At 38.3% G+C, this 69,258-nt stretch overlaps 1 protein-coding gene across 1 annotated transcript; it reads right to left on the bottom strand.

Annotated features, from left to right (window-relative positions):
* Window positions 1–11,027: 11,027 nt before the first annotated feature.
* LOC120079819 (putative cyclic nucleotide-gated ion channel 5) lies at window positions 11,028–30,619 on the bottom strand. Its single transcript, XM_039034232.2, has 8 exons — window positions 30,362–30,619; window positions 29,377–29,448; window positions 20,908–21,490; window positions 17,806–18,018; window positions 15,140–15,441; window positions 14,613–14,724; window positions 12,622–12,858; window positions 11,028–11,896 (listed from the first exon to the last, which is right to left on the bottom strand). Exons 2-8 carry the CDS (start codon window positions 29,433–29,435, stop codon window positions 11,198–11,200), a joined length of 2,205 nt encoding a protein of 734 aa, XP_038890160.1. The 5' UTR covers window positions 29,436–29,448; window positions 30,362–30,619; the 3' UTR covers window positions 11,028–11,197.
* Window positions 30,620–69,258: the final 38,639 nt, after the last annotated feature.

The following is a 69,258-nucleotide window of genomic DNA, read 5'->3' as shown; positions in this document are numbered from 1 at the left end:
GGTTCCCTCATCTCTTGAGGTGGAACTGACCTCCTAGATGAACTTCCATCAACAACTCTTTCTAATGGAGCAGGTCCTTCAACAAATCTTGTTGAAGTTTCAGTAATTTCGTTGGAAAGTTCACGCAACATGATCTTACTACTTGGACTGTGCTCCCTCATATGATCATCCAACAGGAAGGTAACGTTCATCAACAAACACTCTATTTTCCTAAGGATCATAAAAGTAACCCACTCGTGTACCTTTGTGCTATCTAGCAATGAGTGCATAATTATGCTAACCTGGCTGTTCTCATCGATGCGCGACCCATTCATCTCCACCATATTGAAGTGGACCATCATGTTTAGACCATGTTCACGCACAAATATGCCTTCCTCCATTTTGGAGTTGAAAATGCATTTCAGAGCTTCATGCTTGAGCTGTCCAGACAGTTGTCCGAACATTCCCCGCAGAGACTCCATGATCTCATGCACTAAGACCATGGGCCCATGCTTATTGGCCAAAACATCATTCAAACTAGCCAAGATGTAAGCTCGGACCTTCTCATTCGCTCGTGTCCATCTCTCATAGGCCTCTCGAACATTTCGAGTGGCGTTCTGAGGTGGAATAGAAAAACACTCCTTCGTAAGGGCAAACCTCAGGTCATCGATGATTAAAACTGTAGTGATCGTGTGTTTCCAACTAGCTTAGTTCTCACCAGTCAGTTTTTCGGAGCTTAATAGAGCTAATGTGGCTGTAGCCATTATGTTGCTGCAAAACGAAAAAACTTAAATGAGTCTATGCAATACAATACCTTTTAATACTAATTGGAGTTTTAGCAAAATAGTTTCCATGTACCCTAAATGAAAAGACATCTATTTCGCAATGATGCCTTAGTGAGGCAGGACAAACGTCACTGGTGGGGCGATCAGATGCCCCTTTACTGGGATGAGACACTCTTAACCATTAGGCAGAAACAACTCTTATAATTGACCCTAACAGTCACCATTTTTCGATCCAGAACTGCTAACCTTTAACAATTTCGCATAAGTGTAACCCCTCATTTTTTCCCCTAGAGTCCCGCCCTAATGCTCCCACTGTAGGGAAAAAGCATATTAGGACAAGAGACTAAAGCGACCTTATCCTATACCGGAGATCAGACAAAGATTCATGCAAAACTACCATCCTATAGGGGGGCACTCCTAGGGTGCCTCGAGGCGATGCACATAAATGTTATCCAACCTAATGAGAGAGACCGTGGGATATGTTGTCACACGTCCTGCTCCCACTTACTATGAACATTCTCTCCATTCACCTTAGTATTGACCTACCCAAACACCATCTTTTAGGGAGACACTCCCAACGTGCCATGAGGTCGAGGATAGATCTCATGGTGTGAACATAAAGGGAGAAACATGAAGAGGTTTAAGTGAAATATCATATACCCCAAGTACCTTCCATTGAATGTTCTACCTAGAGGTTCATTAACTTAGACCATCCGACTACTTATTTTATCTAAGTCGATTTAATTTACTAAAAAACAACTCTTGTCTTTCAAATTAACAAGTTCAAGTTAAGTCCCATAAACTCTTTAATGGACTATCCTCAAATTTGCATGCATTCATCAAATCTATCGAATTCACCTTTTCAGGTAAGTTTCCAAATAGGGGTGTTATGTTTCTGTCAGTTTAAGTACCCCAGCCTAGACAAAACCCGCCTTAGACAAAAGGTCCCTTATAGATAGATTTGCTACATATTTAATCTTTTATTAGTTAATTTAATCCTATTAAACTGATTAAAAGATTAAACCTTAGGTTGCTAATCGCATTAGAACCATGATCTTAGGTCTATCTCCACCAAGTTTTAAAACTCTTTTAAAACCATGATTCAAGCCTAAGTTTGCATGCATGTCTTTCTTATCGATTTTAGTTCTAATTTCTCTTACACTTATAGAAGAAACAACCAAACCATTCCACATTGCTATGCACAACTAGGTATTTATAACTCTTATAAACTTAACCTATGTGTCATGCTTCATATAATGTCCATTCATTACTATATATAACTCTTATATACTTGGTAATGAACTAAGCATACATGCTTCCATACACCCTTATACTATAACACTTATAATATAAAGATGATGTATGTCTATGCTTAATACATGCATAAATATAACTCTTATATTATATGATGCATTAGCATGCTCTTAAAGTAATTTAAATCATGCAAACTACTATATCATAACACTTGTAATATAGAGATGATGCATGACCAATGCATAACCTAAGGTGGGATTTCAACTATATGGCATACCATATGACATAAATCAAACATACATCTTATGTACATTCGCAAAACTAATGGGCCGGGATGATTAGCCTAAAAAATCGAAAATTAAATTCTATCTATTACATAAATCCATCGAGCAAACCGGTTCATAAGCGAACTGGGTCTTGAACCGCCCGGGCAAAGTCTCCCTAATCGTTTAGTAAAACGGGCGAGTAACCACGATCGCTTAGCTACGATCGAGTACCATTTACAATGCGATGAAGCATGAGGCCACTCAATCGTTTAGCCCATTAATTAAAAACAACGCAAGTCTAAACGATTGTACAAACAACTACGTTGTTGTGAAGCACGATCATCTAGACGATCATAGAATAAGCGTTAAGTAACTTTTACTACGCGATCGTGTAGTCAGTGACTAAGTGATGAAGCTTGCTGAGCTACACGATTGTTTAGTGCACATGCGTCCACCTTGCAGCCGAGAATCACATACTCTACGATTGCTTACCCCCATCGTTTACATGATCTGACCAACGCCCTTCTTCTTTCTCGAAGTAATACGCAACTCCTTGCCTTGAAGCTTTATCACGAGCGACTCACACTAACTCAAACACTTTGAATTACAGACTCGATAGCAAGTTAACATGCCCAAAAACACAGGGGCCCTTATAATTAACTTTGAATGTAAAAGAACCCAACATTCAAAGGCAATCATCTCAGAAACTCCATCAATCCACATCCACAAACATATTTAACACTTAAACAGAATGTAGACATGCTTTACCCACTGAGAGTGTAAATGCTATTCTATACATCAATGGATTTGGAATATTAGAACCTCGCTCTGATACCAAGTGAAGGAACTCTTATCAAAGAGAACCCATGAGCGGAAGCAAGATCGTTCCAAATTCATTGTGACAAAATTACAAGCATTAACAAACATACTAAAAAATTATGCATTTTAGAACAAATTACGACATTCTTTTATAAATAAATACAAAGGGAAGGAGAGCCATACCTTTGAAGAACTTTTCTTCTATTAACCTTTCACTCCCGTGAAGACCTTGGACAACAATATCTCGCTCTCACCCAGATCGTCTACTGAGTCGTTTAGTAGTCACGAACAATCTTCTCTACGAACAAGTAGCCTCTCGGACACTGCCACTTAGTAACCTTGGTATTCTTGGAATGAGAATCTAGGAGGTGTAGGCTCTGTTAGATTTGGTAGAGGGAAGGAGAAAACTACGATCGAACTCAACGATCAAGCAAGTGGGAGAAGGATACTGTCTATCATATAGACGTTGTGCTTGATCGTTTAGTAAAATAGGTTTGATCGTTTACATGATCATTTAGAAAAACTCGCTAGCCACGCGATCGTTTAGTAAAATGCGACACGATCATTTAGACAAACACTTGAAGCTGTCGTGTAGTCTCTTATGAGCTAAACGATTGGTAGTGTAGTCAAATGATGCGATTCAGCGATTCTCCTCCAAAATGAAAACATTTTTCATTTTATTCTTCAGTTATGAAAACTAAATACAACCTCCCACTTTCACGCACGGTTATAGAAGAAACCACCCATAATTATCTCATAATTGTTTTAATTATAAATAAATATAATAACTAACTTATCATATTATATTTATAACCTATAGTTTTAATATCACATCATATGTAATATTTAAACCATAGTTCTTTTCTCCTTTACTTGATATAAATCATATTTATATCATTTTCCTCTAAATAATGTATCTCTTATATCATATCAATTATATCACATATAACTGAACCAATTTAATCATATCATATATAATCAAACTCCCTCTTGTCAATTTGAACACTTCAAAATAACCCAAAAACTGATTCTCAACTTGAATCCATTGAGCTACCAAGGGAACCTTATGAACCTATAGCTTGAAGCTCCAACGGTACGTGAATAGCTGACTAAACTCTTTAGTCACAAGATCCATCATCCGTTAACTGTGGGGCACTTCATTAAAGATCGACAGCTGCATTCTTCTCACTACAGATATATTTTTTTGTCCATCAGATATAACCAATCAATAATACGTAAGTACACCTGGGCCAATTTGTCGTTTTGCCCCTGTAGTTACATCTAACTTCTTAAGTACCACTGATCCCTCTAATGAACAACACATCATAGTCCTACTAAGAGTGGACACCTCTCAGGCCATGAGAAGATGTGTGGCGCCACATCGTTCAAGCCCTAGAATCAGTCCTTAAGGGAGCAATCTATCTACTTACCCCTACTTCGAGGAAGGAGCGAATTCCACCTTGTGTAGCTGAGTTCACAGCTCCCCAATAAGACGAATTTCCAAAGTGGTAGGTTTGAGTCGGCGACCTGGTCACACGCACCCATGCAAATCAAAAGACCGCCCTCAAAGGTAGGAGTTCCCAACTCACTCAGGATTAAGGTCATGTTACTTATAGTCATTCTAGTGAAGTGAAGTCACTGTCATGAACGTCGTTATATAACGAGACTATACACTTCGTGATCCGGTCTTATACAAACTCCTTTGTATAGGACACCCCCACTCGCATGTCTTCACATGAATGATCAGGATCAAATCATCTATAGCACATCAACACTTGTAACTATCTAAAAAGTGGGTCGCATCCGTAGTGTCAGCAAGATAAGGTTTCCCTCCTATATCCATATACTACATATAACCACCACGACTCTCACCCTCACTAAGTCAAACCACTGATGCCACACTCACCACCACCACTCCCATCGAGCTACCAATACTAGATCCATCCTCTACCAATGATGATATCCAATTATGTCCAATCTCGCCTCTAAAAGATAAGTTGAAAATTAAGTTGGAGAAAAAATTCGAGGAGGTCACTGAGGTTCCAAGACGTACGGGTAGGAAGAGAAAAGAGATTAAACCCTATGCCCCTCTGTTTGAATTGAAAAAATCGAAGTTGAAGAGAAAGTACTACGATTCAGGTGCTTGTCCTCCTGGTAAAGTTGATAGGGTTAGCTATGATCCAGCCCATCTAGTGCTAGAGGAATGGTTCATCACCTTCTTACAATAGCTGACGAGCAATGTTGTGGAGCCTTACGTACCCGGCATGGGGGCTTTTTTTAGGATGAGCACAACCACAAAAGAAATATTTCGTAAGTTAATGAAGGATAGTGAATGGGTTGAATGTGATGTACGGACTAATTTGGTTATACAAGTTTTATATCGTCACATGTACTATGTTTTGGTTAGTAATATGTTCCACTTTCATTTGTAGGTGCTTAAGAGCATATTCATGTTCTTGCGGAGAAAGTTGCTTGCTCAGCCCGCGATATGCGTCCATGAGTTCACGAGGTTCCCACCAAGAATATTGGTATGTATATGCTTTTTCAATTCATTCATTCATTCATTAATTCATTTTGTATACTTAGTTCATTAATAATTCATCCATTCATTACCAATAGTGTCATTTGAACTTTTTTACACCTGAAAGCTTGTTCAAAGTAATACACGAGAGGACCGAGGAAGAAGTCGCGGCTGTATGGGTGAAAGAAGATAGTGTAACTAACCTTGTGCTTGGTTTGGAGCCGAATCACCAACCAGGATGGGTTGACGTAGACTACGTGTATAGTGCAATCAATGTACGTGAACATTGGATCCTAGTTGTGCTTGACGTGAACAGAGGACAGATATTGTTATACGACTTCATGCCATCGTACATCTCGATGAATGATATTGCACTAATTCTGATGTATTTGACACATATATTATCGGCATTGGCTTACTTCTGCAAGCTTTATCAGAAGAAACCAGACTTACATCATGACCCATGGCAAGTTTATCGTGCAGAAAAATGAGATATACAAGGTCGCAATACATTAGATTGTGGTTTCTTCTATCTAAATTTTTTTGAACATATGGTTTCTAGATCTAGTTCAAGAGAAGATGTCAGACTTTAGACTATATATGTTTATGAGCTACGGTCTAATACATTCATTTACTATATTGTATTTTTCAAGTTGTGAGCTTATTTGTACAAATTGTAAATGTCACAATTTAGATTACAGTACATGATTTTTTTCCCCTACCAGCCTAGCCAATAAAAAGCACACCATTAATACATGTAAATAAAACAATCGAGATGACAAAACAAGAGCGTGGCAAGTGGCAAGAAGAAGAAACGAGAAAATTGTATGAGAAAAAAGAAGGAGATAAAGAAACGAGAGGAAGAATTGAGAGGAAGGACCAAGAGAAGAGGAAGAACCAAGAGAAAAACAGAGGCCAATGTGTTACAATAAGTAAAATACAATGAAATATTTTACTACAAGTCTGTCTGCCTATTATGGCCAACTAAGTAGCTCATTAAAAGTCTGTCTGCTTATTATGGCCAACTAAGTAGCTCATTAAAAGTCTATCTATTGTGGCTAACACCACCAAAACGTATGCATTTTTTTAGAGGCCAATGTTCTCCAACGGATGGGATCATCTGTACCCGCCTTCAACCTACTCAAACGACCTTTTTCAGTGGAAGAATCTTAACATCAACATAATTTGGCGGTTTCTTCCATTCAGTCACATGGCCAAGTGGATATATTGATTTTGCATATGCAAGGACAAGCGACTCAATATAATAAAACCTGCTACATAGAGTGAATGGGTTGATGTTCTGCTCTCTAGCTACAACAATAGTGTGCGAACACGGATTCTCCAAGCACTAAAACTGTCCACAACTACGCTCAAGTGTAAGGCTAACAATACCATCTAACCCACCACTTTGACATGAAACCTGTAACAATCGATGGGGTTGACTCAGTATCGCCTGGCTTTCTCACACTCTTATGATATAATTTCCTCTTCATATTTTGAATGTGTCGGTGTGCTAACAGGCCAAATATTTCGTCGCTCATAAAATCATTGTTATATCAAACACCTTATGTATTCCAATAGTGTTGTTATTGGCAGTTTCATTGCTTCTTTCGTCACCGAATTGAAACACTCGACATTATTGTTGGTCATGCTATCATATCGATTCACATACTGATAACATCGTGCCCATTACTCGACACCCACATCCTCCAAATATCTTCTAAGGCTACCATTCTTGAAGTCAAATATTTGGTCCCAATATCTTTTGAACACGAACTCTCGATACGCTCTTGCTGCACTAACAAACAATTTTCTCACCGCCTCATCCTTGAAGTTTTTATTGATATTCCTCTTTAAGTGGAATGTACAAAGTCTTTGAAATGTTATTGGGAATACAGGATCAACTGCATTGGTGACAGTTTAATGTTGGTCTGAAACAAATACAAGATTAGGGCATTCCCCAATTGTAGCTTTTAAATTCATCATAAACCACTTCCATGATTGGCCATTCTCATTGTCGATGGTAGCATATGCAAGAGGGTACATCTGGATATTACCATCCATTGCAATACCAATCAAAATTGTGCCTTTGTACTTACCCTTCAAATGAGTGTCATCAATAATGATCACTAGATGACAATTCTTATTTTAAGCAAGGACCTAGTGTCATGAACATGTATTTGAAGTATTAAGATTCTTCAAGTTCAATCTCAAAAACGGTCCCTGGATTTTCAACCTTTAAACTTCACCATAAGCATGCAACAAGAGAAAGGAGTCCAAAATAAGAGGAGTGAGGAAGAATCTGGGATGCATGCATTTTGGAGACTAAACGGACATTTCACACGCGACTGATGTTATCAGAAGGCAAAATTTTGAGTGTTTTTTAAAGATGAGCCAAATTTCGAGTGGGCCTCAAAATTTGACTCATTGATATAAATTTCCCATGAAAGTAAATGTGTAATTTAAAACTGGAATTCCATTTGACTGAAGATCTAGTCTAAGGATTTTGAAATCCACCCATTCACTTGGTTGATCATAAAACTTCTACAATTATGCAATGCTCGCTTGTTTTAACCCTAACACATGTGCCTAAGACAACCAAAGCTACATGCCCTAATGTGTTAATTATTTTCTTAATCAACCAAGATGCTCAACTAATTGGATTTACCAATGTCCATATCAATTAAACACCCACATTAAGAAAGGTAATCTACCTAAGTTGATTTAATAACCCGATTAGACTAAATTACTAATCAAAGCAAAAAGTCTCTCCTATAGCTGGACACTTGTCTACTTAAAATCTGTTCTATTATAGATAACAGTTCTGGTTATCGGCTTTTGTGATCTAGAAAGGCACGCTTAAACGTATTTACAGGATCTTTAACCCTTTCCTGTGCTATGGGCTGAGCCAGAACTCAAAAGATCCAAATCATTCCTTTAGCATGAAAGGATGTGTTTGTCGGCCGAAAGCGGAAGGAAGGCTAAGGGGTCTGGAGGCTTTGGGATTGCAATCTTGCTGTGCTACTTTAACATGGATGGAAAAAAGTTTCCAACAAACCTTGCTTATGGGTCAATTGAATCCGAGAACACTACACTACATTCGCGGGAATACCTTCTGGGATGTATGTCCATCCTACCACACCTCCAACACTTGGAGATTGATACTCTCGATCAGAGAAGTTCTGAAAAGGTATATCTGATCCATCATCGGGGATGGCTCGAATACTAACGTTTGGAGCGATATTAGAAGAGGGAAGCTTGAGCGATCTATTCGGAGAGAGAGTGATCTACCTACGATTCTGGCTCATCCAAATCCCGAGACCAATAGACGGAAAATGTGGTTTCCAAAGTATCATCCTAGAAAAAAATCGAATTTGAACAAGGTCGGGTCAAACTACCTTTCTTTTCCCTTTTTGGGAAAGAATATGATAGTAGTCCTCCAGGAAAGTATATAATAAAGAAAGCAGTAATATTCAAAAGCATCTGCCATAGAAAATCTTACCCTCAGGCTATCTCGTATCTAGAACCCTCCCAAGAAAAGAATTAGCCTCAAGAAGAAGAATTCTCTATAGCCCTAAAAAAAAGGGATGACTAATGATCCAGAAAGCATAGAGGTATAGGAGAACAAAGTGCAAGCACCTTCTTTATTTTATTGCCAGATAGATTAAGTCAGATAACCTTATTTATACTAGGGGATGAAACTATAACTTATTTTATATATGTGGTAAACCATTCCCCTAGTGGCCTACGGAAGACTACTAGATGGCCTACCAATACATCTTAAAAAAAAGCACTTTTTTTTTTTTTATCAAAAGGATATTCTTAAAGAAAGCCTTCCCCCTTACTAAATCAAATAGGGTTGAAATAGACAACAAGACAAAGCATTTTTATTAAACTGGCTGATACAGGTTAAGAGCATAAAGATATTAACAGCGGATATGCTACTAATAAGTAAGAACCCATCTGCGACAACATAAGTAATATATATGGTAAGACCTCCTCTTCCTCTTCCAATAAAAATCTTTCAATATATCGAAGTGTTTGTCTTAAAGAAGGAGAATGAGAATCTCTATTACTAGAACTCGAGCCAGCGTCACCTGCAATTAAGGAAGAAATGAGGGGATCAGGCCCAGACCCCGAAGCTGGTGGAAGTTGCAGAGAAAAATCACTTCCTCCCCCTCTCCCTATCGGTCGAGCTACTTCGTTCCTTGCTATTTCGAGCCTTGGTCAATCCCTTCATTCTTGAAATTGGTTAATCATGCAATATGTTTGTGAAAAAATCGTTCTAAACAATCTAAAATCACACCCAAAAATGTTTTCACCCTTTGCCTTTTGAGATTAAAAATACATTAGATGTGTTCCTACTCTCTGACAATCAAGGAATTAATGAGAAATGCCCAGAAACTCATAAATTCAATGCATAGAAATTAATATTTTATTCAAGAACAGAGAAATATCAAACATATATCATAGAAGTGAAAATTCAAGTCTCCCAACCAAGATTTAATAGGTTTTAATCTTACCATAAACTAGAAATTACTTATCTTAACACTCATAGTGTGCCAAAATGAAGTTCAATCAAAAGAAAACCAAAATTGCAGGTGAAATGACCTAAATTGGGCAATATTTCATTTATATAAAGTGTTGGTATCGCGGCATTGGCCATATCTATCGAAGTGCAAAGGGGTGGGCAGCAGAGGCGCAACAGCGCACATACACGGGCATGTCTGTTCGTCAAAGTCCGGAACGCTGCGACGCAGTGCTACCTTGAAAGTGTAGCTTCTGGAAATTGCGCCAAGCGCAACGCTAAGCAAGGCACCACTGTGCCAAGCACTAAGGGCAATTTCGTCATGTCCTCTCTCTTCATGATTGATGTTCCAAAGCTTCATTTGGGTTCATTTGGGTTCATTTTCGTCCCGTATCAACTCCAATAGTCAATTCTACCTCTTAGTTGTTCAATATCTACAAAATCATAGAATAAACGTATAAAATCCTAAAATAAGTCTGAATTAAACTAAGGAAATTAGCACATTTTCGGTCTGTGCTAACAGAGTTTATTATAATTTAGCCAAAAAGTTTTAATGTCATTCATTTTAGAGAGAATAATTGCTCACGTCTTTTGGCAATGTGGCAAAAGCTACGTTAGTGAGAGCAACATAACCATCTGATGTTACAGGAGTTCTTCGAGAAATTTAATCACACAAATACACCAAAATATGGGGACACAAGATTTTGGAATCCTTTATTTAAGGATTTCAAAATACTAAAAGGATTAATGTAATGTAATAAGGGGCCAAATTTTTTGACACTCCTATTTTGACACTTTTAAAAGAATGGAGGATTAGAGAATCCCTCTGTCCATTAGCTTCCAACCTGGTATGCAGAAGCCTTCGAAATAAAATATAAAGCACAAATAAAATACATATTCCAGATTGATTTCAGGAACTTTTTTACAAGTTACAAACTACAAGCACATCTATAATACATTAGTTTCACCCCACCTAATCAATTTCAAAATAAAAACCATGAGTCAGATAATAATACATTCAATTTTTGTCACAATACATAATGGATCAATCTGCATCATCAGCGCTAAAATCTGGCTCTGGAGGCTTCTGCAATTTTATCAATTCCTGAGCGCTCTTTGCGTTCCGATATCGTTGAACGCCCCTGAGAGCATTGGCAGCAAATTTGGAAGCTAAGAAAGTTGCACGAATACTATAAGAGCCTCCGCTTGTAGCAGTTTGAGATCCCTCAGATTCTTCTGCGGCAACTTCTTCCTTTTGACGAAGTTCCATAGATTTTCTCTTGGAATACCGACGCCATGCCGCTTGAATGAAGCAAGCAGCCCAGGTCCTCCACTGTTGTGAGTAGAATCGGAACGTATGTTGCACCTGTCTACTGTGAAGGCGCCTGAACTGACTGGCCACAAATTTCAACTCTTCAGCAACGAGGGCAAAAGCCTCAACCTCTGTAATAGCCTTTACCGTCCTTGTAGAAGATGGAAGATTCGAACCAGATTTCGGGTCCAAAGCCCAGGTCAAAAGCTCTTCACCACAAAAATCACCTTCTTTCAGAAAGGTACGGTTGAAAAATCCACTCCGCCCACCATCTGTGGTCACACTCTCGAGCCGACCACGTATAATGAAGAGCATCTCATCAACTGGATCACCTTCACGAACTATGTAAGTGTACTCCGTAAACAAACATGGTTTCAGCCGCTCACAGATAGCATCAAGCAGCCTCTCATCCATGCTTTCAAACAGAGGAACCTAGAAATCATCAGGGATTATGAAAAATGTTAACGAATTATAGAGCGCAAAACAAATCCTAGGATGAAAGTAACTTATAAGCTAAAGCCTATAATTTTTCAACAAGTTATCAGTTTATATCCATGTGAAAGAGTTTTCGAAAAAACTTAGGGTGTGTTTGGAATGCATTTTTAAGTGTTTAATTTAAAAAATAAGTCATTTCGGAAAAAATTGAAATGTTTGGCAACCACTCAAAATAGTTTTTGAAGTGTATTTTCAACCATTTTTGTCAAAAGTGTTTAAATAAAAATAAGTCTTTTGAAAAACACTTTTTTCTCAAGTCAATCCAAACAGGCCCTTAGTTCCACGATATAAATATGTGTAACTGTTGTAGCAGATATAGTTAGAATATTCATACTTGAGGTAAAAAAAAAATGTACTGCTTGATAAAAAGAATGAAATAAGGAAAAAGAGCCAAAGCAACAGCCTTACCCTAGGTAAAGCCAAAGACTTAACGATTATTCGATAAGTTATCATGAACTGACATATTATTTACATGGATTTTTTTTAAAAGAAATTTAGTTCCACCCTTTGAGTTTGTACTAAATATTTGTGGCAGATATTGTGAGAAATGAGAATATTCAAAACAATCCCCACGTTTGCAAAATGAAAGAATATGAAACCAAACAACCAAATTTTTTTTTTTTTTTTAAAAAAAAAGGCAAGCAAGCAAGCAATAGCCTTACCCTTCTTACTAAAGCCAGACAAAGATGCCGCTTAATATCTCTCCTGAGATCCTTAGGTAGAGTTTGAACCAAACTCTGTTCATCCACCCCGCGAGTCTCTAACCACTTGTACTGATCGTAACGCCTGACTCTCTCCCGAAGATCTTGCGGCAGCAAGCGGTGATGCATCCACTGCTCTGAATCGCGCCTTTTCACCCTCATTTCCTCAAGCCTTATAGTTAGAGATTGAAGATAAGTCTGCCATAATAACATTACATCAGTTTCTGAATGTCTACGTACATGGTTTACTCTTTTCCACTCTAGAACATAATATTGAACTTCACAAGACTAGAATCTCAGTTAAGCACTTACTCCAATCTGTCAACCTCTTTACTGCTGAGATGGGTAAAGAGGCCAAAATATCTACTTACATCTCAAATGCTAAAGCAAGAAATATCTTAAATCTTCCTATTATTGTAGATGCCATTAATTATAGTTTGTTAAAAAATAACAAACGCTAAATCGACATGTCCCAAGGAAGTTGATAAGATACTTACCACATAACTTTCCAATGGAAGTTAATAACAAGATCTGCAATTGTCTTAAATTAAAATGACATAAGTAAAAAGGAAGACAGACAAGGAACTCCATCTAACTACTAGAAAAGTTGCAAATTGCACATACCAGGCCATATTGTAAAAAATTCTATAGCCATTTCAGCCAAACCATCCAAAAAGTTGGCAAGAGTTGCATCAGCTCACAAAATATTAACAGATGCCATAATAGCATTAGCTCATAAAATATAAACAGTAGCCACAATTGCATTAAGCGCACAAAATAAAGTTTGCTACTAAGACTAATTAAATGAACATGTGGAAATTTGTTTCGTTGTTTGCCAAATCCCACTCCCTTTAATAAGACTGTTCTCTGCCCTCTGGAAGTTTAAGATTCTTAAAAAAGTGAGGTCCTTTATTTGGCAAGTTCTATATGAACGTGCAAACATTTTGGATCGACTCTCGAGGAGGATTACATAGTTAGTGGGTTCATTTTGTTATATTCTTTATCCGAAAACAAAGTCAGGCCTGGATTACATTCTTTGGAGATGTGAGTTTGCACATGCAATTTGAAATTTGTTTTTCCAGATGTTTGGTTTGATGCTTGCCCGTCCTAGGGGCACGGGAGATATAAATGGAGAATTCCTTCTCCATCCGTCTTTTCACAATAAGGGTTGTTTCTTGTAATTGGCGGGAGTGTGTATCATGTGGAATCTTTGGGGTGAAATTAGAAGAACATATTTAAAGGGATGGACAAGGAGCCTAGCAATGTCCGGGCCACTTTGCACATATGCAAACTACAAAACAAGGTCCTTAAATTTTAATTGCTCGAAAACTCCTAATATTTTAATTCCCCACGATCCTGGCATCACAATTCCATATAGAAACAATTTGAAAGAAGCAAGTCAATTGCTAGTACCAGATCGCTAATGCTCCCATGGCCCCTATATGTGTTGCACAGAGGGGCAACTAACTAAACTCAAGCGACCTTTCTTCTTGCAGGACCTTTGTAGCTTCATTAATTAATTAACCTAGATACTCAATTTGATCAACTTTGTGAATCTCACCTATATTCTATAATTTATTCAAATGCACTGAACACATTTCCCAGCCGATAAACTAAGTAATTAAACCCTAAATAGTCATTTTTTTTTTTTGGAAGCCTACAAGCACATCAACTCTCGAAACAAGATTCAGAAGAAAAACCTACACCAATCACGTCTGTTGTTGTTTTTTTTGTTTTTTTTCTTTTAACTCTTCTATTGACGAATGTCAATGCTAAACATTCAGATGAGCATCACAAGCCTATAATTTTAATCAGATCTTTAATTATCATACAAAGAAAACAGGAGGCCTACCAGACCTCCAATGCTCTCAACACCAACATTAACTAGAAAAAGGAAAGAAGAAATTTGAACCACAAACCCAGTCATTATTTAATTCGAACTATGGTGTTACCTGCATGTTGCCGATAAGAAGGGCAAAGAGAATGAGACCAAGTACAGCTAATGCTATAGAAAAGATCACTTCACCCGGGTACGTGCTTGTTTGAAGCCCCTGCCCAAGCGTACTGCCAAGAATTGAAATAAAAATAAAATAACTAATAGCACTTCAGTCAAAAACATGGGCCCGTATGCTTATGCATTTTCAAGTCTAATTATCATTTTCATATAATTTATTGGGTAAAAGATCATGTACGAAAATTTTCAACCTTGATTCAATCAATAAGGCGAAAAGAGATAATCAAAGGTCAATTGTATCAACTTTGATGTACATTTTCTTGCAGACACTTAGTATATGATGCACAATTTTTTTCTACGTGAACATGGGTGCATAATGCATAGATATGACTATTGAGAGTGAAGCAGGAGGTACATGCATTATATAGTACAAATTCCCTGGGAAAGATTTCTCTGCGAACAACAGCCTTTTAACATCCACGGCAGACACAATCCACTGGCTTCTTTAAATAAGGTAATACATACCTCAAGTTTTGTAGTCCCCACCACAGACAGTAACAATATTTAGCGATAAAATTCTTGGAGGCGGCAATACCAGAGGACAACGCCTGTTGAAAGATTCCAAAATCAAACTGATCATTTTCATCAGCAGGTTTGCAACTTGACTTAAGGTCAGCCACACCTGTCTGGTTCCAAGTTGCATAACCTTTCATGTCTTGGTTACCACAATACAAGAAATCTTTCCTGCAAATAGGGGCATTACAATACTTCTGCCAACATGTATCATTGCGTTCCACAGCTAACAAGTACCATAATGCTCCTACTATCTGCAACGTTAAATCAAGTAAAAATAAACTCAATTTGGTGGATAACGGATCTGTTTATACTTTTGAAAGTTCTTATTGTTTGAAATCTCAGCCATTTTCTAAATAAACACATAAGATTTAAAATTTTATTTCTTTATTTTAAATTTTCATTAGGATTTCAAGAACAATAATAATTTAATGTGATCCATTTAAATTTTATAACATAAATATTGTTTTAATTTAATAAAAATAATGGAAATATCCGAGCATAAACTATTATTATTAACTGTGGGTTTCAATTTTTTAAAACTAAAAAATCGAGCTTTCATATAAAAAAAAATGAAAGAATTTACGAGGACAAAAGAAAAGAGTTCCAACCCTGACTATGAAATAAACTTCAATCCAACACAATAAGCCCTAATTGACAGTTACAAAAAGCAGAAAGATGTAACGTACCTAGATAAAAATATATTAGTATGGCATTAGTCAAGAGTATAGGGGTAATTAGATAGGAAGTTAGTTACTGAATCTTGTTATAAATAGAGGGAGGGAGAGTAAGTAAAGGTAGGAAATAGTTGAGAGGTTTAGGGCTTGAGTTAGCATACTCTAGAGGGAGGTTCCAAATGCCTCGAACTTGGTTTATTTTGTATTTCTTCAGTTAAATGAAATAACATGATAATAAATATTTCATTATGAAACAAAATTTATAATTTTAACAAATTTTTACTCTATAAAATAACATAAGTAGTATTTTGGCAAATTATTGTCAAAAAAACATTTTGGCATATTAAAATAACATAAGTTTATATTATAAAAAATTAAAAAGATTGGTTCGACCACATTATCCTTGCATAGGTTTATGTTTGCAAATTTATATTACATCTAAAGAAATATTCAAAAGATCAAATAATTTAAAACAACTAATACTCAAAATAAAATAACTAAATTTAAAAACTTATACAAATTTAAATTCTAACCATCAACTTAATACAATTGAATAAGAACTTCAATTTACTCTTAACTCGAAAGTAGATTAAAAAATTTGTATCAAAATCAAAGTAAAAAAAAATAATGACACTTAAAGATAATTCTTCCCAATAATTCATTTAAGTTAATTCACTAGTTTAATAAAATAAATACTATTAACTATCATTATTTATTTTAAAGTGAATTACATTAAAAAAAAAATATTTGGAAACATATACATTAATTATTAAATTTTCTAAACCTGCACCCAAAAACACAGTTTGAGCTTCTTCCTAAACCTTGAGGCACCCTGAAGTCTTCCTAAACCCAACCTTTCTGAACTTGCACCTCAAACAGAATTTTTCATTTTCAAGCTAGTAGATACCTAAACCCAACTTGCAAAGCCACCCCCCAACACACACACACAAGAGAGAGAGAGAGAGAGAGAGAGAAGAAAAAACACCCCTCTAGTTCTTCTACCTCTGCAAGTCTGTTAATCTGTTAATTTTTCTACGAAGGAAAAAATATATTGATAAAATGAAAATTACAATAGAAGTTGCACTCTTAGAATTCAAAACAGCCTAACAGAAAACTAACCAATTGCAAAAAGAAAATCTTCAAGCCCATTTCAAATGACTTTAAAAAGAACCATGGGAACGATTAGATCTATCTTGACAAATTGACAATGCCAAATAGCTTGATATAAGATGACAGCTCAACCATAGTGCGATATCGAAATCACCAATTCCCACCTACCCGAGCAAAAAACATGAAAATCACAATAATTCCTCCCAAAAATCTTCCCTTTCTAAGCAATGCTTTGGTGGTTCATAGTGTAAACTAACATATTATTGGTATAGCCCTTCTGAAAATCAAATTAGTATGTATCTAAAATTAACCAATAAACCATCCAAAATCCAGCCACTAAAATATTGAAAAGTCGGATAGAAAATGTCCACCCAACTATAAACTTATACAATCAAAGCAATAATAGCAATAAGCCAAGCACTAAAATCCCCAACTCCATCCATCCAACACACATATTAAAACAAGCACGCGCATTTATAGTATCATCCAGACAAGGATTTTCAAACTTCGCCAGAAATCTTAAGAGGGGAACAACAAAGAGGGGGTTATCAAATTCATGACTAACCAACAAAAAGGGGGTTATCAATTTCATGAATAATCAACTTTAAGACTTAATTTGATGAACTTGAAACTTTAAGGTCAAATTTCTCCTAATGAGCAAAATTACAAACAATAAAATTCTCTTTAATTTATGGATTCTTAACGGGAAAGCCAAAATTTAGCTGCTTATCCTTTTTCTATATAACTTGCAATGATTAATTATAAATAAAACAAAATGCAGAATTCTTAACAAGCTGTGGACCAACTACGAAGGGAAAAGGAGGGACTTACATGACTTGCAAGCATATATAATAGCAAATAATATGCAGCACCTGCCCAAGCAGTTTCTGCAAAAACGCCTGTTGTCCTTTTCAACTCTGAAGTCAATGGTACTGCTCTAAAAAACCTTGGGATATATTGAAGGAATACAATTAAAAGAAGGGCCTGTTTTGTCACATATACATCTGAACCTTTTGACCTTTGAAGAAATCTCCAAACCACAATCTGTGTATAAATAAATGGCAGATTAATTCTCAATATTCACAATCTTACTAGAAAAACTCACGAATTATTGGAACATGTGAAAATCAGACTGTGAATATAAGAGTGTGACTTGAACGGCAATACCATTTTAAATTGGAACTAATAAGAATGTGAATTTTCAATAAAGATTGTGAATTTTCAATAAATCACAGATTAAATCCTATTAGGCTCCTTTCTGGCTACCATTTTTGTAAGGCCCTTTATTTCTTGGCTCTTGTTTGGCCCTATGGTATTCTTCCGTTTTTTTCCTCAATGAAATCCTGATTTCTCAGTTAAAAAAGACAAACATATGAATTTCTCCAAAACAAAATTTACAACAATGCCTATTAAAATGCTAATTAAAAAGGGAGTTAGATAATCAAAACCACAAGGTTGTCATAAACCTAAATACCTTCCTCTTCCATGTGGATGATCAAAGCAAGGAGACCAATTTGCTTCTGATCATTACAGCCTTTAGGGTATTCTCAAGCTCAAGATCAATATCATTAAATCAACTATGGCTAGTGTAGACCTAAATACAAAAGAAGTAGAACACTGCCTCCTTATGGGATTGCCTGATGCAATCCTTTCCCATTACATATTTGGACCTTCCCAAGATCCCATATGCAACAAAGAAAAAGAAATTGATTATAATTTCATTGATAATATGAAATTACAAACGCAAACGTGCCATAAGAGATTACATGATGCTATTCCTTTGTGCCATAAGGGAAGTAAGATTGTAATCACAATAAAAAGGGGTAAATTTACACCAAGACAGAGAAGTGTACAAAAGATGATCAAAGAATTGTGTAAATTTTTGCTTATCTTAAAAAATATGGCGATTCTGTTCATTCCAAATATGCCAAAAGAAGCATTTGATGGTGTAGTCCCACATAATCGCCTTCTCTTTCTTGAAAGAATGATCAATAAAAAGCATATTTAGTATAGTAAGAGGATCATTTGGGAAAACCACTTGGTAGTTGAAAGAATTTAAAATTATCCTCCAAAATGATTTAGCAAATTCACAAAAAAAACCAAAATGTGCATGATGGTTTCTTCTTTAGTACAACAGAGTATGGACCGACTTGGAGCGGATATCATCCATGGAGCCTTTTTTATGAGAGTATTGGCTGTGTTAATGCTACTATGGCTAACCCCCCACAAAAAGAACCAAATCTTCTTACGGATAGGAACCCCCCAAATATTAGCATAAAGGAGAGCGTTTTGATCATTACCATTGGATGCAAGATGTTGTATGGGAGATTTGGTGGTAAATTGACCAGACTTGTCCAAATTCCATCTCCAAGTATCATTAGTCATGGTGTCGGTGCGGGCCACAAGAAGTTTGGATAGATTAGCCCATTCAGCAATCTCATATTCATTAAGATTTTGCTGCAATCCAAGGTCCCAAGAATCGAATTCCATGTTCCAACACTGAGAAATGTTTGCCCCCTTTTGGCTAGAGAGAGCATATAATCTTGGATAGGCGACTTTGAGGGGGGAGGTGCCAACCCATTCCAAAAGGAGGTGGATGAACCATTGCCAATTACATTAGTGATATTATTGTGGATGAGTGCAACTTGTTTAGCAATATGTATACAAGGACCTGTGTAATGTTTAAAGAATCGGCCTCATGGGTGTAAAGGGGTGCCATTACGCAAAAAATAATAATAATGGTAATAATCAGTGGGCTTAGAAAATGGGATAGGTTCTGCTTTGAGTTAGCCAGTCACCCTTGCTCCAGCAATCCTTCTAAACCTCCTAACCTATTATCCTTCAGTGTTTGCTGCCCCCAGGAAAATATGTACAAAAATTGAAAGGGCGCTGGTTAACTTTCTTTGAGAGGGCACTAACGAAGAAGGGGGATTACACTTGTCAACAGGAAAATAGTTGCTTCCCCAACTTGGAAAGATGGCTTTTGTCTAGCTAAAACCAAGAACAAAAGCATGGCTCTTCTCTCCAAGTGGATTCAGAGGTTCCATGAAGATTATGATTTGAGTCAAATACTCAACTAGTACAACTAAAAGCTTCCCTCAATATGCAGATTAATTAGCACAAGAAGCCTTCATTTTTGCATCATGAAGCTTAAAGGTATGTTCATAATTATACCTTTCTTATTAATAAGGATGGCATCAGTACCTTCTTTTGGTATAATTACTGGACTGGCAGAGGCATCTCAATTCTCAAAAGTAGCTTCCATAGGATCTATGCTTTCTCTACTTGGCAAAACAATTACACTTGTTAGATGTGGGATACAGAAAGAGGAAGATGGATGGTTATGGAGCCAAGAATTCCTCTTAGAGTCATAGACTTGAAGATTGGAACGACTTTTCAAAACTAACAACAGCAAAATGCTAAGCCCTCTGCTGGATCAGTTAACATGGATCGTTGAAAAAGATGGGTTCTTCTCTATGACATCATTACAAGGCTCCTTTACATTTGAAGATCAGCTTCTCTCTCCTACCTCCTATAACGTCATAAAGAAGATGAAAGCCACTAGAGAAAACGAAAAATATTCTTCTGATCTCTTGCCCTTGAAAGTATTTGCACCATTGACATAATTCACAAGAGATTTTTGGCTCTGGGCTATCTACCCGAACTGGTACAATATGTAAACATGCTTGTAAGGACAAACCTAGAAACAGAATTTACAAGCAGACAAACAAGGGTCCCACAAAAATAATAATTAAACAAAAGGTAACACGGGATTTGACACCGCAACATTTTAGTAAAAATAGCATTGGACAATGCAACATACTAATGCTGATTGACAAGGTGGAAAGCTTAGATTATTTACGTAGAGAAAAAAATCTCAGAAATGGAGAGAAATGCATATAGAATATAACAGCTAATTTAGTGTCTATAAACCTGTGGAAGGGGCAGCACAGACACCAAGTCAATGATGAAATACCGCCGCAAGTATCGCTTTGCTATTTGTGCAGGATCAATCACAAGTTCACCTCTCCCAAACACCCGAGATGATGGAGCAATATAAGCTGTCCGGAATTGGAGAGCCATATGAATAAGATAGAAAACATCAATGATGGTCCGCAATGTTGTCACTGTAATTGCCAGCTTTCTATCAATGCCAAGACAGTTTGAGCTTGGGTTAATGACAGGAACATAAAAGAATAGTGGGTCCACAGATATTGCCAAAATACATGATATGACAAAAAGTTTATTCAAAAATAAGAGCAATTTGTCTTGAGGATCAAAGATTTTCTTCTTTGACTCTTTAAGATCCTCTGGAAATACAGCTCGAGACACCCCAAACTTGAGTGATCGGCCAATTGATTTAAGTCCTTCCGAGCCTTTCCTCATTCCTCTCTTAAAGGATCCAGATGGCTTTTCATTTGCATGGACTGCACGGTTAAATCCATCTATATTAAACCCGCATCTTCTCATTCCACCATCAGAAGGCGATGACAATCGGGAATCCAAGTCATCCAACCTTGAAATAAATAATCAAAACGAAAAAGCATGTCAGATTTGAGTCTTGCATTGTGTAATATCCAGAAAGGAAGACAATTGGAAAAACACATTTTTAACAAGTTTGTCCATTTCCTTCCATGGATGATTCAATGGCTTCTATGGAATCCCTTCATGTTTGATTCATCAATTATAAATTAATTTTTCAAAATGTCACACATATGTGCACATGCAAATATATGTGCAATTTTTTGGCCTTTTTTTTTCTATATTTTGTCATTGCTTCTCAAATGTTAACGAGAACATTGAGAAGATGATTTCTTGTGGTAGAAACACATGCATGCACTGCATAAAATAAAAAAGAGAAACTTAAATAGCATTAAGAAGAAGCCATGACATTTTAATTCTAGCAGTCAAACTTATTAACATGTAAAAAGAGACTCTAAACAACTAAATAAATGACAACCTTGGTGCTTTAAATACTTTTCTAGATAAGACATATGATGCTAATTTGACTCTGGACTGCTAAAGTCCAATTATGAGAAGTTCATGTGAAAATTTTCTAACGAAAAACATTCCTTTCTTATCCAGAAATATAAGAAATAAGAAGGAAAGATGAAAATATCTCCCTCCACTGAGAAAACTTACCAATAATAAAGTCAAATGTTTTATTTCAAACAAAATTTGCTCATAAAGATGCTAAACGAGGAACCTATGTGCTAGGTACATGTCTAATCTTCATGTAAAAGTAAATAACAAGATCAAAAGTTTAAATATGTAGAATGAAAGTTTATTTTAGGAGCTAAGCATTAAAGATATGAGATTGTATAAGGCAATATGCAAATGGCTTAAGCTGAATATTGGAAAACGTAACTTTCATTTCAATCAATAAAGCGTTAAGTGCAAATAAAGGAAGACAAGAATACTCAAAACAATAATACTTTTCATAAAACATTTTTACTAATCATATCTGAGGATTTAAATATTGCTTAAATCTAGAGGAATATTCCCTAATTTCAAATCATATTTTATAACACTTCCAAAAACCAAAGTTGTACTTGGATCGTTCAGCTTGATGCAGAATTGGAATTACTTTGAAAGAAAATGGTTCTTTGCAGAGAATCTTATATTCGAATAAATTTAGAGATTCTTGTTCATTACAAGTTGGATTTCTTGCCTGTGTTTTTCCTTTTTTTTCCTTTTTTTCTTTTTCATTTACAGAAAACAAAAATTTAATTGATGAGGTGAAATAACAAAAGAGGATTCAAGTGCATGGGATGGGATGGTGTGTTTGGGATTCTTTCTTCTAAACGTTTGGAGTGATGATCGCTCGTCACAATAACGTCAGGACTATGATTGAGGAGTTCGAGGAAAGGTTGTTTTCTTTGGTGTGTGGGGGTGGGTGTGATTTTATGGTTTTGTGGAGCAAATGGAATAGGAGAGTGTTTAGGGGTGTGGATAGGGATCCCTCGGATTTTGGTCCCTCACTCATTTTCACGTTTCTCTTTGGGCTTCAATTTCGAAGGACTTTTATAATTATCCTATAGCCATTTTGTTACATAGTTGGAGCTCCTTCTTGTATAGGGTGCTCCCTTTTTTGTGGGCTTGGTTTTTTTTATGTCCCAGTATTCTTTCATTTTTTCTCTCAATGAAAGTTGTTTTCATCCAAAAGAAAAGGGGAGATAGGATAGCGCATTCAACAATTTCTTCATCCTTCAGATTTTGCTTAGGGTAAAAACTCTAGCTTCCAGTACATGGGTCCCACATAAACCGATTCATTAGACTTTTGAGTGATGGCAAATAGAGAAGGAAATCTGTCTTTTAAAGTGTTTTTTTTAATAGGAAAATCAACTTTAATTGAGAAAAAATGAATACAAGGGTGTGAAAAAAATAAGCCCCCAAAAGCAACCCTTTAAAGAAAGGGCTTTCAACTAAGCATGATGTTACCTATAGAATAATTACAAAAAAACTTCGAAACCAAAGCCCAAAACGATACATAAAATCTCATTAAACACCATATCTCACTAGGGTCCTTTTCCGGACCTCTAAACACCTACTCCCAAACATCCCATAACACAGCACACACTCCCCCAAACCACAACAAACGGCCCTTCTTTCTGTCTTTCAAAGTGTTGTCCCCCAACCAGGGATCTGACCAAAAACCAATGGAGCTGCAAATTGGAATTTCTGACTATACATGAAATGTGGAGAATATATGGTTTTTGACACTGAAAATATCTCCAGGGACCCTTGGAGGTGCTTCAAGGAAGTGTGACCCGGTTTGAAATCAAAATGTGTGGAACCAAATTCTACAACAATGACTTTTCTCCATAAAGCAGGTTTCTATCTATGAAATCTCCAAATCCATTTAGCCAATAAGAATTCGTATTTCTGTTTGATGTCAATAATCCCCAACCCTCCTTCCTCAAGGGGAAGTTTAACTTTGTCCCATCTTTTTTTCCTATGTTCCTTTGCTGTTGATTGTTGGGGAAGACTGTTTTCAAAAGCAATGGTGTTGGCCTAAGAAAGCTTCAAATGCCCTTCTACATTTAGTTGAAGGTCCTCAATTAAATACTCAGACAAAAATTCTCTGGTCCAATGGGATCTTCGTCCTCCTTTCGAGGTTGTGGTTTGAAAGAAACTCTAGAATCTTTCGTGATCAAGAAACGACAGATTTTTTTGGAGTTTGGTTACTCTTTTTGTTTCTACTTGGTCCTCTACTTTTAAATTCCTTGGTAATTATAGCCTAACCCAAATTTATACTAGTTCAGCTCCTTTTGTAAGTTGTTCTGTGAGGATACCTCATCTCCCCCTCTTTTTGTATCTTTCTCTTTGATAATGAAAGTTATAGACAGATCATTGGAAAGGCCCACTCATAGAAGGAAAAAATGCTCTCTCCTCTCTCCTCTCTCCCCTCCCCTTCTCACCATAGAACTTTCCTTTTCTAGCCCCGACCACCATGCCCCAGTCTCTAACCACTGTGCCCTAGCCTCCATCGATTACCCCTTCTTCTTCCATCATCCGGTCGATATATATTGACTGGAAACTTTTCTCCTAACACCGACGGTCCCGGTTAACAGAAAACACTTCAAGCTTTCAGAACAAAGTCAATCCAACATCCATTCTGTCTTTATCTCGTGGAAATCACTTGATTGGTTAGCCTCCTCTTTTCAATCTTTGTTCAACGATCCCTGCAACCACAAATACTTTAGAAAATTGATTGATGATGGTGATACTCTGTGGCTTGAAAAACATAGCAACAAATATGGTTTTTTTTGCCGAGTTTACCCTTTTAGAGCAATCTGGCCACCGATCCATAATCCTTGTCACTACTATGGAAGACAAAAGATGATGGTTTTGTTTCTTCTCCTTGGTTTCAGATTATTCTGGGAAACCTAAATCAATGATCAAGGCAACAATCAATACTACCTCTACTTACAAAGCAGCAGTTCAATAAAGAAGCATCCCCCTCTCCATGACCAATAATGATATTCCCCCATCAACTTCTAGTGGTATTCTTCCTTCCTCTGCCCCTTTGTTACCACAGTTTGATTGGCAAGCTATGGTGGTTGTCCGGCGGTTTGCAATTGGTGACTCATGGCTGGCTATCTGTGACTCTCTCCAATCCTATATATCATCTCATTGTACTATTAATCCCATCTCTGATGATAAAGCTCTGCTGCACGTTTATAATTCGGATATTTCTCAAAAACTATGTGCCAATTCGGATTGGACTTCCATTGGTCCTTTGAAAGTTAAGTTTATCTCCCCATCCATACCATCATCTTTCCAACAACAAATAGTTGCATCATATGGAGGCTGGATTGATGTGTTTCATCTCCCAATTACTCACTGGATTGAAGACATTTTTAGATATATTGGTGATATATGTGGCGGATTTGTACAACCTTCAAATCAAACTAAATGGGGCTTGGTTCTTTCATTTGCTCGTCTGAAGATCAAGGAAAACAAGCGAGGTTTCATTCCTTATGAAATTCGTCTACCAAAAGAGTTGGCCGCCGATGAAACTCTAGTGAGAATTCAACCTATCAGTGCCGATTTACAAGGTCAACAGAATTTCCCTCTCTCTCCACAAAGAAACAACATTAAAGGGGCTGCTGAAAAGGTGAATCTAATTGATTCTCGGCTAAATGAAAAAGGCAAGTCAATGGTTATTGAATCCGAGCATTTGGTCACTCTCTCTCCCCATATCTTGATCATTTGACCAAATTTCCTATAATCAGGAAGAATACAAACTTTCCTTCTTTGGCCAAATCTCCTATGAATATGGAGAATATAAATCTTCCTCCCTCTCTCTCTTTATCTGACCATTATGTGAGCCCACCAAACGATCCCTTACCTTCCCTTACTTCAAACGTAAATCCTAGCCATAGGGTTTGAAAAATATTATTCGTGATGGGAATAAGGATCGGTGCAGTGTTGTTAATGATCTTCCGTCTCTTGTCTCGCAATTAACCATTTTAGATGATCTAAAAGATAAAGGTGCCCTTGATGAGGATCAATTAACGTGGCATCGACTTCTTCGTTAACATATTGAAAACCTACCATTCAAGATCATATTCATTGGCAGCAGCGTTGTAAGATTAAATGGCTTCTTGAGGGTGATGAAAATACCCGATTTTTCCACAGAATTGTTGCTACCCGCCGCTGTAAGTCTTCCATTATTGAAATTTTCTCCCGAGATGGTCATGGTCTTTTGACTGCACACAAGATTGAGACCAAATTTTTGTCATTTTATTCATCTCTCTTCACAAAAGATATGGGTCAACGTTTTCTTCCAACTAATCCTGAGTGGAATCCTATTTCGCCCCCTCAAGCCATAGACCCTCAGCGTCCTCTTACTGAAGACGAGGTTTCTGCTACTGTTTCCTCCCTTGGTGTCAATAAATCTCCTAGGTCAGATGGTTTTACAGCTGAATTTTTTAGGTTTTTCTGGACTACACTCAAAACTAATATGATGTTAGTTATTAATGATTTTTATACATCTGGGGTTATTAATGTGAAGCTGAATGAGACTTATATTTTTCTAGTCCCTAAGAAGGTTGACTCGAAATCTGTTTCGGACTATAGACCTATCAGTCTTATTCCATGTGTCTATAAGATTATTGCTCGTGTTTTATCAAATTGTCCAAAGAAGGTTCTTCCCTTCACCATTGCTGCCAATCAGCTTGCTTTTGTGGCTAATAGACAGATTCTTGACGCTTCTTTGATGGCTAATGAACTTATTGATGATTAGACTAAGAGGAATAAATCAGGGATTGTTTTAAAACTAGACCTTGAGAAAGTCTTTGATACGGTTGATTGGGATTTCCTTGATTCTATTCTTCAGATAAAAGGATTTGGTTGTCGTTGGCACACTTGGATCAGAGGTTGCATAACCAGTACAAATCATTCCATCATTGTTAATGTCCGCCCCCGTGGCAAAATTATTCCCTCTCGCAGAATAAGACAAGGTGACCCTCTCTCTCCCTTCTTATTTATACTAGTTGCTCATTGTTTGATTGAGTCGTCTTCTTAACCACAACTCCATGTTGGGCCTTACTGTTGCTCACCCTATTGGTCACTCGGCATTATTCTTATGTTTGGCCCTCATCTATTTCTAGTGGTTCTTTTAGAGCTCCTTGGAGGTACATTTGTACATTTGCTGACCTAATTGCTATCCGGATTAGACGTCGTATTGGTGATGGTTCTTCTACGTCTTTCTAGAATGACTCTTGGCTAAGTTGTGGTGTCCTTGCTAATGTTTATCCAAGGTTCTTTCGTCTTGTGCGGCAACCTGAGGTTACTGTTGCTAATGCTTAGTTCTCTTCTATGTCTGCTTGGAGTTGGAGATTGTTGAATGGGCTTCATTATCTCTTCATCTGGCATCTATCCATTTACATTCCTTCCCTGATGCTTGGTTGTGGCCTCTTGATCCTTCGAGGCTTAGACTGCTTTGGTGGGTGATATGGATTCGGTTTTGACTGACCTTTGTTCGGTGATTTGGAAGGACAGATATCCCAAGAGGATTAAAATCTTTCTTTGGGAGCTCAGTTGGGTTGCCATCAATACTGTTGATCGTTTGCAGTGTTGTATGCCTTATATGTCTCTGTCTCCCTCTTGGTGCCATATGTGTCATAAGCATGCTGAATCGCTAGTTCATTTTTTTTTCCATTGTTCTTTTGTTACTAGCTTTTGGGATCTTCTCTTGCCTGCTTTTGATTGGTCCTTCAATTGTCCTAATAATATTTCTGATGCTTTGGCCTCCACAGTAGTGGGTCATCCTTTTGTTGGTACTAAACAAGTGATTTGGTTGGCCTTCATTCGTGCATTCCTTTGGTGCTTATGGGGTGAAAGGAACGGAAGACTTTTTAATGATACTTGCTCTTCTAGTACTTGATTTTTAGAATTTGTTTTGTCTAATGCTTTTTTCTTCGTAAGCACCCTTTCTCTCACTTTAGTTTGTCTTTTTTAGTTAGTAATTGGCGATCTCTATTGTAATATCTTTGCTCGAGGTTTTCCCCTTATATATATCAATGAATTGTTTCTTTTACAAAAAAAAAATAATAATGAAAGTTATGTTTCTTTAAAATTTAAAAATTAAAAATATTTTTTTAAAAAATAATAATAATAAAATAAAAATAAAAAAAATTGTCCCATCTCAATTTATGCGTGCCTCACTTGTCTTTAGTTCCCTTCCATAGAAAATTCGAAAAGAACCTTTCAATGGATGCAGCACAACTGAGAGGTATAGGAAAAGGGATAGATAGATTTTTGGGCTTCTTTCTTTTCGGGTGTTTTGTCTTTTTTCATTCACAGTGGAAACTACTATCCTTGAAATTTTTCTTCCTTTTCGTATATCTATAGAAAGTTGTTTCTTTTTTTGTTTAAGAAAAGAAGTACCCAAAGTTTCAGAGATAGATATCTCAAAGGAAAAGAGTTGGGACCTTCTCACAACGTGGGTTCTTGGCCTTAGCTTATCTAGCCAAGCTTTTTATTTTATGAATAACCAAAAATTTTATTAAGAAGAAATGAAAGAATACAAGGTTGCCCACGAGAAAACGAAGCAAACTAAAGAAATAGCCTCCAATCAAGTAAAATAAGACTTCTCTTTGTATCCCAATAGTATTTTTTTTCCTCTTAATTTTTTTGCAATTTCTCTATCCTCTAGAAGGTTATTGTATATTTGAGCTACTCTTTTCATTTTATCAATGAAAAGTTATGTTTCTTTTTCAAAAAAATCAAGTAAAATAAGACCTAACAAATAATTACAAAAATGTTTTGCCACCAAAGCCTAAGACGTTAAACCTAATAAGAAGCTTAATTAGCCAATATATCAGTTATCCAAGAAAAATAAAATAAAAACCAATACCAAGAACTGGTTCCACTGTCTCTCCCCCTTCTAACCAACAAAAAATTAATGATAATACCTTTTTAAGAAAAGATTGAGAAGGATTAGAAAGAGGACCATATAAAGTTCCCAAATCTTAGTTCTGCATAGTCTACAATTTATGCATATTGACACAGTGATCGTTGTTATATACTACTCTTCCTCACTCAGGTTCTTTGAAGACTTGGATGTAGATTTATGGTTCATAGGTATACCACACAGTAAGCTAAAAATGCCTTATGCTGGAGCAACTTATAGTGCAATTGCAGGCTTAAATGTTATTAATAGTCCATCGATCAAATTAACAGCCTTATAGAAGAAAAAGTTATCTATTGATCTAAGTTTTGCAAGTTGTATACGTACATAATAAATTATATAGCTACAACAGGGCAAAATTCCAAACTTGTAGATTTATTGAACAGTTCAAAAGTTTCACATGACTGCAGGGAGTACACTGTTAACCATCTTCAACACCTACGGGGAAATAATAAAATGGAACAAAATAAGAGTCACTTTACCTCACAAACTTTTCTCGCTGACCACCCATCAGTTGTGACTTGTAACCACAATCAAACATTTTCTACAAGCATCTGAATTCATACAGAAAAGCATGTTAAGGTGGTTATCCTTCACATTAGGCACTAGTGTAATAAACGGTCACTGGCTACTGGAGAAGTCCAACACCCATACTTCAGACAAAAAAGAATATGAAACTACAATTTCCAGAAACTTATATGATGAAGTACAGGTGATCAAAAATGATCAACACGCTAAAGTAAATATCAAGAAGAAAAAATAATAACATATACCACAGGAGTATAGCACACTAGAACACCAATTGGGATAATAAATTGAACACCGTATCTTTTTTTAAGTTAATCAGCACATTTCCTAAGCGCTCCACATTCTAACCGGTTTGCTTCCAACTTACACTTCGATTTTCTAGAAATGTAAAACCCACAAGTTACAACTAATTAGATCGACACATTTTGCAGGCTAGAAGATGAAACACTCTCATACCCATGACTTCTTTACCATTTTTACCATACATAATAACCAGAGAACTAAGATCTTAACCATGGGACTCTTAACGAACCATGAGAGATAAATCATTTCCAGAAAAAAACCCAATACCAAGACTTCATGGTTTCTCATGTGATAACAAGATTACAATTAATACTTAAAGCAACAAAATCAACCCAATCTCCATAAACTAAAACCTCAAAAACACTATAACATCCTTCATTTCAATCCGTTCAAACCCCATAAGCAATTCCCAGTTCCCAATCCTCCCAGAATCATCCGATACCATTGAAACAGTCAATTACACAAAGCCATGTATGACAAGCAAGAAGAAACAAAATCCCCCTTCCCTCAAAACTCCAGCATCCAATTCATACAACAGATAGATTCTAAAGCAATTAACAAACAATCAATCAATTGGGTAACTGTGATTGGATTGGAAGTGTACGTGTGCTTAAACTAGTCAACAAAGAGACTCACCACAATCAGAAACCGTCAGCTCAGTCCATGGCGCACAGATAGAGAGAGAGGGAGAGAAAGTGGAAATCAAAACAGACCAGTGAAAGACGGAATTGGAAATGGATTCTCAGGTGGATAAAAGGAACACACAGACAACACTAAATCTTCGGGAATGGCTCGAACGCGTAAAGCGGAGGAAAACGGAGAACTGATGAGCAACAGCAGGTGCCTCTTTTGAAGCCGACGATGATCATTGACATCTTCGAGTAAATAATTACTATATTACCCCTCTAGTCTGACTGGGTCGTTAATCTTCTCCTTTGTTGAAATTTACAAATTTACTAACTTTTGAAGTTGTGTCCATTTAGTAACTAAACTTTTAAAAGGGTAACATAGATTTCAAAATTTTCTATTTTTTTCGATAAGGGTAAAAAGTATTATGTATGAATTCTTAAATTTTTATTTTGAAAAAATATTGTTTTGTCTTTAGGTTTAGTTTTCATCTAATCCTTCAAGTTTTAAAACGCTATACATTTTATCTTTAAGTTTTGAGTTTGCTTTCTGTTTAATTTTTACATTTCAAAAGTGTTACAATTTTAGCATTTGTTTCAATTTAGTCTCTAGGTCTCGAGATTTTGGGTCCAGCGGATGAATGACCCTTAGAAAAAAAAAATGTCGAATGACCCTTTGCTGAAGTCAAATTGGGGTGAAATTACCAAAATATACTCGCATGCACGCAAAAAAACAATCTTGCTCACACACAGAAAAGTCCTATTTTTCTTTCCCTTCTCGCTAGTCTCGCTCTTCCTTTCTTCACCGGTTTTGCTCTTCCTTTCCTCACACAGTCTTGCCAGGTGCCCGACATTAACAACACTTTCCTTGGAGCTACTCATGTGAACTCACCGTAACAGAGAAGAAAAAGACGTAGTGGAGAAGAAGTCGGAGAAGAAGAACATGCAACAGAAGAAGTTGGGAGAAAGGAATAGGAAAAAGAAAAAATGAAAAAAAAAAATTGGATAATAAAACAAGATAGCAAGGGCAATGTTGTAAATTCACTTTATCGTGACATCATCAAATGGTCATTTGACATTTTTTTTTTCAAAATTTGGCTCATTTGTCATTTTAGACATTTAAAATGGGTCTTTTGGGCAATTATCTCCAAGATTTTGTATTTTTGGCTTTAAATTTTCATTAAATAATCACTTTTAGTTATTAACATCAAAGTCTGTTAATTAATTTAAAATCATTACGATAAAATTTTGATTTTAATTGTAATAGTGATGAAAAATAATGAAAATTGATTACTTTTATTTAATTAAACTATTTTAAATTAATTAATCTACATCAACACTAATGATGGAAATAAGTTGTTTGATGAAAGACCATGTTAAAAATGTAAATCTTAAAATTTATTGACCAAATTGAAACAAAAATCAAGTTTTAAAGTAAATTTGTAACATTCTTAAACTTAGAGACTAAATTGAAACTAAATTCAAAACTTAAAGACTAAGACCCCGTTTGGTAACAATTTGATTTTTTGTTTTTGTTTTTTAAAATTAAGCTATAAACACTACTTCAACCTTTAAAATTCTTCATTTGTTATCTACTTTTTACCAATGGTTTAAAAATTTAAGTCAAATTTTGAAAACTAAAAAAAAGTAGTTTTTAAAAACTTTTTGTTGTTTTTAGAATTTGGCTGAGCATTCAACCATTGTACTTAAAAAAATGCAAATCGTAGTAAAAAATTGGGGAGAAAATAGGTTTAGTTTTCAAAAACCAAAAATAAAAAATGAAATAGTTATTAAACGGGGTCTAAATTAAATACTAAGAGTATAGCGTTTTTTAAATCTAGGTACCAAATGGAAACTAGACCTAAAATCTATGGACTAAAAAGTTATTTCTCCCTTTTGTTTTTACGTCTGGTAGATCATTCAAGTCTTAATTTTGTCATTTTGCATCTAAAGTCATTAACGTATTTAATATTTTTAAAAACTGTGAGGTCTACTGGACAGAAATTTGAAGGTTAGGGTCTCACTATATATATTACAAGAGTTTTCGTCTTTCGCAACTAAGCTTTTGTCGACGTTATTAAAAGCGTCAGAGAAAATGTCTTCTCCGGACGGTATCTTTAAAAATCCGTGGGAAGAGAGTAGTGCTCTCAACCATGCTGCGACAATGTTGCTGAAAAAAAATAAATACATGCCAACACCATTCATTTTTTTTAATGGATCAATTGATTGGAAAAAGGAAAAAAAAATTTAATTAATATAAATATTATAATAAATAGATGCTCATGTCCTTAAACATATTACCCCATATATCACAAATTTATACATGATTAGTGTCATGATAGTCACATCCTAGTTACCACAAGTTCCCTAAGTAGTGAGCTTTTGTGGTCTTTGGAAAGAGGTGAAAAAGATTAGCGAGAAATCTAAAAGTTTAGGGAAAAAAAAAATTATTTACATATTTTTTTATATTTCTTATATTTTGTTTTATTTTATTTATTTATTATTATATTATATTTTCTCTATATTTGTGTTTATATTGTACTCTTCAATTTTTCAACATACGAATTGCTATCATTTTGCCTACTAAAGATAGGTCCTAAAGGTATATCAACTTTTCCCTCTTCGTTATAATTAATAAATTAAATTTTGTTTTGCATGTTTGATACATATTAAATTTGTACTATAAATATAATATTTTGTAATATTGTTACTATGAAAATATTACAAAATTAGAATTGGTAGCATTTGATATTAATGGTAATAATTATTTGTCATTAGTGCTAGATGTCATAAAAATGTGATCATCAGAAAACAAATTTTCTTCTTAAAACTCGTCGTAAATGGATGCACTTGAGGCTCCAAAAATCAATATGTTAGAGAAAACATTTTTCTATATTTCAAATATGCTTTTGCAGTAGCAATATCGAGATAAATATTTTTAAAGTATTCTGCACTCATCTGATGTCTTCTTGTGGCTGAATGAAATAATGAGTTATTGATTAAAAATAAATTATAAATCTCAGCCAACTAGAGCAACAACATTTCCTCAAGTGAATGTTGTAAATTTAATAATCGTGGATTAAAAACCATGAATCTCGATCCACTAAAATAACACCATTTCTTGAAGCGATGTTGTGAATTTTAATAATTGTGGTCGAGATCGTGACCGTGGTAAGGAAAGAAATAATTATTATTTGCGTGATGGTTGTTTTAATCATTGAAATTTCAAAAGAACCACACAAAATTATTTTCACAAAGAAAAAGCTCTACAAGATAATAGTTCAAAAAGTGTTGAAAATAAATGCTTCCGATGCAGAATGACTGGGCATTGATCGCGTACCCATCGTACGTCAAAACACTTAGTTGATCTCTATTAAGTCTCTCAAAAGGAAAAGAGAAAAAATGTGGAAACAAAATTTACATACCAGGATAATGACATATTTGACCCATCCAACATAACACATTTGGATGTGGCACGCTTTTTCAAATCTTCTAAAGAGAAAATTGGCACAATTGATAGTATAACAAACATGTTTCTTTTGATTTTGAGAATATTTGATATTAATGTTGTGCCTTTTTTCTGTTTTCATGTTCTTTTTTCTTGAATTAATGTTAATTTTTGTATATTCCAAGTATTGTTTTTCTTATTGTAATTATTTTCTTTCAATGAAGAAACATGGATCATTTTTTATATATTGGGTGATTAAAAAATGAGCCAAGAAGATCTATATCTGGCAGATAGTATAATTACACATATAATATTTACAAGTAGAAAATATTTTTCCAAACTAACAATACTGGAAGCAAAAGTCAATATAATATCAGATTCTGCAAACCTAATTAAGGGATTTAGAAAAGCAAATATTATTTTTCCCAGAGGAACAAAATTTACAATTGTTAGAGCATCGCTCTCTAGTCAATCAAAGAGAAATCTACTTAGTTTTAAAGATACGCGTTGTAATGGTTATCATATTAAGATTGATAGAAAGAATAATATAGAGTATCTTTTTATCATATCTACTATCTCATATGAAAAACGTATACTGGAAGAGTTGTCTGCTTTATCTTCTAGATTATATTATACTCATATACGAGTAATTAAAACATATGCAATAATGAACCTGAAGTTCATGAATCTAGATATATTTGCTATTTGGCATGACAAATTAGTTCATTCAGGTAGGGGTGGAATTGGTTCGGTTTGGTTTGGAGGTCAAATCGAATCGAACCGATATTATTTATATATAGAACCAAACTGCACCGTTGTGCGGTTTGAACCGAACTGGTTCCATTCGATTTAGTTCAGTTCGGTTTCGTGAATTGGTTTCTCTTTTTTTTTTTTGGCCTATTTTTAAACTTTTTTTTGTTTCTTATGCCTTTTATTTTCCTTCTTCCTTCTACTCTCTCTTGTCTTTTATTTTCCTTCTTTTTTTTTTTTGAAATTTGTATATTCTCTTTTTTATTATTTTACACAATTTTCACATAATTTAAATTGCCTTTTATTTTCCTTCTTCCTTTTTTTGAAATTTGTATATTCTCTTTTTTTTATACTCTACACATAATTTAAATATCAATCCACAATAAGAACATGTCCAAAGTACACAATACACAAATTTCTTAAATATCAATCAACAATAACTCATAAAAACATATCAATCCAAATGGCTACAATAAAAAGTTAAAAACTAAAAAGTTCTCCAAAGTACACAATACACAAATTTCAAACAACTACCTTCAAAGTTTAAGTCACATTTTCTTGTCTAAGATAGAAGGGCTAGAATAGGGAGCAACTAGGCCTAGTTAGCAACTTTCAAAGCAATTAGGTAAAATAATCTTTTTCCCAGCTAGTAAATAATAAGCTAAACACTAGTGCTGAATTCCAAAAGTCCAATCAATACAAACAAATTTGTTTCGCTTGTATTATTCTCTTTCTCCTTGTTTTTTCCATTTGCCATTCTGTTCAATCCCGTTATGAAGACTAAGAAACAAATTATAAACTTATTAGTAGTTACTATAATAAATATATGAATAAATATGTTTAGAATATATGAACCTTCCTCTTTATTTTCAATTTCCTCCAAGTATTGTCGTAAACCAATGCTAATTTGTTCAGAACGTAACCAGTTTTGTGTACATACAAGTGCCTCAACAGTGGTTGGAGATAATGAGGTACGAAAAGGATCAATTACTCACCCACTAGTGTTGAATGCAGACTCAGAAGCAGCTGTGGATATCGGAACTGCTAAAAGATCTCGTGCAATTTTGCTAAGAATCTTATATCTAGAAGAATTCCCCTTCCATCAATCTAAGATATCTAAGTTATCCTCACGTTTAACACAAGGCTCCAGTAAGTAAATATCAACTTCTGAATCCACACTTTGCGAATCATCTTCATCCAAATCTTCAAAATCAAAACGGAAAATCTCTGAAGTACTTGCACTTGTAGTTCTAAATGGAGAACTTTTAATGGTACATGAAGATTGACCCTTATTAGCAACTGATAGTGACAAATTGTATTCATTGAACAATGCTCTCAAAACACCCTCTACTTTACTTCCTACAGCTTTTGCCACATCAACATCAAATAATTGATTTAGGCAATGCAAAAGAAATTTTATCTTATAACGAGGGTCCAAAACGAAGACAACATACAAGAATAAATTTGTTCTATCTTCTTTTTCCCAATACTTATCAAACTTTTCTTACATTTTCGTTGTCATTTCTTACAAAAGCACATCAGTAGGACCAGTTGCACTTGAATATTTTTTTATGCAATTCTAAACAATACTAATCTCATGAAAGACTGTGTTGGAAGTAACATACAAAGACCCTGAAAGCCTAGTTACTTCATAGAACACTGACAAGAATTTGGTAAATATCCTCACAATTTTTCAATCCCCGGTGGTTGGTTTTTCCTCCTCATTCATGTAGACTGTGTCATAGTCTTCTAACCTCTCAAATGCCTTTTCAAATTTTACAACGGCCTCAAGCATCAAATAAGTATAATTCCATTTAGTTGGAACATCAAGATACAACATACTTTTACTATCTATGCTCTCCTCTTTGACTTCTTAAATATGGCAAGTCTAGCAGGAGAAGATCTAACAAACCTCACGACATCTCGAATTCGAACCAATGAATCATTATCTTTTAGGCCATCGCATACAGTTAAGTTCAATATATGTGCACAACATCGAACATGCAAGAACTCACCATCTAACACTAACCCATGCTTAAAATGCTTCTTCAAATAAGCAATGGCAATATCATTTGACGAAGTATTATCAACTGTCAATGTCATAACTCTTTCAATACCCCACTATTTTAGATATTTCTCAACCTTTTTTCCTATCGTCTCCCCTTTATGATTCTCAATTTGGGTGAAAGTAAGAATTCTCTTATATAATTTCCAATCTTTATCAATAAAGTGTGCAGTCAAAACCAAATAGTTCATATTTTGGATTGCTGACCACGTATCAGTTGTGAGTGACACTCTATATCCTTCTTTCATAAAAATGTCTTTCAACATCTCTTTCGTGCTATAATAAATTTCCAAAACATCCTTATCAATTGTTTTTCGAGAAGGAAGAACAAAATTAGGTTCTACTAACGTCAAAGTTCCATTCACAAGCCTCTTAAACCCTTGGTTCTCCACGAATTTAAATGACAACTCATCTATTATAATCATCTCAGCAAGTATTCTCCGAGCACTCTCAATAGTAAACATCTCATAACTAAGGGATGAATGTGATTGTGAACTATCTCCAATACCCTCATTCTTCTTAAAAACCAACTTACTTTATGCAACATCTAACTTAGACTTCTTAATCTAATAAGGATTTTTTTTACAGTAGTGTTTAATATGCATTCTCATAGTTGAATTTCCATTCCTTCTAGGATGATATGCATACACCATACCATAATAGTTACATTTAGCATGTGGATCATCATCACTATATTTAGAAAATTTAGTAAAGTGATCTGACAACGAGCAGAAATGCACGTTATCATAGTGCTAAGTTATTAAACAATGACGGATGGCGTTGATGAAAAATGATAAATTGCATCCATAAAGCATAAAATCTATAATATTGCGGTCGCGTGCGTCAGCACATTCGAACTATTGATTTTTGTATTTTTTGTGTGTGTGCAGAATATGCGTTAACGCATTGCAGAGAATGCGATCATAGGAATTCATCGGTCGAGTGCAACTTCACCATAAGACTTTGCGTTAATCGCGCTCGCAAATATTCGCCCGAGAAGAATCGCCACAACTTGGTCAGCGCAACATGGTGGAGGGCACATCTGGTGAAAGGACAATTAAGAGTGATGGGACAGAAAGCTGATGGCAGTCGAATCCACATTAAGTTGACAGCCGATAATGGTCACGAAGTACATTTAGACTTTATCGGTGATAATTAGTCGGCGCGTCATTCAGGAATTAAAGTTGTCCCATCTGTACAACCAGGAGAGAGAATCCGCCTTTCACCATGGAAGCTCTATAAATACCAAGTGGATTCTTCAGAGAAGGGGTTAAGAAGTCGATTACTCCACCATTTTTAGTTCATGCCTCTGTCCATAGTTTTCTTTCACCTTTTTAAGGCGAACGCAAGGAAGAAGTTGTGCCAGTAGATCGTTTCGGTAAGCTTGGGAGAACACCGGAAGCTATTAAGGCAGAGAGAGGGACGACTCCTGCGAAAGCAGGAATATCTTTAGTTCAGAATAGAGATTCTAGTGTAAAAAGTCTCGATCAGCAAGGAATTACTACCAGGCTCTCTACCTTAACTTTCATTAGCATTTTATACTTAACTTATATACAAGAATGAAATTTCTTTCTCTATATCTGTTCACGCTCTGTGATTCACACATGAGTAGTTAAGTTAGTTGAATGGGTTGAGAGACATTTAGCTAGCACAACGAAGGAACCTTCATTCTTTACGATTATCTTGTTTATGTATGCTTCATTCATCTATTAGGGATACTCGGGAAGGTAGCCTAAGGATAGGTTCTAGACTTGGGAAGGTCAGGTCAGAATCTAGATTTGGAAGAACCAGATTATAATGCATAAACGAGAGATAGGCACTTAGGGATGAGCATTATTTGTTATCAACGCATCGCATGCATCTTAGCAATAAGATACGATTGTATGCGGTCACCTTGCTTTCATGCATTTTGCATCAACGCATAGGACAAGAGTAAAGACTTGGGAATAAGCTCTATGGACATTTTGCATGCAACACTTGCGTCCTAGAATTAGGAGCATCGCATTTACATTGGAAAATGACTTGTTGTGCATGGTAGTAACATGGTTGCATAGTCTGACGCATTCCCACGCAACGCTAGCTGAAAGATCTTTTCAACCCGTTCATCGCGTACTCTTTGCATTTACCAACACAAATTTGTTTCTCAAATCTGCCGCATTTATTTATTTCTTTTTATCAACGCAATCAAACCAACCAACAACTTATTTATTTACCGGCTACCGCAAAGTTTTCATTTAAAAACTATCAACGCAAACTATTTTCACAAGTCCCTGTGATCGACCCTGGACTTACCAGGAAACTCAGGGGAATTTACACTTGGATTCCGCTGGGAAAACTTGAGTGCACAACGCAATTCCATCAACGCATATCATCCATATTTCTACTTAATAAAATAACGCATCAAGTTTTTAGCACTGTTGCTAGGGACTTCGGCAAAATAGTTTGTTAACGGTAGTTTTTTTTTAATTTCTTTATAGGACTCTCAATCTCTGGCAAATTACGACCCAAAGAATGAGAGGACCTTTAGGAGAAGATTGAGAGACCGCCATCAGCAACCACAATCCGATAAAGAAGAGATGGCAGAGCTGCCTAGGAATGAAACACCAAACAACAACAATGTCATTACAAATCCAATTTTGTTGGCCAACGATGCGAGGCATGCCTTAGACAAAAGTAGATTTGAAATGAAACCGGTGATACTATAGATGATCCAGGCTGCAGGTCAATTCGAAGGAAGGCGTGGCGAGGATCCGCACGCCTACCTCTGAAGTTTTATTGAAATCTGTAATACCTTTTTATTCTCGAATATCTCTACTGAGGAAGTTCGACTAACTTTGTTTCCATTTTCTTTGTGTGATCAGGTAAGGAAATGAGCATATTCTCTTTGTGATGGTACCTATAAAGGGGAAAATAGAGAGAAAACTTATTACCATCAAAGAAAATCATTGACTTAAACTAAAATTCAAATATTTCATTGAATTCATGAATTGTTGAACCTTTCCCTCCCTTGGCAGTCGGCTCCACCACAACCACATATTATATATCAATTTGTACATATGTATATCTGTCTAGAGAGGTCAGGAAACATGTCTCTATAGATTAGAAGTCACTTAATAATTGATAAAAGAAGAAGAATGGACTGTTTAACAAAAATATTAAATATTAGCCTTATTAAGTAAGTACGATTGTGAAACTTTTAGGACAAAATAATGGAGTTTTCTTCTTTTGCGTAATCTACCAAAATAAACAACACTTAAGATTAGGGGTGGACAACAAAACCGTTATCAAATTTCAAATAGTTAAATCAAAATAATGGTGCTTACTTTAACACCCAACAATTTTTTTTAATTAAATTTCTTTTTTTTTTATTTACCCAAATGCCCGATCTAAGACTTGGTATAGCATAGGCTATATAGAAAATTTGTGGTTGCACTCAACAAATTTTTGTTGAGACCGTCAACATCTTCATTTTTTTATACACTCAACAAATTTTTATCAAATCTAAGATATCAAAGTTACTTAAACCAAAGAAGTTCAAATAGTTACTTAACAAATTTTTAAACCAAAGAAGTTACTTAACAAATTTTTTAAACCAAAGAAGTTACTTAACATTTTTTTTATTTACCTGAATCGGCTAAGGACTGAGGGAAGACGAAACCTCGATTTCAAACTCGAAGACGAAGACTATAAATGATTTGAAACTCGAAGATGAAGTCTCGACTCAAACTCAAACTGAAGCTAAAATGAAGAGTGAAGAGTCGAAGATGAAGACTCGATTTTGAACTCGAAGACAAAGACTCGGACTGACAAACTCGAACTCAAACTGAAGAGTGAAGAGCGACTACGGCGGCCACAAACCTTAAAGAGTAAAGAAACGAAAGCGGAAGAATGGAACTGCGAAGCCGAATAGCCAATGCTAAGGAAGAAAGGAAACATTTTGAACTTTTTATTAATATTTTATATATTAATATTATATATATATTTATATTTAAATGGTTCGGTTTGGTTTAAAAACCGATTTTCAAACTTGGAACCGAACTGAACCATTTAAATTCAATTTTAACATTCCAACAAACCACATCAAACCAATTTCTTCGGTTTTTCTTATAAATCTGTTCGGTTCGGTTCGATTTTGCAATTCGGTTCGGTTTAATTGGTTTTGCTGTCCACCCCTATATTCAGGGTCTATAATGATGAGAAAAAGTATTGATAATTCAAATGGACACCCATTGAAGAACCAAAATATTCTTCAATCTAATGAATTATTATACGATACTTGCTCTCAAGGAAAATTAATAATTACACCATCACTAGCTAAAGTAGGGACTGAATCATCTGCATTTTTAGAATGAATTTATAGTGATATATATAAACCTATTAACCCACCAAGTGGACCATTTATATATTTTATGGCATTAATATACGCATCCAATATATGGTCACATGTGTGCTTATTATCAAGTCAAAATCTTGCATTTGCAAGATTACTTGCTCAAAGGTTAAGAGCACAATTTCTTGATTATACAATTAAGATCTTTCGTATTGATAATGATAGTGAATTTACATCTCGAACGTTTAATAATTACTGTATGTCAATAGGATAAGTGTTGAACATCATGTTCATAAACAAAATGGTTTAGCAAAATAATTCATAAAACATTTGCAGTTAATTGCTAGACCATTGCTTATGAGAGTTAAGCTTCCTACATCTATATAGGGACATGCTATTTTGCATGCAACATCACTTGTACACATTAGGCCAATAACTTATCATAAGTACTCACCGTTACAATTAGCCCATGACTATGAGCCAAATATTTCCCTTCTAAGAATTTCTTGATGTGCAGTATTTGTTCCAATTGCTCTACCACAATGTACTAAAATAGGTCCTCAAAAGAGGTTAGAAATATATGTTGGATATGATTTACATCAGTTACTAAATATCTTGAGACCCTGACTTGTGATGTATTTACTGCACGATTTTGTCATTTTAGTGAGACAAAATTTCCAATAGTAAGGGGATGAATTAAGAAGTTAATAAAAGAAATTACATGGAATGCATCGTTATTGTTTCATTTAGATCCCCATACAGTTCAATGTGAATTTGAAGTTCAGAAGATAATTCATTTTCAAAATATAGCAAATCAGGTACCAGATGCATTTATAAATGCAAAGAAAGTAACTAAATCACTGTCGGGGTTAATGCCTTAAACTCTCGTAGGTCTTGTAGTTTGTAAAAACATGTATGAACAAATGCTTGTGATGTAATAATATGAGATATTTTCTTCATTGTTATCTATGAAGTATGAGATATTTTATTTGCATTTACCACAAACCAATAAACTAAGATCCTTGGTTGTCGTTGTAACTTAAGCATGTATGTGGAGACATACAAGTGGACCATGCCTTAAGTAATAACCTAAATGGTCTGTAGTATATGGATATAGGAGGAAAACCTTATCCTGGTGACCCTACGAATACGATCCACTTTGTTGATAGTTACAAGTGTTGTGACGTGCTAAAGATGGTCTATATAAAGGAGCGGAGGTGTCCTATATAAAGGAATTTGTATAAGACTCGACCACGAGTGTTTAGTCTCGTTATATAACGTCATTTATGACAGAGACTTTAAAGGTAAAAATCCTTAACATGACTAGTAAGGAAAATAAATCATCAAAAAGAAAAATAAGTAATAGTTAAAAAGAGTTGGTTGAAGATGTAAATGCCTATGAAGAAATCCTTGACATGACTAGTAAAGAAGGTGAAATACCTAAAGATAATAATGAGATTTCAATAAACAATGTCACGATAGGAAAAAGATGGAAGCGAACTAATGTAGTTATTGTCAAAATTTTTGCGTATAATATTGCTCTTGATATTATATGTGAAAATGAGGATCTTGAACCAAAAACTGTCAAAGAATGTCGACATAGAAAAGATTGGCTTCAGTGGAAAGAAGCAACCGAGACAGAATTAAACTCACTTTCCAAATGTTGGATTTTTTTATCAGTAGTTCGAACACCAGAAGGTGTCAAATCTGTGGGATACAAACGAGTATTTGTGAGGAAAAGAAATGAAAACAATGAAGTCATAAGATATAAAGCAAGACTAGTTGCATAAGTTTTTTCACAAAGACCTGTTATTGATTATGAGGAGACGTATTATCCAGTGGTGGATGCAACTATACTAAGATATTTAATTGGTCTAACTGTGTATGGAAGTCTGGACATGCATCTTATAGATATAGTCACAACATACTTATATGAATATCTTGATAATGATATCTATATAAGAATTCTATAAGGATTTAAGATACCTGAAACATATAAATCAGATTCCCAAAAATTGTATTCAATAAAGTTATAGAGATCATTATATAGATTGAAACAAACAGGACGAATGTGGTACAGTCACTTGAGTGAATATTTGTTGAAAGAAGAATATTAAAATAATCCAATATGTCTGTGTGTTTTTATAAAGAAACCACAGTCAAATTTTACTATTATAACTGAATATGATAATGATTTAAATATAATTGGAACCCTAAAGAGCTTTCAAATGCAATAGAATATCTTAAGAAAAAATTTGAGATAAAATATCTCGGAAAGACAAAATTTTGTCTTGATTTATAAATTGTGCATTTAGCGAATGAGATATTTATTGATCAATCAACTAATACAGGAAAAATTTTGAAAAGATTTTATATGGACAAAGCACATCCATTGAACATTCCAATGGAAGTTTGTTTACTAGATATGAAGAAAGATATATTTTGACCTCGAGATAATAATGAAAAAATCCTTAGTCCTGAAGTATCATTTCTTAATGCAATTGGTGTATTTATGTATCTTGCTAATAATACAAGACCAGATATTGCATTTTCAGTAAATTTATTAGCAAAATATAGTTATTCTCTAACAAAAAGATATTGAAACGAAATTAAGTATATACTTGGTTATCTCCGAAGAACGATTGATATTGGTTTGTTTTATTCAAATAAATCAAATTTTAATCTAGTTGGTTATGCAGATTCTGAATGTTTATCTGATCCACACGAAGTTAGATCTTTAACAGGTTATCTATTCACATGTTGAGGAACTGCTATATCATGGCGATCAGTAAAATAGACCATAGCAGTCACTTCATCAAATCATGCTGAAATTTTTGCAATAACTCAGCACATTTGTGGAACATGTGGTTTCTCTTCTAGAAAAATTTTTCCAATGATATTATATAAAGACAAACACAGCTTGCATAGCCCAAATCAAATGAGGATATATTAGAGGAGATAGAACAAAACATATTTCATCGAGGCTTTTCTACGCTCATGATCTTGAAGAAAATGGTGACATCACTGTACAACAAATTTGTTTGAAAGAAATAACTTGGCAGACTTATTTACAAAGGCATTACCTACCACAACTTTTGAAATATCGGTGCACAACATTGGAATATGACGATTCAGAGATTTAAGTGATGTTTTCATGAGAAGGAGCAAATATTTTCTTTTAGGAGTTGATAACGGGCAGAAATGCACGTTATCATAGTGCTAAATTCTTAAACAATGTTGGATTGCGTTGATGAAATACGTTAATTTGCGTCCATTAAGCATCGATTTCATAATATTGCAGTCGCATGCGTTCAACACATTAAAACAGTTAATTTTTGTAATTTTTTGTGCAGAATATGCGTTGACGCAATGTAAGAATTTCGATCATAGGAAATCATTGGTCGAGTGCAACTTCACCTCAAGGCTTTGCGATGATTGTTTCGCAAACATTCGCCCAAGAAGGATAGCCGCAACTTGGTCAACGCAACATGGTGGGCGCATCTGGGTGAAAGGCTAATTAAGCGCGATGGAACAGAAAGCTGATGAAGTCGAATCCGAATTAAGTTGACAGCCGATAACGGTCACAAAGTACATTCAGCTTTTTGGTGATAATTATTCGGCGCATCAGTAAGAATTAAAGTCGTCCCATCTATACAACTATGAGAGAAAAGCCGCCTTTTACCATGGATGCTCTATAAATACCAAGGGCATTCTTCAGAGAAGGGGTTGGCGAGTTGATCAGTTCACCATGCTTTAGTTCATACGTCATTGTTCTTAGTTTCTTTCATTTTAAGGCAGAAGCGAGGAAGGAGGTTGTGTCGGAAGATCGTTCCGGTAAGCTTGGGAGAGTGCCGGAAGCTTCAAGGGCAGAGAGAGGACCAACGCCTGTGAAAGCAGGAACATCTTTAGAACCGAATAGAGATTTCAGTGTAAAAGCCTCGGTCAGCAAGGAATTGCTACCAGGCTCTCTACCTTTAACTTCCATTGTCATTTTGTACTCAACTCACTTATAAAAAAGGAATTTCCTTCTCTATATTTGTTCGCTCTCTGTTATTTACGCATAAGTAGCTAAATCAGTTGAATGGGTTGAGAAGCATTTAGCTAGCACAACTAGGGAATCTTCATTCTTTGTGATTATCTTGTATTATATATGCTTCATTCATCCATTAGAGATACTCGGGAGGGTAGTCTAAGGACAGGATCTAGACTTGGGAAGGCCAAGTTAGAATCTAGACTCGGGAGAGTCAGATTAGAACACATAATACAAGAGATAGAAGCTTAGGAATGAGTACTATTTGTTATTAACGCATCGCATGCATCCTAGAGACAGGATATAATTGTATGCGGTCACCTTGCTTTCATGCATTTTGCATCATCGCATAGGACAAGAGTAGGGACTTAGAAATAAGCTCTATGGACACTTTTGCATTCAACACATGCGTCTTAGACTTAGGAGCATCGCATTTGCATTAGAAAATGACTTGCTGTGTATGGTTGTAACATGATTGCATAGTCTGACGCATTCCCAAGTAATGCTAGCTAAAGATCTTCTCAACTCGTTCATCGCATAATTATTGTTTCTATCACACAACTGCCTTTTCTTAAATCCGCCGCATTTTTTTATTTTCTCATTAATCAATCAACAACAAACCAACAATTTATTTACTCGGTTACTGCAAGGTTTTCATAAAATTTACCAACGCAATCTATTTTCACAAGTCCCTGTGTTTAACCCTGGACTTACCAGGAAACTCAGAGGAATTTACACTTTGATTCCACTGGGGAAACTTGAGTACACAACGCAATTCCATCAACGCATATCATCCACATTTCCACTTCATAAAATCAAACATCAAGTTTTTGGCGCCGTTGCTGGGGACTTCGGCAAAATAGAATGCTAACGATAATTTTCTGATTTCTTTGCAGACTCTCAATCTCTGGCGAATTACGACCCAGAGATTGAGAGGACTTTTAGACGAAGATTGAGAGACCGCCAACGGTAACCACAGTCAGATAAAGAAGAGATGACGAGCAGCCTGAAAATGGAGTACCAAATGATAACAATGTCATGGCGAATCCAATTCTATTGGCAAACGATCGCAATAGGCCCATTAGGGACTATGCATCGCCAAACCTTTATGATTTCTCCTTAGGAATCATGAGGCCTGCCCTCGATGGAAGCATATTCGAAATGAAACCAGTGATGCTACAGATGATCCAGACTACAGGTCAATTCGGAGGAAGGCATGGCGAGGACCCACATACCCACCTCCAAAGTTTTATTGAAATATGTAATACTTTTGTGTTCCCGAATATCTCTACCGAGGAAGTTCGACTAACTCTGTTTCCATTTTCTTTGTGTGATCAGACAAGGAAATGGACATATTCTCTCAAACCAGGAGAGATAACTTCGTGGGAACAGGTGGTGGAAAATTTTATGAAGAAGTATTTCCCACCAACTGAGAACGCAAGGAGAAGGAAATTAATAACAAATTTGAACAAGAAGATGACGAATTGCTCAGCGATGCTTGGGCGAGGTTTAAATGGCTGGTAAGAGACTGTCCACACAATGGCTTACCAGATTTCCTACAAATGGAGATTTTCTACCAAGGATTGAATCCCTCTTCGCAGACTGCTGCCAATGTGGCAGCCGCTGGTGGTCTGCTCGACAAAACATATGAGGAGGCAAAGAGTATACTTGATCGCATTTCCAAAAATCACGAAGATTAGAGGGAAAGCTATCAGAGATTAAGATAAAAGAAAATGATGCAAACAATGGGGCCATCGCATCCCTGCAAAATCACATGACTGCGATGATGAGTCTGATACAAGGCATCGCAATTAATAATACGGGAGCGAAGAAAGGGCAGGTCAGCGCAATTACTCAAACGACTGCAAGTTGTGTCATTTGCGGAGATGCTCACCCGATGGAGGAATGCCCAACAAACCTGCAACCAGTATGCTTCATGAGAGATAATCCCTATTCTAATACATATAACCCCGGGTGGCAAAACCACCTAAATTTTGCGTGGAAAAATCAACAACAAAGTTTTCAACCTGTGGCACAAAAAGGAGGGCCACTTGAATTTTTCTCACAAAACAACAATCTAGCGCAAAGCCAAGCTAGCAGCTCACAACCACCGCAATCTTCGTCCTTAGAGAGCCTCTTGAAGCAGTACATTGAGAAAAACGAATCAGTGCTTCAAAACCAAGCTACATCCATTAGAAATCTCGAAATCCAAATGGGACAAATTGCAAGCGAGCTGAAAAACAGACTGCAAGAAGTGTTGCTGAGCTCAACTAAGCTCCCTCGCAATGTTGGGGGTAACGGGAAGGAATAATGCTTAGCAGTCTCCTTGTTAAGTGACAACACGACTGCGGAAGTAGGGGAGAAGCACATTGCGACCAACTTGAATGCGGCGACAACCGAAGACCCGTTGACCTATAGTTTGGAGAAGCCCGAGAAAATAGACTCGAAAGTTGCATCCATCCTTAAGCCTCTAGATCTTAGAATAGAAGAAGTCCAACCACCAGTAACTCCACAAAGTTTGAAAGAGGAAAAAAATGAGGAAGGAAAGATCGCAATAATGGTCGCGGCCGCAACGCAAAATACTATGATCCCACTTAAATGGGTGACCCAGGAATCTTCACGATCCCATGCTCTATCGGAGGGACCTATAGTGGCTAAGCACTATGTGATCTTAGGGCAAGTATAAACATAATGCCGCTATCAATCTTCAAACAATTGAATGCCGACACACTTACGCCCACAAAGGAAACTCTCCTGCTCGCGAACAGATCTCAAATACACCCTAAAGGAGAGTTGAAAAATGTCGCAATTTCAATCGATAAATTCATCCTGCCAGCAAACTTCCTCATTTTGGATTATAAAGCGGACGGAGATGCGCCCATCAAATTGGGACGACCATTCCTTTCAATCGGTCGCGCTCTAATTGATGTACGCAAGGGGGAAATTGTAATGAGCATTCATGGGGAGAAACTCTAGATTAAGGCAGTAAAAATCCCAGAGGACAAAGAAAAGAGAGAAAAGCCACCATGGACGTGAACAACCCAACCTGGAATGAGTGGTCCTTGAGTATTATATGATTCAACCTCATCAGGGATGCAATCCTTTTGAATATCCTTTTCCTGCATCAAATACTTCATGAGCTTTTATCTTACTCGTTATTATTTATTATCGCAATTACTTTGTTTTACTGACTATCTATCTACACTGTTCTTATCTAAAAAAAAATGTTGTTTTGTTTTAAATCATTTGACTCTCTCTTTGTTTTTCTTGCAAACAATCGAGGCGCTGGATTGCAGAGATGTTATGCGAAGAAACCTCTTATCTTACTCCATCACCGCAATCTAAAGAAGAGAGTTCACTACAAAGATGGATGCGTCAATACACAATGCGGGCGACAATGCAAATTTGGGGGTGTACTCTTCTTTATCTTTATTTCAAATTTTGCGCTATCACAACGCATGTTAGTTTTAAAAGCTTTATAACCGCATCCTCTTTGATTACCGCAATCATTTGATGTAGATAAATTTAGTAGTTTACCGCAATCATTTGACGTAGATAAATTTAGTAGTTTACCGCATTCTGTTTCTTTTCCAAGTATGATTTCAATGATGAAAAATATGCTTCTATTTCTTTCGTATATACTAGAGTCAACTTAGTCTTAAGATAGTCACCTCATGAAATATTTCTAGAAGTTAGGGGTTTGCTAGCTTTCTTTCAAACTCTCTTTACAACTCATGACTCATTTAAATCTTTTGGCAATGAGGACATTGCCGCATTTTAAATTTGAGGGTGAGGTATTTATTTTCAACCTTGCTATCTTAAAAAAAAAATTGAGAATAACAACTCCACTGTCAATGCAATAGGAAACCTATGTTGATAAGAGTTAAGTTGTGAAAGATACTTACCCGTAGTTGGATGTCCGCATGACACACGTGGGGGCAAGCCAAAAGGAAAGTAAGTCACCAAGATCAACACATAAATAAATGACCGCAACTCCTAGTATGAGAAAGAGTACATTGCTCGTAGTTGGATGTCCGCATGACACCCGTGGGGGCAAGCCAAAACGAAGGCAAGACACTTGGATCAGCGCAAGGTCAGAAAAAAATATATCAATGAAGAAAATTTTTATGCAAGGATAAAATCATTTGACACCCCGGTAGAAAATTTTCTTTTTAAAATAAATCATGCGATGTTCTGAAATTTAGTAAAGTCCTTTTGAAAGGTAAGCTTGCAGTCCCTAATTCTTAGAAATATTTTAAGAAGAGACTTAATTAGACTTAAGGAAACTTTGGCATATAGGATTTGAACGAAGTATCCTTGAGAAATCTAGGAAAAGAACTTTGCGGTTGATTTGCTAAAGGAATCTTTAGCTTATGCTTGAGGACAAGCATTATTTAAATTTGAGGGTGTGATAATGGGCAAAAATGCACGTTATCATAGTGCTAAGTTCTTAAACAATGTTGGATTGCGTTGATGAAATATGTTAATTTGTGTCCATTAAGCATCGATTTTATAATATTGCGATCGCATGCGTTCAACGCATTAGAATAGTTAATTTTTGTATTTTTTGTGCAGAATATGCGTTGACGCAATGTAAGAATTGCGATCATAGGAAATCACTAGTCGAGCGCAACTTCACTGCAAGGCTTTGCGATGATTGTGTTCGCAAACATTCGCCCGAGAAGAATCGTCGCAACTTGATCAGCACAACATGGTGGGCGCATCTGGGTGAAAGACTAATTAAGTGCGATGGGACAAAAAGTTGATGACAGTCGAATCCGAATTAAGTTGACAACCGATAGTAGCCACAAAGTACATTCAACTTTTCGATGACAATTATTCGACGCATCAGTCAAAATTAAAATCGTCCCATCTGTACAATCATGAGAGAGAAGCCGCCTTTCACCATGGATACTCTATAAATACCAAGGGCGTTCTTCAGAGAAGGGGTTGACGAGTTGATCAGTTCACCATTCTTTAGTTCATACGTCTTTGTTCCTAGTTTCTTTCATTTTAAGGCAGAAGCGAGGAAGGAGGTTGTGCCAGCAGGTCATTCCGGTAAGCTTGGGAGAGTGTCAGAAGCTTCAAGAGCAGAGAGATGGCCGATGCCTACGGAAGCAGAAACATCTTTAGAACCAAATAGAGATTTCAATGTAAAAGCCTCGGTCAGCAAGGAATTGCTACCAGGCTCTCTACCTTCAACTTCCATTGTCATTTTGTACTCAACTCACTTATAAAAATAGAATTTCCTTCTCTATATTTGTTCGCTCTCTGTTATTTACGCATGAGTAGCTAAATTAGTTGAATGGGTTGAGAAGCATTTAGCTAGCACAACTAGAGAATCTTCATTCTTTGCGATTATCTTGTATTATGTATGCTTCATTCGTCCATTAGAGATACTCGGGAGGGTAGTCTAAGGACAGGATCTAAACTTGAGAAGGCCAGGTTAGAATCTAGGCTCGGGAAAGTCAGATTAGAACATATAATACAAGAGATAGGAGCTTAGGAATGAGCACTATTTGTTATTAACGCATCGCATGCATCCTAGAGATAGGATATGATTGTATGCGGTCACCTTGCTTTCATGCATTTTGCATCATCACATAGGACAAGAGTAGAGACTTAGAAATAAGCTCTATAGACAATTTTGCATTCAACACATGCGTTCTAGACTTAGGAGCATCGCATTTGCATTGGAAAATGACTTGCTGTGTATGGTTGTAACATGATCGCATAGCCTGACGCATTCCCAAGTAACACTAGCTAAAAATCTTCTCAACCTGTTCATCGCATACTCATTGCATCTATCACACAATTTCCTTTTCTCAGATCCACCGCATTTGTTTATTTTTTCATTAACGCAATCAACAACAAACCAACAATTTATTTACTCGGTTATCGTAAGGTTTTCATAAAAATTACCAACGCAATCTATTTTCACAAGTCCCTGTGTTCAACCCTGGACATACCAGGAAACTCAAAGGAATTTACACTTTGATTCTGCTGGAAAACTTGAGTGCACAACGCAATTCCATCAACACATATCATCCATATTTCCACTTCATAAAATCAAGCATCAGAAGTATAAATTATATGAAATATGTACTTTTTTCCTTTACTAATATTTTTTTCCATTGGATTTTTTCTAGTGAGGTTTTAATGAGACATATTTCTGAGCATCTAAGAGGGAATATTATAATAAATAGATGTCCATCCCAAAAAGGACCATGTGTTCTTAAACATGATATCCCATATGTCACGAATTTATACATGATTAGTGTCCTAATAGTCACATCCTAGTTGCCACAAGTTCTATATTGTATTTGTGTAGTTGAATGTTCATGCCTCTAATACACTATTGTTTGTCTAGTTTTTTTTTTTATTATAACAATTGCAAGGTGGGGAGATTGAATTACCAACCTCTACGGATGGAGCAAATACCAATACCATTGAGTTAAACTCACTCTGGCTATTATTTGTCGAGTTATTTGGTCCCTAAAATTGTAAAAGTATGTTATTGAACTTTCAAATTTGTGTTTAAAGGTTATTGAACTTTTAGGAAAATTTTAACGTCCAATAACTTCTAAACACAAGTGTGAAAGGTCAAGAATATGTTACACACTTCTAAAAGTTTAGGGGACAAATAAACAAATCTCAATATTCACAGACTAAACTTCTAATTTCGTAGTTCTTTTCTTTTTTATTTGAATCATCCCTAAATTTTGATGTTTAGTCCATAAATTATTTAATTTAGTTTTTGTTGTGGGAAATTTTGGACCAAAGGGTACAAACGACATTTGGCGAGAACATGAGCAATGAAGTCAAGAAGATAACATGATTCATGTCAAGGGTAACAACTTAGGACTAAAATGGGCTTTATGCCTAATGGGGCATGCAAGTGACCGGTGTAGGCCTAAAATATAACTGAAGTGAGGTGATTGAGCTGACGCCGACCCTTGCAAATTGCCAAATAGGGCATGCCCCTTGCAAGCCCAAGCCCAAGAAGTTAAAAGGGAAAACTAAGACAACACATGCTAAGATGAGAATCAAGTTCAAATGAGAAGGATACACAAAACTCAACATTCCATATGATGAATTATATACAGTTTATTATAGACAAATAGTTTCACTTACAACCAAAGTATAAGCACCAAGAGACTAATCTATCCCAACAATTTTCTATATCCACTTCTAACTACCTTCTAAGACATTTCAAATTTTTAACATGCTAATTTTCGAATTCTAAGGATATCTCTACCAATGATGCTGAACGTACACAAGTCCTATACAAAGATATGTTATTTGCTAATGATACAAATCAAAAACTAAATGTGTAGTTAATAGTACTTTCTTCACTTCTTCAATAACATAAAACATCTTCAATCCTAAGGCTAATTGAAGAGTGTTCACTTAGTATTAAAAGAAGCTACAAGAAAACACTTAAGAAGAGTTCGGATCCCAAATACAAGAATCTCCTCTCCCAAGACTAATTGAAGACTTGTCAATCAAAGTTAAAAGAGCCACGAATACACAGAGATTAAAAAAAAGCTGAAAGAATGGAGAATAATATCCATTGAATAGATCATCTTAAAGTAAGAGATTATAATCAAGGAAATAAAGAGGAAAGAGGTTGGAAGACTCTCTTTTGTTAGTTTTTTGGAGTATATGTTTTTAGTTTCTTATCTAAATAGGAACAGAAAGATCCCCCATCCACTTGTCCATCAAAAACTAAAATATCTTACCTCCCAATACCCCGTACAAGTACCAAAATGTCATCTCCTTTTCTTTATCCATGCTTTTATAGAATCATAAATCACAATCATAAATAAGGAGTACTATCACCATATGAAATGTAGTAACCAAATGTGACTTACTTTTAGATAAGTTGAACTTTGTGTAGTGTGTCCCCTAATACATGATCATATTGTGCAAAGATGAAACAAAAACAAACTTGAATCCAATCCATGCAAATTTACTAGATGAACGAAACAAACTTATATTTTCTACTACTCTGATTCCAACTCTAAGCTAACTCTGAAAGTGTCATAAAAACTAGCTTGAGAAATTTAGAATAATGATAAAACTACAATGAAAATTATCCAAGTGGACTCCAAGAAATGAGTTCAAACCACAACAAAAAAATGATAACCAATATGCTCTAGTACTAGACCATAAACAATCTAGTATGTGTACCCAATACGCTCCTAGTACTTTAATTGAAAGTTTCTTTATTTGAAGTTTCTCACTTTAAGAACCTCAGCAATACAATATAATTTTTTATGTAATTGTAGAAAGAACACCAGATAATGAAAAAAATATATATTAAAATATTTTTTTATATAAATGGGTTGTTCAGAGATTTATCAAGCATACATGAGAATGCTTCCTACCTCTAATTTGAGTAATGATGCAAAACAAGAGCTTAGGCTCAAGTTCACATGTATCAGTGCAATAGATTACAACCTGTCAAATAATTGGCAAAATCAATTTTTCAGCAATAACACAACAACAATTGGAGTATATTATAAACTTTCATTGTAATGTACTACATTTATGTGCTAATGAGAGTCTTTGTGCAATAACAACATGATCTACTCAAACAACAACTTCACTGAAAACAAAAGACAAAGATTAGTTAGTGAGAAACAACTAGGAGATTATGCTATGAGTCATACTTGTTTAATACTTTATTATAAATTTCACCAAATTTATCACTTCCAGAGAAATGATACTTCAAGGTATGACCATTTATATCAAACATGTAGTCAGTTGACTTCTAATCCATCAATGAATATGGAGACTTCAATGTAACGGTATATAAACTCAATCTAGGATATATGAACTTCAATATAAGGGTATATAAACTCAAAATTTAGCTTCCGAAATGGGATTTGACACTAAAAAAAAGAACGGATTAAAACTTTGTCTTTTAAGGTTTTAGTTATAACCTCACATTGGTAAGACTTTATAGAGGGAGGGAGAAATCTATGTGATGGTGGAACAAATTAGCTTTAGGCGCTAGATGATTGGTTAGTTTCGTTGCTAAAACAACTGCCAAAAGGAAAGAGGAGAAGATCTGGTGGAGTGTCGACCATCATTGGATTTTAATCAGATCTGGTGGAGATCGAGCATCGTGATTGCTCAAAATGAAAGAGGAGAAGATCCAAGAGAGAAAAGGAGAAGGTTTCTATGCAAAGGATATGGCCAGTGACGGATTTTTGGATACTTTCGACGAGGAGGGATGGGTATGGCGATGGGTTTCTGTGTTGAAAGAGATGGAAAATTTCTGTGTGAAGGAGACTGTGCGAAGGAGACTGCGTGGGAAGGAGATGGAAAATTTCTGTGCTAAGGAGACTGCGAGGGAAGGTTTCTGGGCAATGACGATGGAAAATTTCGAGAAGACTGAGTGGGAAGGAGACTAGGCGCGAAGAGGATTGGAGACTGGGAAGGAAAATTTCGATGGGTTATGCCTTTTTGGGGAGATGGAGAAAATAATGGTGGGGGAGTGAAAAGTGCTGCTCAAATTAATTAGGGATTTCAACTCCCGCCTTTTTCATTCTATTTGTTATAGCCTATTTTATTAAAGGTTATCCCAAAAGGCTATTAAATGGGTTATTTCTTGTAGTAACTCTTCACCTCAAAATTTGAAGCTCTAGAAATGCAAGAAGAAGAAACTTTTGTTGAATTCAATATCAGATTACTTGACATTCCAAATGAATCTCTTGCCTTGGAGAAAAGATTTTTGAAGATAAATTTGCCAAGAATTTTTTCATATCATTACCTAAGAGGTTTGATATGAAAGTCACTACAATAGAAGAAGCACAGGATATCACCGCAATAAAGGTTGATGATCTATTTGGATCTTTACTTACTTTTGAAATGCCCCTTGGTGAAAAACCTGAGAAGAGGAATAAGGGAATGGTTTTGCAATCTTCAATTAAAAAGCACTCATCTGAATCGATAGAGGAGACCGAAGAAAATCTTACTGATGCAATCTTCTTACTGTCAAAATAGTTTTCTTGTGTGTTAAAGAAGTTTGAGAGGAAATCTGGTTTTCACTCCCTCAGGATGGCTAAATCGGGCACAACTCTAGATTAAATGTTCAACAAACTCAGAGATCAAATAAAGATTATGAAAAACTGAATGGTAATGACATGAACAATTAGGTGTCGTGAATGTGAAGGTTTTGATCACTATTAGTTAGAATTTCCAACATTTCTGAAGAGGCAAAACAAAAGTTATGTTCTGACTTTATTTGATGAGAAGTCTGATGACACTATAGTGATTTGGCAGAAGAAGTCAAGGTCTTTGTCAGTTGCATTTTATTAGAAAGTTCAGAGGAAAAAATGCCTATCGATGAATTTATTGAAGTTAGTGGAGATGAAAATCCCATGACTCATCTATTGCAATGTCCTATCGTAATCTTTTGAGTAGAGGTGTGAGGATGTTAAGGCTCTTGATGTTTAGAAAGCAAGAATTGAGTCTTTATTGTTGACAATGCTTGCCTTATGGAAGTTATTTCAAATTTGAAATGTGAATTCACAAAAGTCAGATAAGAGAAAGAGACCATGAGCAAGTCTATTAGAATGTTAAATTTTGAAACTAATTGTTTAGAACAAATATTGTCTAAAGGCAAGTCTTCTAGAGGTGTTCGTGGTATTAGCTTTATTGGTTCCAATTCTAACAATAGACATCGTGTAAACCCGAGAAGTTCTCCCAAAGGATTCTCCGAGGTGGAGTGATTTGTGAAGTTTTGCCCAAGGTGTTTCGAAGCATGGCTTGTGTTGGCCTTAAGAAGTTGAGGAGGGAGGCTTAAGTTGGCGAAATAAGTATAGGTATGCTTTAGGAGGTTGATACACACAAAGGTACTTAGCATGGAAATAAATTGCTAAATGTTACCAAGGGAAGACAATCATGCGTTGGAGTTAGTCTAATGGAAGAAGAATACATCACACCTCTAGGTAGCTTGGTAGGCCATGTGTGGAATGAACAAGGGAATGATAAGGGATGGTTGGCCTAAGTAAAAGCAAAGAAGTAACATGCATTGGAGTCATGGTCAAGGGAATGCCTAACTCATGGGTAGGAATCAAAGGAGTTGAGGCATGGAAAAGGCTATCTTTGGAGCATAGGTAAAGCATGGGACAACCAATTGGAAAGGAGTTACACCAAGAAACCCTAAAAGAGGTCAAACGGACGCATGCTTAATAAAAAAAATAGCCTACTTGGACGCATAACACAATGAAGTAGATAAGAACCATGTCCTAAACTCAAGTAGAGAAACCAGATTAGGATGTCCCCCGCTCACATGTCCCCTACACGAGATCAAGATCAGACCATCTATGACAAGTTACAACACATATAAGTATTCCACAAAGCTAGCTACATCTATAGCATTACCAGGATAAGGCTTCCCTCCTATGTCCATATACTATAGACCATTTTGGTTATCACTTAAGACATGATCCACTTGTATGTCTCCACATACATGTTTAAGTTACATAATGACAACCAGACATTTTGATTTATTGGTTTGTGGTAAAGCAAATAAAACATCCAAGACAAGAAGTGAAGAAAATATCATATATTATACATCACAAGTGTTTGTTCAAAAATATGTTTACAAACTACATAACACGAGAGTTTAGGGCACCATCCCCAACAATCTCCCACTTTTCCTAAAGCGAGTGGGGTGTACATACAACTAATACAACAATAAACTAGGGCACTAAGGCCTAGTACATAAATATCTCCCACTTGCCGTAGTCCAGCTGCGGGCAGTCCCGTAGACCCATGCTCTGAAGATGACCCTTAAACACTGTAGCCATGAACGCCTTCGTAAACGGGTCAGCAATGTTGTGCTCTAAAGCGATCTTCGTGACTATCACGTCCCCTCGATGCACTATCTCGCAGATCAGATGATACTTCCGCTCTATGTTTTTGTCGTGCCTATGACTCCTGGGCTCCTTGGAGTTCGCCACAACACCACTATTGTTACAATAAAGGGTGATGAGCCTAGATATGTCTGGAACAACTTTCAGTTCTGTTAGGAACTTCTTGAATCAAACGGTCTCCTTAGCAGCTTCACAAGCCGCTACGTACTCGGCCTCCATCGTGGAGTCGGCGATGCACCCCTGCTTAGTGCTTCACCACACTACAGCTCCTTTGTTAAGAGTAAAAACTTACCCTGAAGTAGAATTCCGAGAGTCCTTATCAATCAGAAAGTTAGAATTCGTGTATCCAATAAGGATCAAATCCCATGTGCCATACACGAGCATGTAGTCCCTTGTTCTCCGAAGATACTTGAGAATGTTCTTAACTGAGGTCTGGTGACCCTGGCCTGGGTTAGATTGATACCTACTGACTATTCCCACAACATAGCAGATGTCTGGTCGAGTATAGAGCATTGCGTACATCAAATTGCCAACGGTAGATGCATATGGGACTCGTCTCATCTCTTCGATCTCTTGAGGCATCTTAGGACACATGTCCTTAGACAAAGTAACTCCATGCCTGAATGGATGTAGGGCCCTTTTGGAGTTCTGCATCGAGTACTTAAGCAACATCTTGCAATATACGATGTCTGAGACAACACTAGCATTTTGATCTTACGATCCCGAAAGATCTGTATACCCAGAACAAACTGAGCCTCTCCTAAATCTTTCATTTGGAATTGAGTCGCTAGCCAATTCTTACCTGCAGTTAATAGACCTACATCAGTCCCAATGAGTAGGATATCGTCTACATACAACACTAAAAAAACTACTGAACCGTTGATGATTTTCTTGTAGACACAAGGTTCATCAACGTTTTGGTCAAAGTTGTACGATTTGATCGCAGTATCAAATTGAATATTCCAAGATCGAGACGCCTGTTTTAGCCCATAAATGGACCGATTTAGTTTGGAAACTTTTTTCTCTTGACCTACAATGAATCCTCGGATAGCACCATATAAATGGTCTCCTCAAGATTGCCATTCAGAAAGGTCGTCTCGATGTCCATTTGCCAAATCACATAATCAAAATAAGCGATAATAGATAGGAGGATGTGGATCTACTTTAACCTGGCAACAGACGAGAAAGTATCCTCATAGTCAACTCTCTCCACCTTGGTATAACCCTTTGCCAAAAATCGAGCCTTGAAGGTTTTCACCTTCCCATCGGTACCCCGTTTCCTCTTATAGATCCATTTACAACCAATCGATCTTACCCCATCAGGCTGATCTACAAGATCCCATACTGAGTTGAAGTACATCGACTCCATCTCGAGATCCAGGTCTTTGACTCATTCATCCCCGTCAACATCCTCCATTTCCTTCTGATAAGACAGCGGATCCTCAAAGTTGCCATCAGCTACCATAGCCAGGATTTCCGTGAAACCTAGATAGCGAATAGGCGGGTTCACAACCTTCCCACTGCGTCGAGGTTCCCTCAACTCTTGAGGTGGAACCAACCTTCCAGATGAACTATCATCAACAACTCTTGTTGATGAAGTAAGCTCTTCAACAACTTTTGTTGAAGTTTCGGTAGTTTCGTTGGAAAGCTTATGTAACACGACTTTACTACATGGACTGTGCTCCTTGATATGATCCTCCTTCAGGAAAATAGCGTTCGTGGAAACAAACACTCTATTTCCTGATGGATTATAAAAGTAACCCTCTCGTGTACCTTTGGGGTATCCTACAAAGAGGTACAACCTCGACCGTGGTTCCAATTTCTTTGGATTAGCCTCAAGCACATGTGCTGGGCAACCCTACATGCGGAAGTGACGTAAACTAGCTTTACACCGTTCCACAACTCCAGAGGTGTTCTTGGAACACTCTTGGAAGGAACAAAGTTGAGTATAAATACCACACTCTCCACTGCAAATCCCCAAAACAAGTCTGGTAAGGAAGCGTAACTCATCATTGAACGAACCATGTCCAACAAGGTTCTGTTTCTCCTATCTGCTACACCATTCTGCTGAGGTGTACTCGACGTTGAGAGTTGGAAAACAATTCCATGTTCTATCAAATAGTCTTGGAACTCTGAATCCAAAAATTCTCTACCTCAATCCAATCGAAGTGTCTTAATCCATCTATCCAATGCATTTTCAAATTCAGCCTTGAACTCTCTGAACTTTTCAAAAGATTTAGACTTTCGTTGCATCAGATAAACATACCCGTACCTAGAGTAATCATCAGTAAAACTGATAAAATACTCATAGCCTCCCCTAGCTTGCACATTCATAGGACCACAGAGGTCAGAATGTACTAACTCTAGAGGCTCTTTGGCTCGATAAAATACTCATGGCTCGTTTCGTGCCCCAAATAGCTATCGGACCCGGCAAAGGTGCCTCGGGGCCCAATTATTATGCGTGAACTTTCCGGGGGGCGAAAATCACAAAAAGGACATGGGGTTCAAAACGATGAGAAAAAGACGTGCGCGCAAACGGTTTTGGGAACGGAGCTCGTTTGGTACCCTAAATGCCTATCGAGACCGGTGGGGGTGCCCCAAGGCCCAATTTTTGTGCGCGAACTTTTCGACGGGCAAAAATCTGAAAACAGTCCCAGGGTTTCAGAACGATGAGAAAAAGCCATGCGCACAGACGGTTTTGGGAACGAAGATCGTTTGGTGCCCTAAATGACTATTGAGCCAGGCGGGGGTTCCCCGGGGTCTAATTTTTGTGCGCGAACTTTCTGGCTGGCGAAAATATGAAAATGGACCCAGGGGTTCAGAATGATGAGAACAAGCTGTGCGCGCAGATGATTTTGGGAACAGAGCTCGTTTAGTGCCCCAAATGGCTATTGGGCCCGGCGAAGGTGTCCTGAGGCCCAATTTTTGTGCGCAAACTTTCCGGCGAGGGAAAATCTAAAAACGAACCCAAGGGTTTAGAACGACAAGAAAAGGTCGTGTGCCCAGACGGTTTTGGGAACAGAGCTCGTTTGGTGCCCCAAATGGCTATCAGGGCCGGCGGGGGTGCCTCGGGGCCCAATTTTTGTGCGCGAACTTTCCAGCGGGCGAAAATCTGAAAAATGGACCCAAGGGTTCAGAACGATAGAAAAAGCCATGCGCGCAGACGATTTTGGTAACGGAGCTCGTTTGGTCCCCCAAATGGTTATCGGGCCCGATGGGGGTGCCCTAGGTCCCAATGTTTGTGCGCAAACTTTCCGGCGGGCGAAATCTGAATACGGACCCAAGGGTTCAGAACGATGAGAAAAAGCCGTGCGCAGACAGTTTACGAACGGAGCTCGTTTGGTGCCCCAAATGGCTATCGGGCTCAGCGGGGGTGCCCTAGGGCCCATTTTTGTGCGCGAACTTTTCGGTGGGTAAAAATCTAAAAACGAACCCAGAGGTTTAGAACGATGAGAAAAATCCGTGCGCGCATACGGTTTTCGGAACGGAGTTCGTTTGGTGCCCCAAATGGCTATCGGCCCGGCGGGGTTACTCGGGGCCCAATTTTTGTGCGCGAACTTTCTGGCGGGGGAAAATCTGAAAACGGACCCAGGGGTTCAGAACGATGAGAAAAAGCCGTGCACACACACGGTTTTGGGAACGGAGCTCGTTTGGTGCCCCAAATGGCTATCGGGCTCGGCGGGGTGGCCGGGGCCCAATTTTTGTGCACGAACTTTCTAGCGGGCGAAAATATGAAAATGGACCCAGGGGTTCAGAATGATAGAAAAAGTCGTACGCGCAGACGATTTTGGTAACGAAGCTCGTTTGGTGCCCCAAATGGCTATCGAGCCCAGCGGGGGTGCCCTAAGTCCCAATGTTTGTGCGCGAACTTTTCGGTGGGCGAAAATCTGAAAACAGACCCAAGGGTTTCAGAATGATGAGAAAAAGCCGTGTGCGCAGACGGTTTTAGGAACGGAGCTCATTTGGTTCCCAAAATGGCTATCGGGCCTGGCAGGGTACGCCGGGGCCAAATTTTTGTGCGCAAACTATCCGGCGGGTGAAAATCTAAAACGGACCCAGGGGTTCAGAAAGATGAGAAAACGATGTGCACCTAGACAGTTTTTGGAACGGAGCTCGTTTGGTGCACCAAATGGCAATCGGGCCCGACGGGGGTGCCCAGGGCCCAATTTTTGTGCGTGAACTTTCCGACAGGCGAAAATCTGAAAACGGACCCAGGAGAACGATGAGAAAAAGTCGTGCACATGGATGATTTTAGGAATGGACCCTGTTTGGTGCCCCAAATGGCTATGGGCCCGACGGGGGTGCCCCGGGGCCCATTTTTTGTGTGCGAACTTTCCGGCGGGCAGAAATCTGAAAAACGGACCCAGGGGTTTAGGACGATTAGAAAAAGCCATGCACGCAGACGGATTTGGGAACGGAGCTCATCTGGTGCCCCAAATGGCTATCGGGCCCGACGTAGGTGCTTTAGGACCCAATTTTTGTGCGCGAACTTTCTGGCGGGCGAAAATGTGAAAACGGACCCAGGGGATCAAAATGATGAGAAAAAGTCGAGCGATACGTCCCAAGTTGTTTTTTTCAAGCGTGGAAACTTTAGGAGGACGAGTGATTAAGAGTTTTCTTGCTTGCATATACACCATTTGAGTCTCCAAGATAAGGGGAAGAAGCGGGGTAGAGGAATTGGTCGACTCATCAGCTTTTCATACTTTTGGAGAACTTCCAGCTATCAAGGAGACAAAAAGCTATGTGAAGTAAAGTCGCCAAGGGATTCCTTGAATTTCTGTGGATTGCGTTGGAGGAAATCTACCAACCAAATCGGAAACTCAATCCTAAACATCGGAGTGTTGAGGAGGCACTCAAGTGCTTGAAGGAGAAAGAAAGAGCCGGACCGGCCTCTGTATTTTGATTTCCACTATAGCAAGTAGAGTAAGCTCCAAAATAATTAACTAGGGTCAATATTCCTTTTTGAGGGTGGAAGAGTGCGCGCAGACGGTTTTTGGGAATGAAGATCATTTGGTGCCCTAAATGGCTATCGGGCCCGAGGGGGGTGCCCTGAGGCCCAATTTTTGTGCGTGAACTTTCCGGCGGGCGAAAATTTGAAAAACGGACCCAGGGGTTCAGAACGACAAGAAAGGTTGTGCGCGCAGACGATTTTGGGAACGGAGCTCGTTTGGTGCCCCAAATGGCTATCGGGCCCGACGATGGTGCCCCGGGGCCATATTTTTGTGCGCAAACTTTCCGGCGGGCGAAAATCTGAAAATGAACCCAGGGGTTCAAAACGATAGAAAAAGCCGTGCGCGCAGTCGGTTTTGGTAACGGAGCTCGTTTGGTGCCTCAAATGGCTATTGGGCCCGACGAGGGTGCCCTAGGTCCCAATGTTTGTGCGCGAACTGTCCGACGAGAGAAAATCTAAAAAACGGACCCAAGGGTTCAGAACGATGAGAGAAAGTTGTGTGCATAGACGTTTTTTGGAACGGAGGTCGTTTGGTGCCTCAAATGGCTATCGAGCTCGGCGGGGGTGCCTCGGGCCCAATTTTTGTGCGCGAACTTTCCGGCGGGCGAAAATCTGAAAACGGACACAGTGGTTCAGAATGATGAGAAAAAGTCGTGCGCGCAGACGGTTTTTGGAACGGACCGCGTTTGGTGCCTCAAATGGCTATCGAGCCTGGCGGGGTGCCCCGAGGCCCAATTTTTGTGCGCGAGCTTTTCGATAGGCGAAAATCTTAAAACGGACCCAGGGGTTAAAAACGATGAGAAAAAACTGTGCGCACAGACGATGTTGGGAATGGAACTCGTTTGGTGCCCCAAATAGCTATCAGGCTCGGCGAGGGTGGGCTGATTTTTTGTGCGCGAACTTTCCTGCGAGTGAAAATCTGAAGACGGACCCAGAGGTTCAGAACGATGAGAAAAAGCCATGCACGCAGACGGTTTTGGAAACGGAAATCGTTTGTTGCTCCAAATGACTATTGGGCTCGACAGAGGTGTCCCGGGGCCTAATTTTTGTGGGCAAACTTTGCTGCAGGGGAAAATATGAAAACGAACCTAGGGGTGCAGAACGATGAGAAAAAGCCGTGCGCGTAGACGATTTTGCGAACGAAGCTCGTTTGGTGCCCCAAATGGCTATCGGGCCTAGCGGGGTGCATCGGGGCCCAATTTTTGTGCGCAAACTTTCCGGCAGGCGAAAATCTGAAGACCGTTCCAGGGGTTCAGAACGATGAGAAAAAGTCATGCACCTAGACGATTTTGGAAACAGAGATCGTTTGTTGCTCAAAATAGCTATCGGGCCCGGGGGGGTGCCCTGGGGCCCAGGTTTTGTGTGCAAACTTTGCGGCAGATGAAAATCTAAAAATGGACCCAAGGGTTCAGAACGCTGAGAAAAAGACGTTCGCGTAGACGGTTTTGGGAATGGAACTCGTTTGGTGCCCTCAAATAGCTATCGGGCCCGGCGGGGTGCCCCGGGGCCCAATTTTTGTCGCGAACTTTCCGGCAGGCAAAAATCTGAAAAAGGACCCAGGCGTTCAGAACGATGAGAAAAAGTCGTGCGTGCAGACGGTTTTGGGAACGGAGATCGGTTGGTGTTCCAAATGGCTTTCGGGCCCGGCTGGGGTGCCCTGGGGCCGAATTTTTGTGCGCGAACTTTCCGGCAGGCGAAAATCTGAAAAAGGACCCAGGCGTTCAGAACGATGAGAAAAAGTCGTGCGCGCAGACAGTTTTGGGAACGGAGATCGGTTGGTGCTCCAAATGGCTATCGGGCCCGGCAGGGGTGCCCCGGGGCCGAATTTTTGTCCGCAAACTTTCCAGCAGGCGAAAATATGAAAACGTATCCAGGGGTTCAAAAGGACGAGAAAAAGTCGTGCGCGCAAACGGTTTTGGGAATGGAGCTCGTTTGGTGCCCCAAATGGCTATCGGGCACGGCGAGGGTGCCCCAGGGCCAATTTTTTGTGCGCGAACTTTCCGGGGGGTGAAAATCTGAAAACGAACCCAGGTGTTCAAAACGATGAGAAAAAATCGTACGCGCAGACTCTTTTGGGAATGGAGCTCGTTTGGTGCCAAAAATGGCTAACGGGCCCGGTGGGGTGCCCCGGGGCCCAATTTTTGTGCACAAACTTTTCGGCAAGCGAAAATCTAAAAACGAACCTAGAGGTTCATAACGATGAGAAAAAACCGTGCGTGTAGACGATTTTTGGAACGGAGTTCGTTTGGCGCCCCAAATGGTTATCGAGCCTAGCGGGGGTTACTCGGGAACCAATTTTTGTGCACGAACTTTTCGACGGGCGAAAATTTGAAAACAAACCCAGGGGTTCAGAACGATGAGAAAAAGCTGGTGAGCAAACGGTTTTGGGAACGGAGCTCATTTGGTGTCCTAAATGGCTATCGGGCCCGCCAGGGGTGCCGCGAGGCCCAATTTTTGTGCACGAACTTTCGGCAAGCGAAAATCTAAAGACGGACCCAGGGGTTTAGAATGATGAGAAAAAGTCGTGCGCGCATACGATTTTGGGAACGGAGCTCGTTTGTTGCCCCAAATGGCCATCAGGCCCGGCTAAGAGCCGTCGTGCACAATTTTTGTGCGCGAACTTTCTGAGGGGCGAAAATCTTAAAACGAACCTAGGCTTTAAAACGATGAGAAAAAGCCGTTCACGCAAACGATTTTAGGAATGGAGCTAGTTTGGTGCCCAAATGGCTATCGGGCCAGACGGGGGTGCCTCGGGGCCCAATTTTTGTGCGTGAACTTTCCGGCCGGCGAAAATATGAAAACGGACCCAGGGGTTCAGAACGATGAGAAAAAACCGTACGCGTAGACGCTTTTGGGAATGGACCTCGTTTGGTGCCCCAAGCTATCGGGTCGAGTGGGGGTGCTCCAGAGCCCAATTTTTGTGCACAAACTTTCCTGTAGGAGAAAATCTGAAAACGGACCCAGGGGTTCAGAATGATGAGAAAAAGTCGTGCACATAGACGGTTTTGTGAACAGAGCTCGTTTGCTTCCCTAAATGGCTATCGAACCTGGCGGGGGTGCCCCGCAGCCCAATTTTTGTGCACGAACTTTCCAGCGGACAGAAATTTGAAAAATCGACCCAGGGGTTCAGAACGATGAGGGAAAACTGTGGGCGAAGATGATTTTGGGAATGGAGCTCATTTGGTGCCCCAAATCGCTATCGCCCGGCGGGGGTGCCCCCAGGCCCAATATTTGTGCGCGAACTTTTCGGCGTGCAAAAATCTGAAAAATTGACCAAGGGGTTCAGAACAATGAGAAAAAGCCGTGCGCGCGGACGGTTTAGAGAACGAAATTCGTTTGATGCCCTAAATGGCTATCGGGCCCAGCGAGGGTGCCCCAAGGCCCAATTATAGTACGCGAACTTTCCGGCGGGCGAAAATCTGGAAACGGACACAGTGATTCAGAACGATGAGAAAAACCGTGCGCGTAGACGGTTTTGGGAACGTAGCTCGTTTGGTTCCCCATATGGCTATCAGGCCCGGCGGAGGTTCCCCGAGGTCTAATTTTTGTGCGCGAATTTTTCGGCAGGCGAAAATCGAAAAATGGACCCAGGGGTTCAGAATGGTGAGAAAAAGTCATGTGTGTAGACGGTTTTGGGAACGGAGTTCGTTTGGTGCCCCAAATGGCTATTGGGCCTAATGGGGGTGCCCAGTACTCAATTTTTGTGCGCGAACTTTCCGGCGGGCGAAAATCTGAAAATGGACGCAGGGGTTCATGACAATGAGAAAAAAACCATGCGCGCAGACGGTTTTGGGAACGGAGCTCGTTTGGTGCCCCAAATGGCTATCGGGCCCGATAGGGATTCCCTAGAGCCCAATTTTTGTGCGTGAACTTTCCGGTTGTCGAAAATCTGAAAATAAACCTAGGGGTTTAGAATGATGAAAAAAAGTTATGCACGCAGACAGTTTTGGGAACGGAGCTCAATTGGTGCCCCAAATAGCTATTGGGCTCGACGGGATGCCCCGGGACTCAATTTTTGTGCGCGAACATTTCGGTGGACGAAAATCCAAAAATGGTCCCAGGAGATCGGGACGATAAGAAAAAGCAGTACGCACAGACGGTTTTAGGAACAGAGCTTGTTTGGTTCCCCAAATGGCTATCGGGCCCGGCGGGGGTGCCCCGGGGACAAATTTTTGTGCGCGAACTTTCTGGCGGGCGAAAATTTTAAAATGGACCCAGGGGTTCAGAACGATGAGAAAAAGCTGTGCGCGCAAGAGGTTTTGGGAATGGAGCTCGTTTTGTGCCCCAAATGGCTAACGGGTCGAGTAGGGGTGCCCCGGGGCCCTATTTTTGTTCACGGACTTTCCAGCGGGCGAAAATCTTAAAACGGACCTAGGGGTTCAAAACGATAAGAAAAAGTCGTGCACGCAAATGGTTTTCGTACGAAGCTCGTTTGGTGCCCCAAATGGCTATCGGGCCCAGCGAGGGTGCCTTGGGGCCTAATTTTTGTACGTGAACTTTTCGGTAGGCGAAAACCTTAAAACGAACCCAGGGGTTAAGAACGATGAGAAAAAGTCATGCGCGAAGACGGTTTTGGGAATGCAACTCGTTTGGTGCCCCAAATGGCTATCGGGCCCTGCGGGGGTGCCAGGACCGAATTTTTGTGGCGAACTTTCCGACGGGCGAAAATCTGAAAAATGAACCCAGGGGTTCAGAACGATGAGAAAAATCCATGCCCGCAGACAGTTTTGGGAACGTAGCTCGTTTGGTTCCTCAAATGGCTATCGGGTCTGGCGAGGGTGCACCGGGGCCCAATTTTTGTGCGCAAACTTTTCGGCGGTTGAAAATCCAAAAATGGACGCAGGGGTTCAGAACGATGAGAAAAAGCCGTGCACGCAAACGGTTTTGTGAATGGAGCTCGTTTGGTGCGCCAAATGGCTATCGGGCCCGGCGGGGGTGCCCCGTGGCCCAATTTTTGTGCGCAAACTTTTTCGGTGGATGAAAATCTAAAAATGGACCCACGGGTTCAGAACGATGGAAAAATCCGTGCGCACAAACTGTTTTGGGAACAGAGCTCGTTTCGTGTCCCAAATGGCTAACGGGCCCAGCGGGGGTGCGTTGGGGCACAACTTTTCTGCGCGAACTTTCCGGTGGGCAAAAATCTGAAAACGATCCCAGGGGTTCAGAATGATGAGAAAAAGCCATGCGCGCAGACGGTTTGGGGAACGGAGCTCGTTTGATGCCCGAAATGGTTACCGGGCCCCCGTGGGTGCCCCGGGGCCCAATTTTTTTGCCAAACTTTTCGGCGGCCGAAAATCGGAAAACAGACCCAGGTGTTCAAAACAATGAGAAAAAGCCATGCGTGCAGGTAGTTTTTGGAACGGAGCTCGTTTTGTGCCCAAAATGGCTAACGGGCCCGACACGGGTGCCCCGGGGCCTCATTTGTACACGAACTTTCGGCCGGGCGAAAATCTTAAAACGGACCAAGGGGTTCAGAATGATGAGAAAAAGCCGTTTGCGCATGAGGTTTTGAGAATGGAGCTCATTTGGTACCCCAAATGCCTATCGGGCAAGGTGGTGGTGCCCCGGGGCCCAATTTTTGTGCGCGAACTTTCTGGCGGCCGAAAATCTGAAAACGAACCTAGGGGTTCAGAACAATGAGATAATGCTGTGCGTGGAGACGGTTTTGGGAACGCAACTCCTTTGGTGCCTGAAATGGCTACCAGTCCCCGCGGAGGTGCCACGGGGTCGAATTTTTGTGGCGAACTTTCGGGCGGGAGAAAATCTGAAAACGAACCCAGGGGTTCAGAACGATGAGAAAAAGGTGTGCGAGCAGACGATTTTGGGAATGGAGCTCGTTTTGTGCCTCAAATGGCTATCGATCATGGCGGGGTTCCCGGGGATCAATTTTTGTGCGCGAACTTTCCGGCAAAAGAATAATAAAACGAGCCCAGGGGTTTAGAACAATGAGAAAAAGCCGTGCGCGCAGACGGTTTTGGGAATGGAGATTGTTTGATGCCCCATATGGCTATCGGGCTCGGCGGGGGTGCTCCGGGGCCCAACTTTTTTACGCAAACTTTCGGGCAGGGGAAAATCAAAAAATGGACCGAGGGGTTCAGAACAATTAGAAAAAGCCGTGTGCGCAGACGGTTTTGGGAATGGAGCTCGTTTGGTACTCCAAATGACTATCGGGCCTGGCGGGGGTGCCCTTGAGCACAATTTTTGTGCGCGAACTTTCCAGCGAGCAAAAATCTGAAAATGGACACAGGGGCTCAGAACGATGAGAAAAAGCCGTGCGCAGATGGTTTTTGAAATGGAGCTCGTTTGGTGCCCCAAATTGTTATTAGGCCTGGGGGGTGCATCGGGACCCAATTTTTGTGCGCGAACTTTCCGACGGGCGAAAATCTGAAAATCCACCCAGGGGTTCAGAACGATGAGAAAAGGACGTGCGTGCAATCAGTTTTGAGAACGGAGCTTGTTTGGTGACCCAAATGGCTATCAAGCCTAACGAGGGTGCCCTGAGGCCCAATTTTTGTGCGCGAACTTTCTGATGGGCGAAAATCTGAAAACGAATCCAAGGTTCAGAACAATGAGAAAAAGCCGTGCGCACAGAAGGTTTTGGAAACGCGGCTCGTTTGGTGCCCAAAATGGCTATTGGGCCCCACAGGGGTGGCCCGGGGCCAATTTTTTGTGGTGAACTTTCCTGCAGGCAAAAATCTGAAAACAGACTCAGGGATTCAAAATGATGAGAAAAAGGCGTGCGAGCAGACGATTTTAGGAACAGAGCTCGTTTGGTGCTCAAATGTCTATCGGGCCCGGTGGGGGTGCCACGGGGTCCAGTTTTTGTACGCCAACTTTTCGGCGGGCAAAAATCTGGAAACGTACCCAGGGGTTAAGAAAGATGAGAATAAGATGTGCGCACAGACGGTTTTGGGAAGGAGATCGTTTTGTGCCGCAAATGGTTATCGAGCCTGGCGGGGTTCCCCGGGGCTCAATTTTTGTGCGCAAACTTTCTGCGGGAGAAAATATGAAAACGAGCCTAGGGGTTCAGAACGATGAGAAAAAGCCATGCGCATAGACAGTTTTGGGAACAAAGATCGTTTGATGCCCCAAATGGCTATCAGGCTCAGAGGGGTTCTTCAGGGCCCAATTTTTGTGCGCAAACTTTTGGGAGGGGGAAAATCATAAAACGGACCGAGGGGTTCAGAACGATTAGAAAAAGCCGTGCACGCAGATGGTTTTGGAAACGGAGCTCGTTTGGTACCCATAATGGCTATCGGCCCTGGCGGGGGTGCCCATGGGCGAAATTTTTGTGCGCGAACATTCCGGCGAACGAAAATCTGAAAACGGACACAGGGGTTCAGAACGATGAGAAAAAGCCGTGCGGGAAGAACGTTTTGGAAACGGATCTCGTTTGGTGAGCCAATAGCTATCGGGCCCAGCGTGGGTGCACTAGGGCCCAA

Source organism: Benincasa hispida, chromosome 6 (genome assembly GCF_027475165.1).
Source record: "Benincasa hispida cultivar pf3 chromosome 6, pf3_genome.v1.1, whole genome shotgun sequence".
NCBI classification, from domain to species: Eukaryota; Viridiplantae; Streptophyta; class Magnoliopsida; order Cucurbitales; family Cucurbitaceae; genus Benincasa; species Benincasa hispida.
The sequence above is the reverse complement of the archived record's forward strand: the minus strand, read 5'-3'. Positions and strand labels throughout refer to the sequence as shown.

Bases quoted from the DNA above. Each gene is read 5' to 3' on its own strand.
- LOC120079819 (XM_039034232.2), bottom strand. From the start codon at position 29,435: ATGTTTGATTGTGGTTACAAGTCACAACTGATGGGTGGTCAGCGAGAA. The intron at 12,859-14,612 runs GTAACACCATAG...TTATTATGGCAG, and splicing joins TTCTTATCGGCAACATGCAG to ACTTATCTTCAATCTCTAAC. The intron at 11,897-12,621 runs GTAAGGCTATTG...GATGATTTCTAG, and splicing joins GTCTGGCTTTAGTAAGAAGG to GTTCCTCTGTTTGAAAGCAT.